General features: G+C 50.9%; 3 protein-coding genes across 4 annotated transcripts in view; all 3 read left to right on the top strand.

The window, feature by feature from the left end:
* The window catches only part of SLC25A20 (solute carrier family 25 member 20), a 17,959-nt gene extending 14,130 nt beyond the window's left edge, over positions 1–3,829 (top strand). Inside the window, exons 5-9 of the mRNA XM_079794951.1 lie at positions 285–402; positions 1,540–1,612; positions 1,959–2,068; positions 2,522–2,646; positions 3,048–3,829. Coding sequence (XP_079651077.1) covers positions 285–402; positions 1,540–1,612; positions 1,959–2,068; positions 2,522–2,646; positions 3,048–3,110 — 489 coding nt within the window. The 3' untranslated portion in view covers positions 3,111–3,829. The remainder of the gene's footprint in view (positions 1–284; positions 403–1,539; positions 1,613–1,958; positions 2,069–2,521; positions 2,647–3,047) is intronic.
* Positions 3,830–11,426: 7,597 nt separating this feature from the next.
* On the top strand, positions 11,427–57,792 carry PRKAR2A (protein kinase cAMP-dependent type II regulatory subunit alpha). The gene is made up of 11 exons (XM_079794786.1): positions 11,427–11,942; positions 28,256–28,291; positions 35,932–35,984; positions 39,891–39,974; positions 44,265–44,371; positions 46,938–47,091; positions 50,146–50,247; positions 50,404–50,478; positions 51,482–51,547; positions 53,636–53,777; positions 54,203–57,792. Exons 1-11 carry the CDS (start codon positions 11,660–11,662, stop codon positions 54,334–54,336), a joined length of 1,236 nt encoding a protein of 411 aa, XP_079650912.1. The 5' UTR covers positions 11,427–11,659; the 3' UTR covers positions 54,337–57,792.
* A 10,775-nt stretch (positions 57,793–68,567) lies between these two features.
* Positions 68,568–70,207, top strand: part of IP6K2 (inositol hexakisphosphate kinase 2) — a 17,094-nt gene continuing 15,454 nt past the window's right edge. The window contains exon 1 of one of the 2 annotated variants that reach the window (XM_079794525.1): positions 68,568–68,681. The gene's annotated coding sequence lies outside the window, so the exon portion shown is untranslated. Of the gene's footprint in view, positions 68,758–70,207 lie in introns of both variants that reach the window. The other variant, XM_079794524.1, reaches the window with a different exon arrangement.

Genomic DNA, 70,207 nt, shown 5'->3' with positions numbered 1-70,207 from the left:
ATTGGGAATGCTTTTGTACTTGGGGGAGTTCTTCACTTTTTCCCAGCCTCTCTGTTGGTTTTTTCTAGTCAGTGCGTGTACATTTGGTGATCTTTTCACCTGGCCGTATTTCATAGTGACGCGCACCAATATTGTACCTTCCACATGACTGTTGTTTTGACCGTCGCCTTCTGTTGGTCCCATGGCACTGACCACGTCCTCCCGCACTCTGCCGTCCTCGGTAACCTGCCGCGTCTGCTCGCTGGGAGGCTCCTGCTGACCTGCTGCCTCCCTGCTCCCCTCAGATCCAGGCTTCTTCCGGGGAAACCAAGTACACTGGCGCCCTGGACTGTGCGAAAAAGGTGTACCAGGAGTCCGGGATCCGAGGCATCTACAAGGGGACTGTGCTGACCCTCATGCGAGGTAAGCCTTGAGGCCCCCCCCGAGGTCACCTTGGGGCCCACCTGAGGAGGACCGCCATATTAGCCTTGGCACCATAGTGCCACAGCGCTGACGAGGCTGGGACTGTGTGTGGTGCTAGGCAGTCGCACCTCCGGCCAACATGGACACACATAAAGATGGGGGACCGTCCATCCTTCTGCTGGGCTGCCCCTCGAGGGTCGAAGTCATGACAGAGACAGTTGGAGGGGAGTGGCAAGTAGGTAGAAATTGTGGCTGGAGGGATGAGTGGGAAGAAAGAGTGACTTCGGAATATTGGGCGCTTTCCCTGTTTTTGTGGGGGGGTTTTTTGTTTGTTTGTTTTGTTTTTTTAAAATATATTTTATTGATTTTTTACCGAGAGGAAGAGAGAGGGATAGAGAGCTAGAAACATCGACGAGAGAGAAACATGGATCAGCTGCCTCCTGCACACTCCCTATTGGGGATGTGCCCGCAACCAAGGTACATGCCCTTGACCGGAATCAAACCTGGGACCCTTGAGTCCACAGGCTGATGCTCTATCCACTGAGCCACACCGGTTTCAGCTTTGTGGGGGTTTTTTAATACATTTTTTAAATATATATATTTTTATTGATTTCAAAGAGGAAGGGAGAGAGAAACATCAATGATGGGAGAGAATCATTGATTGGCCGCCTCCTGCACGCCTCCTATTGGGGATCGAGCCTGCAACCCAGGCATGTGCCCTTGAACCTGGGACCCTTCAGTCCGCAGGCCGATGCTCTACCCACTGAGCCGCACCGGCTCAGGCTCTCCCTGGTTCGGAGAGGCAGTAGGAGAGGCAGAGATGGTCCACCCTGTCCTGAGCTGTAGCTCGGAGGAAGGCCGGAGGCTGGGTGCGGTTATAACTGCTTGGAGTGGGCATGTCTGTAGGGACCACGCGGAGGGACTTTGAACATGAAGTGATGTCATGTGTGTTTACACTCACTCACCAGCACTTGCCCCAGAGCAGCATCTGGCCCTGCATCGCGATTACTGCAGATAGGGTGTGCTCTGAGGGACTTCCCAGGAACCCTGAAGGATGTGCCACGCTCGGCTCTGCTAAGTTCAGGAAATCCGTGGGGATTTACATCGTTTAACTCACACCTCTCTTGCCACTGACAGATGTTCCAGCCAGTGGGATGTATTTCATGACATATGAATGGCTGAAAAATATCTTAACTCCAGAGGGAAAGAGGTGAGCAGACCAGGACAGCTTGAAGCCGCTTTGTTCCGGGTGGGCAGGCTGCCCTGCCGTGCGTGGGTCCGGAGGCAGGAGTGGCGCTTGCTTCTGGCTGCATGCCCCCGTTCCTCTCGTGGCTGCTGAGGCCCAGCTGACCCCTCTCTCGCTCTGTGCCTCACCCAGCCGGTCAAGTATTGGAAACAAGTGCATGAACCCTCCTCCAGGGCGCCGCTGCAGGCCCCGGGAGCCCTGGCCTTGGCCCTCCTCGCTCCGCTCCGGCCGGTCCCTCCCTCGCTGTCTGCGCAGGAGGGGCGGTCAGCGTGCCGCTCACAGCCCGTGTCTGACTCTGCTTGGTCTGCAGCGTCAGTGACCTCAGCGTGCCTCGGATCCTGGTGGCTGGGGGCGTCGCAGGGATCTTCAACTGGGTTGTGGCGATCCCCCCGGACGTGCTGAAGTCCCGCTTCCAGACTGGTTAGTGGAGGGCAGAGGGGTGGGTGGGGCGGGGTGGGTCCTGGGACTGGCTGCCCCTGGGGTGCAGAGCCTTAGGCCTGAGGGTCACTCCCTCTCCACAGCACACCCAGCACCCGTCTGACCAGCACGCTCCCTGCAGTCACTTGCGCCCTAGAACCCCAGGCTCGTTTTCTTGTCGGCCTGAACCCAAAGGAGTGAGATAAGGAGTCGAATCAACTCTCCTTCCCTGGACCGGAGCAGGAGGCCGTTTCTCTGTCCCCTCCTCTCCTCCCCCTCGGCACCAGCGCTCCAGACATTCGTGTCTGTCTGTCCCAAGCTGAGCTGAGCTGAGCTGTCTGTGGCCTGGTCCCAGATGTGACCCCGCAGGACGGCCTGAGTGCGAGACTGTCCTCAGGGGTCACCATGTCAGGCCAGGAAGCTCCCGAAGACTTAACAGTCGGGTTCTGCCCACAGCACCTCCTGGGAAATACCCCAATGGTTTCCGAGACGTGCTGAGGGAGCTGGTCCAGAACGAAGGGGTCACGTCCTTGTACAAGGGGTTCAACGCCGTGATGATCCGAGCCTTCCCAGCCAACGCGGTGAGTGGCGCGGGCTGTGCTCTCCCTGTGGGGTTCAGAACAGGGCCCCGGGGGGCGACCTTTGCCTGCTCCTGGGATTGGATTGGGGGCTTGGTTTTCCCAAAACCCCACCCTCAGCCAGAGCCTTCTAATTGGCTTCCTTTCCTGAGGATGCAGGAAGAATTGCCTTTGAGATTCTCTGAGGTGAGCGGCTTTGCTTACCCGGCCTGGCCAGCACAGGGGCCGCTGTGGACATGCGCTGTCTTCCCCTCTCGGGGATGAGAAGGCACACCTTGAGCCCCTGACCGGGTGGGAGTGCGGTTAGGGAAGGTCTGGGCCTGCCGGGGCCGGCCCAGCGTGCTGCTGGGGTCTGAGTGGTCACAACTCTCGCTCGCTCTTCTCTTCTCCCAAACCCTCCCCAGGCCTGTTTCCTTGGCTTTGAAGTCGCCATGAAGTTCCTTAATTGGATCACCCCCAACTTGTGAGGCTGAAGGCTGCTCGAGGCTCCTGGATGCTGGAAACTTCCCGAAGAGGAGCGGTGGGCAGGACGAGGCCGTCCTGAAGGGGGCGGGGGGAGAGGTCAGAGCTCTGTGCAGGGACTTGCTGAGACCGACCGTGTGCCTTAATGACATCCTCCACCTGGTGTGCCGTTTGAAACTTGAAGTCGCTCTTGCCAGTTTAAGGGATCTCAGGAGGATTTTGAGACGGGGTCAGGAGCTTCTAGACCGGATACCCCTGTGGCCAGAGTGCTGTCCCCGGATTGGCTGACTGCTGGCCCTACGTACCCCAAACACTGGTCTCAAAGGAGGACCTCTCAGCCTTTCCCTGGAGGCACCTGCATGTTTACAGCCAGCTGGCCAGGAGCCGGGTCTCCTTTCATCCCTAGCCAGGAACCCCCACCAGATGTCAGGGTGTCAGCCCATCTGACATGCGGGGGGGTGGGGGGGTGGGGGGGTGGACTTGAGACCCGTGTCTGTCAGCCGAGTGGAATGAGCACGTGTGCAGGGCCAGGTAGCCTGCGGCGGGGGGACATTGGTGTTTAGGATGCTAGTGATCAAAGGTGAACGAGTAGTCTACTTTCTCAGGTAGAGAGCTTTCCTTCCTCCACAGTGAGGCGTTTGGGGGTGAAGTCCCAGCCTGCTGGGGTGAGGGAGAACGCCCACGGTGTAGGAAGGCTCTCCTTGCACACTCTTTTCCCGTGAGAGCCCCCTATTTTAACAGGAAACAATAAAACGTTGTTTTTCATTTTTGCGTGGCGTGAGACTTTTCTCTTTTGATTCTGGGTCATTTCAGCAGGCAGCCCGTGCCTTGGTAGAGGCTGTCAGGGACCCAGTGTCCCTCCCTGGCTGCTTCAGGCTCCAGCCGGAGGAAGAGGGAAGTTTTGGCCAGGCCCAGCCTTCCCTGACTGCTGCAGCCCCAGCTGCTAGAGGTAGAGTGGTGGTGGGGGGGGGGCGGGAGGGGGCCTGGATTGGTAACTGTTCTCATAACCCTCAGTGCAAGCCTGGCGTGCCGGCCCCACAGGCCCAGCCTGCAGCTTCTCCGTCATTCCTCAGCCTCTCCCCACTCGGCCGCCTGGGTGTCTGAGCGAACAGACGGAGAGTCAATTGTTCTCAGAGGCCAAAAGCAGTCCTGAGTTTTATTTATTTACTAGAAGCCCGGTGCACGAAATTCGTGCATGGGGGCGGGGGTGTCCCTCAGCCCAGCCTGCACCCTTTCCAATCTGGGACTCCTTGAGGGATGTCTGACCGCCCAGGATCAGGCCTAAATGGGCGGTCAGAAATCCCTGTCACAATCCAGGACTGCTGGCTCCCAACTGCCCTCCCCTGCAGGCCTGGTCCCCCACAACTGCTCTCCCCTGCAGGCCTGCCCCCCCAACTGCCCTCCCCTGCAGGCCTGGTCCCCCCCAACTGCCCTACCCTGCAGGCCTGGGTCCCCCCCGACTGTCCTCCACTGCAGGCCTGGTCCCTCCCCCCCCAACTGCCCTCCCCTGCAGGCCTGCCCCCCCCAACTGCCCTCCTCTGCTGGCCTGGTCACCCCTAACTTCCCACAACTGCCCTCCCCTGCAGGCCACCTTGTGGTGGCCATCTTGTGGTGGCCATCTTGTGTCCACATGGGGGCAGCCATCTGTGACCACATGGGGGCGGCCATCTTGTGTCTTGGTGTGATGGTCAATTTGCATATTACTCTTTTATTAGAAAGGATTTATTTTAACCCTCACCTGAGGATAATTTTCCATTGATTTTTAGAGAGAGAGAAAGATGGGGAGAAACATCGATGTGAGAGAAACACATCGATTGGTTGCCCCCAGCACAAGCCCTGACTATGGCCTGGGCCGGGGAGGAGCCTGCAACCATGGTATGTGCCCTTGACTGGAATCGAACCAGAGACCCTTCAGTCCGCAGGCCGAGGCGGACGCTCCGTCCACCGAGCCAAACTGGCCAGGGCCCGTCCTGAGTTTTCGTGTGGCTCTGGGTTGCTGTGTGATCTGAAGTCACCAGCCTGGCTTTCGGCCATGGGCTGAGGAGGACGCCCAGGTGCTGCCCGGAGGTGAGGGAGTTGGAGAGTCACAGCGCGTCTGTCCCTGCCCCTGAGGCTGAGGCTGAGGCTGAGGCTGGGAGCCGGGCGTCGCTGGCACCGGCCCATCTGGCAGTCAGTCCGGTGGCACTGGCACTTCCCTTCTCGCCGCAGCTTCCCAGAGACCCTTGGACTTTGGCTTCAGAGCCACCATTCTGTGTCAACGGGAGAGTGGGCCGGGATCATGCCCACCTGGCGCTGGGCGTGGCCTACCTGGCAGGAAGCTGAGGGTTTGGGGGTTTAAGGAAGGAGGCTTTCTTCCTGGGAAGACATTTCTGGGTGACCAGATAGGAATGATGGAGCGTCAAGTCAAAAAAACAACATTTTTTAGAGATGAAAATTATGCGCCGTCTGCCTGGGAAGGTTAACGCGGTGTTAAGCTGCCCCGCCCACGCTGCAGGATGTCTGTGCCATCGCTTCAGCTTGGAGATGCCCACATGTGTGTCCCCCAAGCTCTCAGCCCACCCAGGGTGTTGTTGGTAGTGGTTTTTTATTTTATTTTTTTAAGTTTTTTTTTTTAGCTTTATTTATTTTTTAAAATATTTTTATTTATTTCAGAGAAGAAGGGAGAGAGAGAGAGAGAGAGAAACATCAATGATGAGAGAAAATCATTGGCTGCCTCCTGCACACCCCGCACTGGGGTTCAAGCCCACAACCTGGGCATGCACCCCGACCAAGAATCCAACTGTGACCTCCTGGTTTATAGGTCAAAGCTGAACCACTGAGCCCGGAGCCGGGCCCACCCAGGTTTTGAGGGAGTCCAGGGCCTGGGCTTTTGCTGCATTTGCATTCCGGTGAGATGCCAGCCATTCCCACGGCTCAGGGTCACCGGCAGCCCGTGCTTCTGGTCCTTTGCCCTTTGGAACAGCTTCTGTTTTAAAGTGGAATGCTTGCTTCCGTGATGTTAGTGGTGGTAGATTCTTCTCCTCTGGGTCTTCCACAGCCAGTCAGTCCAATGGGGAAGCCCTGCAGGCGTGTTTGTGAAGGGAGCGGAGCCGATGGGAGGGACTCCCTGGAGGGCACTTCCTCTCTGTGATGCACTTTGAAATGCCACCTGTTGGGATATCGCTCCTTCCCCCGCCCCCCATGGAGGTGAGAGTGGGGGAGAGATTGGGGCCCTCCACGGTGATTTCTCTGTCACAGACGGCCTTAAGCAGAAGCCAGACAGTGTTTCTTAAAACAGCCGCCGGGGACAGCAGCCTCACCCGGGCCCAAAGCCGAGTGTAACTGGGTCAGAGGTGAAGGGCAGCGCAGGGCCTGCAACAGCAGCTCCTAGAAGCCACAGCCGCACCATTTCTGCCGGAGGTCATACCAGCGCTGCCCACAGTTCTTTCCCACGGCTCTTTTTTTTTTTTTTTTTATGTATTTTTATTGATTTCAGAGAGGAAGGGAGAGGAAGAGAGATAAACATCAATGATGAGAGAATCATTGATCAGCTGCCTCCTGCGCACCACCTACTGGGGACGGAGCCCGCACAACCCGGGCATGTGCCCTTGACCGGAATCCAATTTGGGACCCCTCAGTCCGTAGGCTCCATCCACTGAGCCAAGCCGGCTAGGGCTCCCACGGTTCTTTTGAGGCTAGAACCCCCTCTGCCCTTCCTAACCTCCTCAGGGGTTCACTCTCATCTCTCTATCCCCATCTAACTCAGTGTTGAATGGGTGGGGATTTTTACCCCCCACTTTCAGATGTGGAAGGCAGAGCTCAGACAGGGAAAACGGGTCTGCCAAGAGCAAGCTGGTAACAGAGTGGAGATCCCAGAGGGGTGGCTGGTACCCACAGGCCTGAGGAGAGGCTGTCCAAGGGGCCTGGCTGCACGCAGGGTCAGCGCCCCGTCCACCGGCCAGTGAGGCGGCAGGCTGACACCGGGGTCCCACAGGCACTGGGAAGGCCCCAGGGCCAGGCCTCCCCAAGGGCTCCCTTTTCTGCCTCCTCTGCCCGGGCCTGTGGCTCTCCAGCCAGGCTCTCCCTTGCTTCCCAGGTCCTGTCCTTGCCCTGAGGTGTCTCAGAGGCAGACTGTCCACCGCAGAGACTGGCACTTTCTTGGGACATTGTCCTCGGAGGGGGGTAGCACACAGGTGTAGAAATAGGTGACCCAGGAATTGACCACTCCCTGGAGCAGGACACTAGTTAAGATAGACCCGACTTTCCCGGCCGGTGTGGCTCTGTGGTTGAACGTCGACCTAGGAACCAGGAGATCACGGTTCGATTCCCAATCAGGGCACAGGCCTGGGTTGCAGGCTCCATCCTCAGGAGGGGGCGTGCAGGAGGCAGCCAGTCCATGATTCTCTCTCATCATTGATCTTTCTCTCTCTCTCTCCCTCTCCCTTCCTCTCTGAGATCAATAAAAATGTATTTGAAAGAAAAACAAAAACAGATTTCCTAGACCTGACGAAGGCAGTGGCTCCACGGAGGAGGAACTGTGGGCGCTGAACAGGGGAGAGCAAACAGCCCTCTCCCCAATCCCTCCTGCCCCCTGGGCTCAGGACACTTCCGAGACAAAACAGAAACGAAGGGTAGTAGATACTCGATGATCTTGGAGGACTGGGCCAGGGGGGCTGGCATGCAGAGGCTGTCAGATGAGCAACAGGACCCAGGAGGTGAGTGCAGGACGAGTGGCTGAGAGAAGTGGCCCCTTTGGACAGAGAGGAAGGAGGTGTTCCTGCTGGGGCTGAGTCGTCGTCGTCGTCCCCCCCCCCCCCCCAATAGAAGGCAGAGAGGACAGAAGGTGTGTAGATTGGGGGGTCTGGGCCAACGCAGGCCTCCATAGGAGTCGGGGGGAGTTTGGGCATCTCTTCTTCCCGGAAAGAAAGAAAAAACATTCTAAATAAGAAGCCTCTCAAGAGTACACGAAACTCACTGTTTCGTCGGAAACAGTAGCTGGTACCCGACCCATGCTCATTTTCCCCAGACTCTCAGCTCCGGGGCTCCACGTGCCGGCTCCGTGTCCACAGCTGTAAACATCTCTGAGAACTGGTCCCATCGTGTCCATGGCTGCCTGTGGCTGGTGTGTGGCGGTCTGTGCAAGACGTTGGCTGCCTGCTGGGAAGTGAGTAGGTTTGGAGTCCAGCTCCTGTTAGGGCTCTGGGGGCCTCCTCTTCCCTACCAGGTGCCCTATATTTCTCTTGCTTTGTGGGGCTTCTCCTCCTGGCCTTTTCCCACCCACCATCACTTGCAGCTGTTCTGGGTTCCTAGCTACCTGTGATTTTTTTTTGGTTGTCATGGTAACCCCCCCGGTGCAGCTGCACGGGCTTGAATGAAGGCAGGCCTAGGAGGGGAAGGGTCAGGGTGCAAGCTGTGGGGCTCAGGCCCCTCTGGTATTTCTTTTACTCCAGTGCCCTCTTCTTTGGCCAACTCAACTGGGCATTCATGAGGACCCTTGGGACTCGGCGTCCTCCTGAAGGGTTCCCAGGAGGGACAGAGGATCCCTGCTCGGGGGACCAGGAGGGACAGAGGATCCCTGCTCGGGGGACCAGGAGGGACAGAGGATCCCTGCTCGGGGCACCAGGTGCTGAGGGAGGGGAACCAAGTCGGCCTGGAGGCTGGCTGTCTATGGTGACTCTGAGGCTAGTCTGTGGAGACAGGTCAGCAGCTTCATTCCCGCCGGGTCCACGGATGCCTCTGAATGCCATGTTTGCTCGATGGATGGACGGGTGGACGGCCAAGCTGCAGAACAGCTGAGAACAAGCCAGGCGAGCCAGCCTGCTTCTGGCTGAGGCTGATGGTGTTGCTTAGAGCAACTCGCTGGACCCGCCCCCACCCAGCTCCTCAGCCCTGGGGCAGCCGCCCTGTACCCTAGTTTGTAATTGAGGTCAGAGTCCTAACTGCAGATGCCTGTCCCCCTTGAAAACATATAAAACCTGACAAATGAGCAGCCAGGGAGTGGCGTTGTGATTTTGCCTTTGCGCAGGGTGGGTTGTAGGACTGTTTGGAGCGGGGGCAACGCCTCAGGTGTGGCCGAGCGGTGGGAGTCCGCCCAGGTGTTCTGGGTGCGGGCTGACTCCTGGCCGGCTGGGAAAGGCTGGGCTTCCCAGCAGCAGAGAAGAGTGGAGGAACCCTGCCCGCAGCCTCTCACTGCCTGTCCCTAGTGAAGCCTTCAGAACCCGAGATCAGCACAACCCTGACGCAAAGGACCCCAATTCTGAGGCTGAGCTCAGGAGAGCCGTGGAATTGGCTCTGCTTGCTGTGTGGGAATGTGTCCGTCACTCGTTCCGTAACCCTTCTCCAAGAGTGCAGTCAGGGCCCAGCGAGCAACCAGTTGGACACTACCCCTCCCCCCACAACGCTGATGATCTAAGACTCCTTCCAGGGGTCAAGCAACTTGACCGGGGAGACTGTGCTGTTGGGAGCCACGGGCCTGCCTGGTCCGGAGCTGGCGTGGCGGCTGCCTCCGCAGCACTGAGCGTCTGGGTGTGCCGAGCAGAAGTGAGGAGTCCTCCTGAGGATTTTAATGAATACTGAGCAGTTACTAGGCGGAGCTTAACCATCCCAAAGCAAACGCCTTTCAGGTTCCCAAGCCTGCGGCTAGTTGCTTTCTGGTGGGGCCTGGCAAAGAGGGACCTTTGGTCGGTGCCTAGGCTGTGGCATGGACATCCCAGGAACGTCTTCACCTTTTCCTCTTCACTTCCAACCTGGTGTGGCCGCACGGGGGCTACTTGGGCAATCGACGGACCCCTTCCGTTTGCCTGTGTGCCCACCCCGGAGGCAGAGGGTGACACTGCCTTCTGGTCTGCTCAGCACCAAGCAGCGCTGGCCCGGGGCCCAGGGCGGCGTGTGGAGAAAGGACAGCAGACCCGGTCCTGGGAGCCCTGGTGGGAGTGCTCAAGAGGAAGAACAGGCACAGGTCGTTCCTGCAGGGCCTCATCCCCTCTTTCAAGGCTCGTGTTTGGCCTCCCAGGCTCCTTTGTCTGCCCGTGGCTCCCACATTTCTAGATTATTGAAACTTCTATCACAGCCCTAGCCAGTGTGGCTCAGTGGATCGAGCATCTGCCCGCAGACTGAAGAGTCCTGGGTTCAATTCTGGTCAAGGGCACGTACCTTGGTTGCAGGTTCCCCGGTCTGGTCAGGGTGCATGCAGGAGGCAATCAATTGATGTGTCTCTGTCACATCGATGTTTCTGTCTCTCCCTCTCTAAAAATCAATGGAAAAATATCCTCGGTTGAGGATTAACTAACTAACTAACTAGAAACTCCTACTATGTACAAGGCCTCCCCTGTTTGACATCTCCCCTGCCAGACACCTGAGGGTGCTGTGGTCCACCCATGATTCCATCCAAAGGCCAGGGTGAGCCCGACTCTGCCAGGCCTTTGCCCTCACTGTCTGCCATTCTCAGGTGGCTTTCCTCCAGATCCTAAATCAGATCCTGCCCAAGCCTTGGAGTCAGCTTGAATGTCACCCCCTAAAGTGGGGCCCCTAGCTCTCCACCAAACCAGACCCACACTGAGGTGGCTATGTGTCCCCTGGGCTGTGTCCCCGGCCCTTAGTAAGTGCTGTCAAACAGGAGGCGCTTAACGCCTTACAAGAATAGGGTCCTGGGTTCGGTTCTGGCCTGGGCACATGCCCGGTCGTGGGATTGGTCTCCAGTGGGGGGCGTGCAGGAGGCAGCCAATCAGTGATTCTCTCTCATCATTGATGTTTCTGCCTCTCTCTCTCCCTCTCCTTCCTCTCTGAAATCAATAAAAATATTTTTTAAAGTTAATAGAGTATTAAAAACAAAAAGAAGTATTAAAAAAAAAAAGAAAGAAAAAGGAAGGAAGGAAGGAAGGAAAGAAAGAGAAAAAGAAAAAAAGAAAAAGAAAGGGCTTGCCCTAACCGGTTTGGCTCAGTGGATAGAGCGTCGGCCTGTGGACTCAAGGGTCCCAGGTTCGATTCCGGTCAAGGGCATGTACCTTGGTTGCGGGCACATCCCCAGTGGGGGGTGTGCAGGAGGCAGCTGATGGATGTTTCTCTCTCATCGGTGTTTCTAACTCTATCCCTCTCCTTTCCTCCCTGTAAAAAATCACATTAAAAAAAAAAGAGAGAGAGCCTTAGGACTAATTACATGGGAGGCGCTAACTACTCTATGTAGCCACTAGACTAGAGACCATTCATTCATTCTGCGCCGCCACGGGACGGACCAGGCTGGGCGGCGCACGCGCACGCGCACACAGGGCTCGCGCTCGGCGGGGGCGCGCTCGGCGGGGGGCGCGCACGCTCGCGGCCGCGTGCGTCACAACCCGGCCCGGCCCCGCCCGTCCCGCCTGCCCGCTGGTCGGTCCCTGGGCGGCGGCGGCGGCGGCACCGGGCCGGCCGTGCTAGCGGCGTACGGTCGTGCGGCCCGGAGACGCACAGCCGGCGCGAGGGAGGCCCGACCGCGGTCGCGCGTGAGGAGACCGCGCGGGCAGCGGGCGCGAGGCCGGCGTGAGGGAGCGCGGAGCAGCGGCGCTGGCGGCCGGACCCGCCTGTCCTCGCCGCCGCCGGCATGAGCCACATCCAGATCCCGCCGGGGCTCACGGAGCTGCTGCAGGGCTACACGGTGGAGGTGCTGCGGCGGCGGCCGCCCGACCTCGTCGAGTTCGCCATTGACTACTTCACCCGCGTGCGCGAGGCCCGCGCCCCCGCCGCGGCCGGAGCCCCGGCCCCGGCCCCGGCCCCGGCCCCCGGCCCGCCCGCCGCCCTGCCCGCCGCCGCGCAGGAGCCCGAGGAGCCCGGCCCCGGCGCCGCGGAGCCGGAGAGCGAGTCCGAGGAGGAAGAGGAGGCGGACGGTAGGCGGCGGGCGGGCGGGCTCGGTGGGGGGCGGCCGGGCTGCGGGGCCACGCCGGCGCCCCGGGGTCGGGGTCGGGGTCAGGGCCGAGCCTGTCGGGGCGCCCGGAGCGCCCGGAGGGAGCGGTCAGATCCCGCCTCCGAGGAAACGTGCGCGCCGTGGGCCCGCGTCCGCCGGCCCCGAGCCCCGGCCTCGGCGGGGCCCTCGGAAGACGGGGACCCCCACCCGCCGGCCCTGGCGGAGCCGCCGGCGGGAGGGCGTGTGGAAGGAGTTCGCTGGTGAAGAGTGACGGGGAAGTCTAAGCCTGGACGGAAGCCGGGAGCCAAGAGGGAGGAGGCTCGGCCGCCTCACCCCCCGGCAGCCGAGCCCGCGGGGGTCAGCCTGGCTCAGGCCCTCCGCTCCGGGGCCTCTCGGACGGTTACTGACCTCAGAGGGGGGAGACATCCATGGCGAGGGGATCCGTGAGGGGCTGGGGATCCCGCAACCCGGCCACGTGCCCAGGCCGGAACCGAACCTGGGACCCCCCCGCCCGCGGGCCACGCTCTGTCCCGGGGCCCCACCGGCTAGGGCTTTGCTAACGGGTTTGTCACGCAAACGCCCATCGGGCTGTCTCACCGCCGCCATTCGCGTTTCTTAAAACACGGACCCTGGGACCGGAATCCTGCTCCTCCACAGCCCGGATTCCACCGACGGGCGGGCGTTTGAGAGACGAGGTTCGAGATCGGAAAAGAAAAACTGGCCCCGAGTTGAACCCACGTCAAGTCCTGCTGGCGAGGGGTTCACTGTTGGCCACTGCTGTGCAAGCTTCAGTGCTCTGGGCAACCTCCCTCAGTTCATCCAGCTCTTCCCTGTCTCCCTTAACTTCTTGCCCATTAAATGACGGGTTTTCACCTCAACCCTGGGAATCAGAGATCGCCATTCCCCAAATCTCGGCCACGGATTTGCTTTGCGGTCTAAGGCAAGTTGTCAAGCCTACTTGATGGCAGATTTCCTTGTCTTTAACACGGGGACAGTGGCAGCCACCTCCCAGGGACAAATGTTTTTAAAGGCTTTATTTCAGGAGCGGTCCCTAGGTGTGTTTCACTGTCGTGTCTGGAAATCACAAAGTTGGAACCTGCTTTGCGACATTTTTTCTCTGGTCTCTTTTTTAAAAAATTTATTTTAAAATTAGAGTTGACATACAATATTAGTTTTAGGTATACAACACAGTGATTAGACATTTATTTATATACCTTACAGAGTGACCACCCCCTAAGTCTAGTCCCGCCTGACAACACAGTTATTACAATACTAGAGGCCCGATGCACGAAATTTGTGCAAGGGGCTCGCACTCCCCACCCCCCTGCCCACCACCTCTTCCTTGGCCCCTGCGCCCCACGGTGGCCACCTCTGCCTCGGCCCTCACTGCCACTGCGGCTTCGAGATATCCGGTTTAATTAGCATATTACGCTTTCGTTATTATAGTGATTATACTTTCTATTCTGTGCTTTATGTCCTCGTGACTGTTTTTATAACTGGCATGTATACTTAATCCCTTTCACCTTTTTCACCCATCTCCCCCAAACCCCTCCCCTCTGCTGACCACGAATTGTGACAGTTTTTATTGGACCCTGGGACTACCTGGATAGTTGGTAATTTGGCTAAAAAAAAAAAGATTTTAGAAATTATTCGCAGATGAGTAGAATGGTGTTTACAAGTTTTGTGTAATGTCTTCATTCTTTGGTTTTTTTTTTATTCCTTTTTCAAAGTTGAGTTGACTTGAATTTTGGTAACCCTGTGCTTTATTTTACTGGTATTTAAATGTTTCTTGTTTATATCTCTTCAGTGGCTGTGCTGTGTATAATTATAGAAATCAACACAGGGAGAACTTCTGTTTACAGATAATAGACTAAAGCATAGCATTGCACACAGTGAGATAACTGCTTCACACTCATGAGCAAGGCTATTAGGAAAAAACAGAAAATGGCAAGTGTTGGTGAGGCGGCAGAGGAGCGGGAACGCTTGCTCACTGCTGGCAGGAATGTAAAATGGTCTGGCTGCTGTGGGAAACGGTGTGGCGGTTCCTCAAAAAGTTAAACATAGAATTCCCATACCATCCAGCAATCCTGCTGCTTTGTGTATCCCCAGAGGACTTGGAAATAGGGAGTCGAACAGGTGCTTGTGTGCCAGGGTTCATTGCAGTGTTGCTCACTGTAGCCAAAAGGCAGGAACAGCCGTGTCCCATCAGTGATGAGTGGATAAACAAAATGTGTTATCTATTTACAGCGGAATAGTATTCACCCCCAAAAAGGAATGAAATTCTCATACTGGTACATTCATGCTACAACACAGCTGAGCCTTGAAAACATCATGCTAGTGCAGATATGCCAGACACAAAAGGGCAAACATTGTATGAGTCTGCTCATATGAGGCGCCTAGAACAGGCAGATTCATAGAGAAAGTCAAAAAACGTTTCTCGGGCCCAGGGAGCAGGTAATGGGGAGTTATTGTTTAAGTAGAGGCCTGTTGCGTGAAGATTGGTGCAATAGGCCTTCCTTCCCCGGCTGCCGGCACCCGGGACCCAGGCCTTCGCTCCGGCCGCAGCGGAGAAGCCAAGCCTCTTCAGTCTTCAGTCTTTGCTCTGGGCCTGCATATGCAAATTAACCCACCATCTTTGTTGTGTTAATTTGCATACTCCTGATTGGCTGGTGGATGCCGTGGAGGTGCGGTCAATTTGCATATTTCTTTTTTATTAGTGTAGATCAGTGTTTCTCAACCTTTCTAATGCTGCGACCCTTTAATACAGTTCCTCATGTTGTGGTGACCCCCAACCATAAAATTATTTTCGTTGCTACTTCATAACTGTAATTTTGCTACTGTTATGAATCGTAATGTACTGTATTTTCCGGCGTATAAGACGACTGGGCATATAAGATTTTCCTGGGTTAAAAAGTCGTCTTATACGCCCGAAAATACGGTATTTGGTAAGCTTTTTTGGGGGGGAAGGGTAGATTTCTCTTTCAACAATCTACCTTATTTTCCGGCGTGTAAGAAGACTTTTTAACCCAGGAAAATCTTATACGCCCAGTCGTCTTATACGCCGGAAAATACGGTAAATATCTGTGTTTTCCGATGGTCTTAGCCTCTACAGCAGCGGTTCTCAACCCGTGGGTCGTGACATTAGAAAGGTTGAGAACCACTGGTGTAGATAGTTGCAGAGTTTCTGTTTGGGATGATGAAAACGTTCTGAAATTGGATAGGCGTGATTTTTTAAAAATACATTTTTATTGCCGAAACCGGTTTGGCTCAGTGGATAGAGCGTTGGCCTGCGGACTGAAAGGTCCCAGGTTCGATTCCGGTCAGGGGCATGTACATTGGTTGCGGGCACATCCCCGGTGGAGGGTGTGCAGGAGGCAGCTGGTCGATGTTTCTCTCTCATTGATGTTTCTAGCTCTCTATCCCTCTCCCTTCCTCTCTGTAAAAAAACAATAAAATATATTTTTAAAAAAATACATTTTTATTGATTTGAGAGAGAGAGGAATGGAGATGGAGAGAGTTAGAAACATCAGTGAGAGAGAAGTCAGTTGGCTGCCTCCTGCACGCCTCCTACTGGAAATCAAACTTGCAACCCTGCCATGTGCCCTGACTGAGAATCAAACCCATTGACCTCTTGGTTCATGGGTTGACGCCTAAACACTGACCCACACTGGCCGGGCCAGATTTTTTTTTTAATATATGTATATTTCTTTATTGATCTCAGAGAGGAAGGGAGAAGGAGAGAGAGATAGAAACATCAATGATGAGAGAGAATCACTGATCAGCTGCCTCCTGCACACCCCCCACTGGGGATTGAGCCTGCAACCCAGGCATGTGCCCTTGGCTGGAATCGAACCTGAGACCCCTCAATCCGCAGGCTGAAGCTCTATCCGCTGAGCCAAGCCAGCCAGGGCCAGATTTTTTTTTAATGGAGACCAAATCTTACCACTCTTCAGTTTAATCCCCTCATTGCAAGTGAAATGAAATCCCTTATGGTCTATGGTCCACACAGTCCTGCGAGATTCTCTGTGCCTTTTCTCTCTAGCCCTCCTCTCCTTCCCGCTTAGCTCGTTTCTGCACTGGCCAGGCTCCTTCCCTCCCAGGTTGTCTGTGATTGCTGCTGGCTCTTCCGGAGCCTTGCTTCCCTGGCTCGGACCAGCTCTGCCTTTAGGCCTCGGCTTCGGACAGGCTTTTCCATATTTACCTGCCTAGAGTGGTCCCTCTGTTGTTGGGGTTCAATAGCACCCCAACTGGTTACTTTAGGGCTCTGGTAATGATATAAAATTCTTATTTGTTTTGTATTGTTTTGTTTCCAGTGCTTAGCATTTAGCCTGGCCCATAGTGGATCCTTAAACCCTCTTGTTGAGTAAATGGGTGAAGGAAGGACAGGAGCTGACTGGAGACGTGGGGACTCAGACGGGAGCTGAGGGAGGGGCGCTGGTCCGTGGTGTTGGGAGCCGTGGAGAGGCCATGCCGGGTAAGGCCAGTGTTGAAGTGGTTGGACACAGTGTGGCTCTCAGAGAGAGAGGCTCCGGGGGTCGGGGGGCGAGGTTTATTGACAGTGCGTCAGGGAGTGTGTGTGTGTGTGTGTGTGTGTGTGTGTGTGTGTGTGTGAAGGTGGCTGCAAAAGATGAGGCAAGCGATGGGAGAACATTTTGAAGAAGTGAAGAGCGGACCTGGTGGTGGCTGGAAGTTGTGAGACAGTGGTTTTGGTTTTGTTTGTTACGGTAGAACCACCCTTTGCACGTTGGTTTGCTGAGGGGAAGGAGCTGGTGGGAGGTGGCAGCTGCTGGAACAAGGCCCTAGAGTGGGTGGGTGGGTCAGGACCGAGGGAGACGTGGGGGCAGCGCATCCTCAGAAACTGGAGAGGAATGGGCTTCGTTAAAGAACTTAGCAGTGATTTCATTCACAGGGTAATTTAAGGTTTTATTTCTTTATGCCCTTAATTCAAAGCCTTGTCTTGTACTTACTTGGTTCTAATAAATGTGAATGTTAAAGCCAAAGGAAAATTATCTCCTTGAAACTGGTAATTGATTTTTCTGGCTTTTCTGTCTGTTGGCCATTTTGAATGTCATGGATATATGAAAGAGAAGCGAATGAATTTTTATTGATTTTTGAGAGGGGGAAGGTGGGAAGTGAGAGAAACATCGATGTGTGAGCGATACATGGATCGGTTACCTCCCTCACCCGCCCTGACCGGGGATTGAACCTGAAACCTAGGTATGTGCCCTGACTGAGAATCAAACCAGAGACCTGGTGCACAGGACGATGCTCTAACAGCTGAGGCACACTGGCCAGGGCACAAATGCATTTTTAAAAGGTTTATAATTTAGACCTTTTGGGGGGATTTCTTCTTAAAATGTGTCAACTACAAATTACAAAATCTTTTATCTGGAAATGAAAGAAAAGACAGCTTATTGGATCCCCTTTCAATTCTCAAAACTCTTCAGTATCTGATGAGAGATGATGAGCTATTTCTGGATGATTATATTTGTTGGATTTTTTCATTTGCTCTTGATAAACTTTTTAGTTTCTTGAAAAAAAATAAAGTAATGAAAAGATCATTATTATGATGAAAAATATTGGAAGCAATCCTATGTAATAAAAGGCCAGCCACCATAAGTGGAACGACCAGAGACCAGAACCAGCATGGCCCCTTGCTGGGCTGGCTCCGCCCCCCAGCAAAGAAAGAGGGAGGGCCAGGCCACTGGCGGCGACTCTATGCAGGTGTGCGGCCGGCCAGCGATCGCCCCGCAGAGGGAGGCCCAGGCCAGCCAAGCCATTGCACCTCACACCCGTCACCTGCAGAGGGAGGCCACTGGTGGCAGGGGAGCGGGGGGGCAGTGCTGCACAGATGGCAAGCAGTGGCAGTGGCAGGGTGGGGCCAGCTGCCTGCAGCCGGGGAAAGGGAAGCCCCGATGGGCCCTGATCTCAGGCCAGGCCTAGGGACCCTCCCTGAGGGGTCCTGGATTGTGAGAGGGTGCAGGCCAGGCTGAGGGGATGCGCCCCCGCCCCCAGTGCACAAATTTTTGTGCACTGGGCCTCTAGTTGTAATTATAATAATCACTAACATTTATTTTGTGGTTTCTGGAAATAGCACACTATTTAAAACAAAAGTTAAGTGATTTAGTTATCCTTGGATTATTTTTTTTTATGGAGTTACTTCATTGAGAATGCAGAAGATTTCTTGCTTTTTCTGTCGCTCTGCTTCTGATACTGTTCAAATATTTTAAATTTGTGAAAAAGAATGATGTCCTCAGTGATCTGCTCACAAATTGTTTTCAATGATAGAAAAGAGCAATTCAGTCTCCAGTTAGAAGTGAGATATAGTACCTTGGATCAGACACTGCTTCTCTGAGAGGTACAGTCGTAAGTCCTGTTTGCATCACATCATGAGTACCGCTTCTGTGACTTTGGTGAGGTTCCTGGGGGGACTTACCAGCTTCTTGGGTGTGAGAATATGGAGTTGCTGCTCTTCAGGGACACCTTTCTCCACTTAGGAAGCTAAAAAATGGCTTCTCTCCCTCCCTCCCTCTTCCCTTCCTTTCCACTATGGCCTTCCTGCCCTTTTTTAAAGTGGCTGTGAGGATGGTTTGTGTGGAAAATGATTTCCCAAAAAACGAGAAAAGGTGAGCTCTCTTTGTATAGTGGCCTTTCCTAAGGAAATATGATTATTAAAAACAAATTAGAGCCCGGCCAGCATGGCTCAGTGGTTGGGCATTGACCTGTGAACCAGGAGGTTACGGTTCGATTCCTGGTTAGTCCTGGGTTGCGAGCTTGATCGATCCCCGGTGTGGGGCATGCAGGAGGGAGCCAATCAATGATTCTCTCTCTCGTTGATGTTGCTATCTGTCTTTCCCTCTCCCTTCCTCTCTGAAATTAATAAAAATTCTTTAAAAAAACAACACAAATTAGAGAACACTTATTCACAGAACATAAAAGATTCATTCACTCTAGCTTTAGTACAAAAGCTGAGCTTTGCTAGTGCATTTTCAGTAACCTCCACGGGCAGTGTTTGAATTGTTCTCGTTTGAAGGACCACATGCAGTTGGGCCATCAGCGCACTTCTGTGGCCAAGCACCGGCTGGCCTTATCTGCCCGTTCTGGAGACCGTGCACGGAGCCTGTGTTCGTTGTCTGTGGCACGGAATAGTCTTCATTTACAGTCTGTCGAAGGATGAGAGATTATTGCAAGATTAAGTATTTACTCAGTACTAACGGATCAAGACTTTCTATTCAAGTAAAAAGCAACTTGAAGGAAAATAATAGGGGAACTATTTTGCTCATTGGGAGTTATTTTGTGCCCTGGCTGGTATTTCCCAGTGGTTAGAGTGTCAGCCCACACGCCAGGGGGTTGCAGGTTTGATTCCCAGTCAAGGGCGCGTACCTGGGTTGCAGGTTAGGTCCTGGGCTTGGTTGGGGCTTGTGCTGGAGACAACCAATCTATGTGTCTCTCTCATATAGACGTTTCTCTCTCTCTCTCTCCCCGCTCCCTCCCTTCCACTTTCTCTAAAAAGCCGTGGAAGGAATATCCTCAGGTGAGGATTAAACAAAAATAAGAGTTATTTTGCCATAATTTCAGACGATGTAGCTTCAGGAATGAAAATAGGTGTTGGCTGTTTTTCTGTGTAATTTTTCCTGTCCTATATAATAAAGGGTGGTATGTAAATTGACCCTAACGGTGGAACGACTAGAGCGACCGCTCCACCAGTCACTATGCAGCGCACTGACCACATCTTGGTCCCTTTCCCCGGTGGCAGGCTCCGATTGCCCAATGGCGAATGGGGAACCAGGGTGGGTGGCGGCAAGGGGAGGGGCCGGCTGCAGGCACCCGGGGAAGATGGCCCTGATTGCAGGCCAGACCCAGGGACTGTACCGCGTACGAATTTCGTGCACTGGGCCTCTAGTTTAATATAAAATTTAGTGTATGACTCTTTGGAATTAAAAAAGAAAAAGTATGGGTGTTCAGACAGAGACTGGTAACTAAAACTTTTAGCTTGTATTATTTCTTTCGCATTTGAGGTCCATTTAAGTGAATCTAAAAATAGATGGCTTGAGTTTTTTTCAGTCCAAACCCTGATATCTGCCTGGGAATTTGTCAGCAATAGTTTTAAGCTATGATACCCACAAAATATTATGTGTGAAGACAGTGATTAATAATGTAGAAATTTGGATATCGGGTTGTGAGATAAACCAGTGGCTGAAGAACTATTATTCAGTTTGCAATGTGATAATGGAGCACTTTGGTTTTTTGAGGCATCCATTTATAAAGAAAAGTAAAATTCTGATCCGAGGAGGATTTGCTCCTTGCTGTAATGAGCCGTATCATTTTGTCATGTTCTCGATGGCTCTTGGGAAAGGTTCTTGAGGCTTTTTCTTTGGGGACTCCGTGATCATCAGAAGGCAGGTGAGTTGTCTTGTGTCCAGTGCTCATCTAGTGGGTTGATTTCTTAACTCACAAAAGAGAAGTCATATCTGGTTGGTGATGCTCCAGGGATTTTTTTCTTTCTTTAAAAAGAATTTTTTAAAATTGATTTCAGAGAGAGAATCATTGATCAGCTGCCTCCTGCACACCCCACACTGGGGATCGAGCCCACAACTCAGGCATGTGCCCTATCTGGAAATGGAACCATGACTTCCTGGTTCATAGGTCAATGCTCAACCACTGAGCCACACTATCTGGCCCGGATTTTTTTCTAGGAATCACTAGGTAATCCTCAGATTCTGGTTGATTTTAATGCATACCTAATTTTTAAAATGTTGTTAGTCTAGTAGATCAATAGTATCTAAAATGCTAATAAATAAGAATGGAATATAGTGCCCTTGAAATGAGTGGGCATCAGTCGTCTTGGGCATTTTTGTTTCTTTTTATTTTTGTAAGTTGTCCAGGGAGTTTTAACAGTTTGTTTTTGTTGTATAATAAAGAATGTGTCTGGCCTCTGTCCCAGATTCCTGTCACAGAGCTTCTAAAACTCTTAGAATTTCCTAAGTGTAGGAGTGTTTTTGTTATTTATGAGCCCCTTGGATCACACCTGACTTTGTGTTTTTTTAAAAATTGATTTGAGAGAGAGAGAGAGGAAGGGGGAGAGAGAAACATTGATTTGTTGTTCCATTTATTTATGCATTTATTGGTCAGTTCTCATTGCTCTGACCAGAGATAGAACCCACAACCTTGGCCTCTGAGGATGATGCTCTAACCAACTGAGCTACCTGGTCAGGGTGAGAGGGCTTGTTTATACACTCAGCAAATAGCTATTGAACCCCTATTTAGGCAGACCCTGTACTATGCAAATGTAACCCGGGTGTAAGCGACGGGAAGGGGACCTGGCCCTGAGCGGTCTGCCCGGCCTGCTGGTCGTGTGTGGGCTCCTGGCTTCATGCAGGAAAGATTTCACAACTCGAGTCCAAGTAACGTTTAGAGGGCGTTTAACAAAGCGGGGGCAGTGACACCGAAAGGGCCCGGGGTAGAAGCAGCAGCAGAAAGGGGCCAGGTGCGGAAATGAGCCTAGCTGCGCTGCTTTGGCGGCTGAGAAGTCAGAGAAGCCCTAGCTGGTGTGGCTCAGTGGATAGAGCGTTGGCCTGCAGACTGAAGAGTTCCAGGTTCGAATCCAGTCTAGGGCTCATGCCCGGGTTGCAGGCTCAGTCCCCAGTGTGGGGTGTGCAGGAAGGCAGCCAATCAATGATTCTCTCTCATCGTTGACTAGAGGCCGGGTGTACGACATTCGTGCACGGGGGGAGGGGGGTTCCTCAGCCCGGCCTTTGCCCTCTCGCAGTCGAGGACCCCTCAGAGCATGTCCGCCTGCCGGCTAGGGCCAATCCCTGGCGGGGCATCAAGCCTAAGCCGGCAGTCAGACATCCCTCTCCCAGTCCAGGACCCCTCACTCCTTACTGCCTGTCTGCAGCGGAGGCGGGAGAGGCAGCCTTGAGCCCAGCTTCTGGCTGAGCGGTGCTCCCCCTGTGGGAGCGCACTGACCACCAGGGGGCGGCTCCTACGTTGAGCGTCTGCCCCCTGGTGGTCAGTGCTCGTCATATGTCATAGCGACTGGTCGTTTTGCTATTTGGTCAATTTGCATATTAGGATTTTATTATATAGTATGTCTCTCTCTCTCTTTCTCTCTCTCTCTCCTCCCCCTTTCCTCTGAAATCAATAATAATAATAAAGAAAGAAGTCAGAGAGAAGGGGACCTTGGAAACAGGGTCAGGGCGGTATTCCAGGACGAGCTGCCACTACCCACTGTTTCCTGGTTGCAAGCCCGGTGGGTCCCCTGAGTTTAGAGATGCATGCCTGTGGGGGGAGGGGAGGGGGAGTGAGGGTGTGCTCCTGGGAGGGAGAGCATGCTACAGTATGTGTCTTTTGAGACTGTTTCCCCCACTCAGCATAATGTCTTTGAGATTCATCCAAGTTACTATATGTTACCAATAGCTTTTATTGCTGAGTAATATTTCGTTGTATGGATGTACCATATTTTCTCCATTCATGTTTCCAGGGTTTGGTGACTATGAATAGAGCTGCTGTGGACAGTCATCGTATCTTTGCATTCCTGGTTGCCCATTCACTGAACTCTTTTTTTTTTTTTAATATATTTTATTGATTTTTTTACAGAGAGGAAGAGAGAGTAATAGAGAGTTAGAAACATCGATGAGAGAGAAACATCGATCAGCTGCCTCTTGCACACCCCCTACTGGGGATGTGCCCGCAACCAAGGTACATGCCCTTGACCGGAATCGAACCTGGGACCCTTGAGTCCGCAGGCCGACGCTCTATCCACTGAGCCAAACCGGTTTTGGCCATTCACTGAACTCTTTAGGCCTGTGATCATCAGGCCCCCAGGTTTCTGGAGGGTGGATGTTCTTATGTATTCTGGCACACGTACGCGTTTATAACCACAGTGGGCAAACACATACTAAAGATCTGTCATGTGCCAGGCATTGGAAACACATTGGTAAGCACAAACACCTAGTCCTTTTCCTTAGGGAGACCTCACAGCCTAGCCTGTAGGGGAGACAGCATCAGCCAAGTCACCTCTAGGTCGTGTAGCTTGCACCGGCGGCATTGCTGCTTCCAGGGAAAGGTGCTGGGTTTCTCAGAGCCTGTGAGGCGTCTGACCTCATTAGCAGGTCGGGTAAGGCTTCCCTGAAGAGGGGCCCCGAGAGGTAAACACCATCTTAACCCCCTGGTTGGAAATCGTCACCTAAGCCAGGTGGGGGGCCTGGGCGAGGGATGTCTGACTGCCGGCCTCGGCTGACGCCCCACCACCCCGGAGAAGACCTGGAAGGGAGAGGGCGCTGGCGAGAGAGCCCGCGTGGCAGGCAGAACCGTTTCCAGTGTAGACGAACCGGCAGGGGAGGCACGTTTGGGCTGTTGCAGCCATCAGGAAGGAAGGCTGCCCTTCAGACAGGATGACTGGAGACGGAGAAAGGTGGGCTGAGTCAGGCAGCAAAGTGGGAGGCAGAGCAGATGGAGTTGTAGGAAGTGGAGGTGAGTAATGAGGGGAAGGAGGAGTCGGGTGAATCGGTGGACTGGCAGCATCGGCTGGCGTTCCGGTGAGCTGCCACGGAATATGGTACATCCATACAATGATGACTTTATAGCTACTTGGCCATTCCGACATTTTATGATTTTGGAATCTATGACACACCCTTATTTATAGATTGAATGATATCCATGTAGAAGATGTCGTCTTTAATAATTGTAAGGATATGATTTTATCTTTTGACATTTGTGGGGTAAACATGGAGCCTGTCACTAGACGGTGTACATCTCCGGAATCCATTTGTTTTCTGCTGTCCGCAGCCACGCCGCCTCAGCCCCTGCCTCCCCCACCAGCTGCAGGCAGGGGCTGTAACCCGGTCTGCGATGACTCCCTGCGCTCCACCGCTGACCCACTCACAGGGAACATTTCCAAGTGGCTTCAGTTCATGCCACCTTCTGTGGGGTCCCCTCCCCTCTTCCCAGGGTCTTACAGCTGCCCAGGGCGGGGAGCGCACAGAGCCTGCGGGGGAGCATCCGCAGAGCCAGAGGACAGTGTTGTGGATGGAGGGCTTGCCTGCCACTCCCAGGACGGGGAGGAGAGTCTTCGTTCCTCTCCGCTCAGTTAATAATTCCTCCCCGGTAAGCCTCAGTCTATTCCCCAGACTCCCTTTTCTGGTCTGACAGTTACATCCCAGGGAATCTTGAGTTCTTTAGTCTTTGTTTCTGCTCTCCTCCCCGACGGGGAAAAGAAGGACATAAATTACCAGCTTATCGCTCCCGAGTCCCTGCCACTGCGGGCTCCCAGTGCCCTGCTCACCTGTTGGCTCTCGTGTCTGTGCTCTTTGGCAGCCTCGCTCACGTGCACCTCACACTCCTTTTATTCCCTGGATTACAGGCTCACTCCTCTGCACTCCATGCTTAGACCTTCCTTTTTAGACCAGGGACCTTCCTGCCCTCTCTAGACCCTTCCCATGTGCTCACAGAGCATGCTGTTCCCAACGGTGGTGCAGTATATGCCGCACTATTGTGATTATCACATGGCTGTTCTGGGTTATTCCTCAGCAGCTCAGTGCGTGTCAGGCATTGTTTTCTGCTGGAAGAATGTTCCATGCTTGTTGTGCTAGCTGAATGTCTGTCTGAGTCACATAGAGGGGGGTGTGCTGTTTTGAGTCCCTAAGCGGCGGTGAACTTGGAGGAAGATGGTCTCTCGGTCGGAGTCGTCCTGATTGCGTTCTCTGTGCCTCGGTGTATCTTGTTCAACGGCAGCGGTTTCTTCTGGCCCTGGGAGAGCTTGTGAGACATGTGCTGATTAAAATTAATTAAATAACACAGGTTTATCAGGCAGCATGTTTTTACCCATTTTGTTTACCTTTTTATTCACTCATTCATTCAAGCTAAATGCCTAAAGTCCCTTGTTTTTAATTACATTTTCTACTGCAAGTCAACTTATTTTTTTACACTTTTGGACTCTTTCACCGTAACAGGGAATGCTTTAGGAATTTAAAAAGTACTTTCGTGGCCAGCCGGTGTGGCTCAATGGTTGAGTGTGACCCATGAACCAGGAGGTCACAGTTTGATTCCCTGTCAGGGCACATGCCCAAGTAAGGAGCATGCAGGAGGCAGCCGATTGATGATTCTCTCTCATCACTGATATTTCTATCTCTCTCACTCTCTCCTCCCCTCTCTCTGAAATCAATAAAAATATTTAAAATATATATATATAATTATTTTGTCTTTTTTGCATAATATATAAAAATAGTGATTTTAAGTTTGCATTTAAAAATTCTAGTTCAGTATAGTGTGAAACAAATTAAGTGAATTTCAACACATTGTTTATTTTATTATTTTTTCTCATCTTTTTGTACGAAATTTTATTCGTATTAACACTTTGTTTATGTTAACGACTATGCATGTAGGCCGGCCAGCTAGCTCAGTTGGTTAGAGCATCATCCCAGTTCACCAAGGTCACGGGTTGGATCTCAGATCAGGGCACATACAAGAAGCAACCAATGAATGCACAAATAAATGGAACAACAAATTGATGTCTCTCTCTCTTCCCCCTCCCTCCTTCCTCTCTCTAGCTTAAAAAAACAAAATAAAACAACAGTCCTGGCCGGTGTGGTTCAGTTGGTTGAGCGTCCATGCACTGAAAGGTTGCCAGTTCAAAGGTTGCAGGCTTGACCCTGGGTCAGAGTGCATACAGGGGGCTACTGATGGATTTTTCACTCTCATATCAATGTTTTTCTCTCCCTTCCTCGCTCTCTCTAAAAATCAATAAAAAATCTTTAAAAAAACAACAACCAATGAATGCATAAATAAGTGGAACAATAAATTGATGTTTCTCTCCACCTCTCCCTTTCTCTCTCTAAAATCAATCAGTAAAAAAATAATAATGACTGTGCATATATTTCATTTACTTTGAATTAGTTACATGAAATATGATTTGACAACAGAATAAAAGTGAAATTTTATCATGTCTGTGGATTCTGTAAAGTTTTCTATAAATAAGATGATATTTTGCAATTTGGATTTTTCAGCATTTTTAGGTGTTACGTACTAAGAATATGCCTTGCATTATAGTTTTTAATTTCAATGACTGTTGTTATTTTTCTCTTAGCTGTTCAAGTTGTTTTTTTGTTTTTCAAATCTCCTGGTTGTTTTTGGTTGTATCTTATTCTCTATGCTTTTGAGATTTTTATGTTTTTAATTGTTTTAAACACCGTGTTCTTATCTTATAATAGTTCTGTGCTCTTGATATCTACTGCTTTGTTTGAGGAATCCTCTGATAGCACCCATGCTGAATCACTTCAGTGTGTGTTTTGTAATTGTAGGTTGTGTCCTCATGTTTAGTGGCTTTAATTATGGAAACCCTAAGGTCTGGGATGAGAGCTTAAGTGATGTACATTTCATTTCATCTATCTCCCTGAGTGGCAGGCACTTGTGTTTCAAATGATCCAGGGAACCTGACCCATAGCCATCAAACTGGAATGCAAGCTTCATGAAATCAGGAGGCTTTTTTTCCTCCACTGATGTCTCCCAAATTGTCTACTATAGTGCATGGGACATAGTACCTATACTGGAACTGAATTTATCATCTTTCTTTTTGACTAAGCTACTGTTCCATTGGAGAAGCAGAGAGGGACTTTTCTGCCAGTAACGACGGGGGCTTTCTTTTGATTCCTTCCTCCCCCATTTGTTCCAGTAACTTGACTTTGACCCCATGCTGAGCAGAAAGATAATTCTAACCCTTTATAATAAACTAGAGGCCCGGTGCATGAATTCGTGCACCAGTGGGGTCCCTCGGCCTGGCCTGCGGGATTGGGCCGAAACCAACTCTCTGACATCCCCCAAAGGGTCCCGGATTGTGAGAGGGCGCAGGCCAGGCCGAGGGACCCCACCGGTGCACAATTGGGGCCGGGGAGAGACGCGGGTGGTTGGCCAGCTGGGGAGAGACGCGGGAGGGCTCCAGGGTGTGTCCAGCCCATCTTGCTCAGTCCCAATCAGCTGGACCCCAGCAGCAAGCTAACCTACAGGTAGACTGTCTGCCCCCTGGTGGTCAGTGCACATCATATCAAGTGGTTGAGCGGCCTTAGCATATCATTAGCATATCATTAGCATATTACGCTTTGATTGGTTGAAAGGCCGACCATTTGACCGGACACTTAGCATATTAGGCTTTTATTATATAGGACAGTGGTCGGCAAACCACGGCTCTCGAGCCACATGCGGCTCTTTGTCCCCTTGAGTTTTTAGCAAAGGCCAGCTTAGGAAGACCCTAATTAAGTTAATAACAACGTACCTACCTATATAGTTTAAGTTTAAAAAATTTGGCTCTCAAAAGAAATTTCAATCATTGTACTGTTGATATTTGGCTCTGTTGACTAATGAGTTTGCCGACCACTGATACAGGATAAGCATTTGCCTCCTTCCTGTGTCTGTCTCAGAGACCGCACATGAGTTGAGTTAGGCTCTCTAAGCTTCCTTCAATTTGTTTTTCACAAATACTCAAATTTCTCATTTTTGGAAGGTGAAAAGATTTTTTTAAAAAAACACACAAAGATAATCAGATTAAGCTTTGAAGGTTAAAAAAAGGCTTATTAAGATGATATAGTTTAGTAGTGAGAATTTAGGTAACCGTCAAACAAGGAATGACAAGTGAAAAATAGAAAAAATTAGCAAAGATAAAAATGTGTGGGTTCTTTTGTTTCTTCTTTACACTAACCATGGGCAGGAGAAAATCCACCCATAATTGAGACTGTAACTTAATGGTTAATTTATTTTTCATTTTCTTATAATACTCATTAAATTATTTGAAAATGAATCAAATGCTATTGTCTAGCAGGTCTTGGGATTGTTTTTAAAGAATATTAAAGAAAGCATTTTACTATTTGGTGTGATAAATTACCAATACATTTGGTCGATTTCTTAATCATTTGGTATGATATAAATTAGATGAAACGTGGATGTGAGCAGAAATAAAAATTGTCACCTTTAAGTACATTGAAGTTATGAAGAGCCTGTTTTCAAAGAGACATATTATTCTCTATATTGTCTTTTTAATTGAATTTATTTGGGGGGGGTATTGGTTAATAAAATGATATAGGTTTCAGGGGTACAATTCTATAATACATCATCTGTATTCCTTTATATTGTCTTTATGTGATCATGCTGAACTGTCTGTGGTTGATTATGGAAGAGTGTGAATTGACCCATTACTTGGTGTTGTGATGCCTAGTTCTGTTGTCAAAGATTTTTGCAAAATGGGAGGATAAAATGGGGTCATATGATATTATGATGACTAAATGTTGTTTCTTCTTTCTTTTGCAGTTCCAATTCCTAGTAGACATGATCGGCGAGTATCAGGTATATGTTCTCTTTCAAAACATACTGCTATGTCTTAAGATAGGGTTATCTTAAAACAAACTGCTCTTTTTAATAAAAAGTTAACAGCAGCCCTAGCCGGTTTGGCTCAGTGGATAGAGGTCGGCCTGCGGACTGAAGGGTCCCAGGTTCGATTCCGGTCAAGGGCATGTACCTTGGTTGCAGGCACAACCCCAGTGGGGGGTGTGCAGGAGACAGCTAAGTGATGTTTCTCTCTCATTGATGTTTCTAACTCTCTATCCCTCTACCTTCCTCTCTATAAAAAAAATCAATAAAAAAATATTTTTAAAAAAATTAACAGCATTCAGAACATTATAAAAATTTTCTGATTCCTTCATTCTATTTCATTTTCAGTTCAGAGTATATATGTGTATATTTTTATATTGCTATAATTAGTTAATTATTATGTCACTAGAAGCCACGCCTTTAGGTTGGATGGAAAGTAGTGCTCTGGTTGTTTTATTTGGCACTCCTTTGATTGTTAACAAAAATTAGTGTTTCCAAACATGGGAAATCCATTTTTATTTTCCCATATAGAACTAACTTGGTAATACTTGAATCTTTTATCTATTATGGTCTAGATCAGTGGTCGGCAAACTGCGGCTCGCAAGCCACATGCGGCTCTTTGTCCCCTTGAGTTTTTAGCAAAGGCCAGCTTGGGAGTACCCTAATTAAGTTAATAACAATGTACCTACCTATATAGTTTAAGTTTTAAAAATTTGGCTCTCAAAAGAAATTTCAATCGTTGTACTGTTGATATTTGGCTCTGTTGACTAATGAGTTTGCCGACCACTGGTCTAGATTATTTTTGTAAGTTTGAGTAAATTTCTGTCATGATTTTTAACCTTTTGAAATTTTTAATGCAAAGTTTTTCACATTGGTTGTGCTATTTATTTTACTTTTGCTATCAAAGTTTTTCTTATGTAACTGTTACCTTGAACTGCCTGGTACATAACAGGCACTCGGCAAATATTAGTTGAATATATACATCCTCCTCTTTTTTATTTTTCTTCATGATTGCTCCTAAGCTGAGAAGGAACCCCCCATTTTTAAAAAATATCTTTTTATTGATTTCAGAGAGGAAGGGAGAGGTAGAAACATCAATGATGAGAGAGAATCACTGATTGGCTGCTCCTGCACGCCTCACACTGGGGATCGAGTCCACAACCTGGGCTTGCGCCCTGACTGGGAATCCAACCGTGACCTCCTGGTTCATAGGTTGGCACCCAGCCATTGAGCCACACCTGCCAGGTGGGGAGGATACCCCCTTTTGGCATATTGCTGATCAATATATTTTCCAAAAGTTTTTTGTATAATTAAAATGTGTGACTTTTGGGTGCATCCAGAGTTCCTTTGCTTTATTTTAGAGAAAGGGCTTTTTCTAGCGAGTTAGAGTAACCTGAGTTTGGCTGTCTGTTGGGATGTTAGTGTCTCAGGATTGTCACTCAAGCTGCACATGTCACCTTGTTCTTTCATGTCACCCACCCTTCCACTCACCCTTTCTGTCCTTGCACCCTTTTCTTTGAGAAAAGCTGCTCATTTTTCCAGAAAGCCTTTGATAACATTGTGCACCAACGTCTGTTGAAAGGAGATGGAAGGAGGTGTTCTTATGTGTAGAGTTATTCACAGAGAGGAAATGGAGAAGAGACTAAGGCTGGTGCAAGACCTGTGAGGGATCATCTCCATTTCGGTTCATCCTTGCCCGCATCCCTCTTTCCAGAAAGATCAGGGATGTCCCTTGGCATCTGCAGGACCGATGAGGGCGGTGGAGACAGCGAGCTCTCCTGCAGAGGGCACAGCGCACAGCGGGTGCTCGCTCACGGATGGCCGCTGGGCTTTCGGCGTGCGGCAGTCCTTGAGCTGCCGAGGACTCAGACGAGCACATGTTGTCATTCCTCCCCCTCACGTTTCACAATCCTATTGAACATCTAAGACTTTTTAACGTTACTCAAATGTTAAGTGAAAATAAAAGATTCTAAAATGACTGTGCAGGAGAGAAAGCAGCCTGTAGCAATAGCTGGCATACAGATTGTGCTCGGTGCACAGCTTTAAGGTCTTTCTCAATGCCTGCCTGCCTTGTATTGTTAATAAATTCTTACATTAACACTGTAGGTACATGCTATGAGTATCCCCATTGTACAGACAGGAAACGAGCAAAGCAGAGAGTAAGTCGCTCGCAGCGGTCGAGGTGACAGTGTGCCCAAAGGGAGCGTGAGCCCTCGTGTTCCTCCATCGCTGAGACCCTCCGTGGTCAGTCTCCAGTGGGCCCTCCGCGTCCTCGGCCTGTCCTCTGAGGGTAGCGGCATCTTCTGCTCTGGCTGAAGCTCCGCTTGCCCTGCAGGCTTCTCCAGTGGCGGCTGTGCTCACTCTCCTTCCGGTAACACTGACAACACTGACGGGATGGGTCTGTGCTGCTCGTGGCTCCTGGCTCGTGGCTCCTTTCAGACCGTTTGCTTTCCCTCCTTCCTAAAACTCTCGGCTTCAAACCTCTCATTGTTATATTCTCCCAGCTACTACCCCTCCTTGTTTTACTAGTAGTCATCTAATAATCCCATCTTGTCCCTTTTCTTTTTAAAAAATATTGTTATTGTTTTCAGAGAGGAAGGGAGAGGGGGAGAGAGAGAAACATCAATGATGGGAGAAAATCCTGGATCGGCTGTCCCCTGCACACCCTACACTGGGGATGGAGCCCGCAACCCGGGCCTGTGCCCTGACCGGGAATAGAATAGTGACCTCCTGGTTCAGAGGTCGACACTCCACCGAGCCTCACCGCTGGGCCCTTTTTATTTCTACATCGTTTCCCTTCCACTGCCTCGCCCCTCTGGTCCTTGACCTCCTCTCTTCCAAGGACCTTGTCTTCCACCCCATACTCCATGGCCACGCTCTGACGTGACAGACTCTGCGTCACTGGTGCCAGTCTTGTGTCACTTGACCTGCTGTCTTCTCAGCTCCTGCTCCCGCCCTGGCAAGGCATCGATCCGGCCTCCTTTTCACTATTCCTCTTCCTCTGGACTCACGTTCCAGTCTTTGATCAGTGACTATAGCCACACCTTGGCACATGCCCCTGAAGGAACACTTCTGGGAGGCGGGCAGAAACTGCCCTGGGAGCTGGAGAACATGGCTGCTGGTGGGCCAGTACCCGAAGGAGGCGTCTAGCTGGGACAGTGTCCTAACACTCGAAGCGGGTGAGCTGGACCTGGCCGCTCTGGCTGAAGGGGAAGAGGTAAAAGAACGGTGGGAGGAGAGGTGCGATATGATTCAAAGACTTAAGCACAGACTGGCCGTGTGAGGACATGGGAGCTGTGAGCCTGAGTTCTGCTCGGGCTGTCGGACACGGTGACGGAGCACGAAGCAGCACAGGGACCAGGCGGGCCTGAGTGTCTCCCGAGCCCAGCCCCGCTGTCACTCACCCTTTTCGGATTCTAGTGTCGTCGTCCCGTTTTACCATTAAAGAGTCCAAGGATCGGGGCCCTGTAGAAATGGGGTGAGGGGCGGGGGCCCAGGCTCAGACCAGGGTGGGGCGCTTCAGAGGCGAGCTCTTCCCCTGGCAAGCGCTGGGGTTGGGAAGCAGTGCCTCCCAAGTCCTAGCAGAACAGTCTCTACATTGAATGAGCAGTTTATGAATTCTTCAGAGGCAGCTTTCTGGAAGTAATCCTGAGTTATGTGAACTGTCTTTGAGTTTGACATGTTAGTCTGATTCTGTTCATCTAAAAAACCTTATCCAAAAAAACCCTGTTCATTTATTGAACGTGTATTGACGCTTCAAAGCGCATTACTTGGAATGTGTGTGTTGGGCATCAGGTCACAGGTCGGCAGGGGCGTCTGCTTCTAGTGATGACTAGCACCGTCAACAGGAGAGTCCGCTGAGAATCTCATTGCTGCATGGCAGGTGCCTGTGACCAGCCGTCCCTGTCTCGTAGGCTCACATGCTTACAGTGTACTTAGATACAGGGGTTTTTCTTTATATCCTTTCACAGTATTCAGTACTTTTTTCATCCATAGCTGTCTTGGGGTGAAATACTACTAAACATTGCTTAAAATAACTTAGAAACCCAGTGTTATGGATCGTGTGTCTCCCTCAAAGGCCTATGTTGAGGCCCAACCTCAATGTAATTGCACTTAGAGATTGGGCCTTTAAAGAGGTTAATCAGGTTAAATGAGGTCTGAAGGATGAGGCCCTAATCCAGTAGGACAGGAGTCCTTATAAGAACGGGAAGAGCCCCCGCCGTTTGGGTCAGTGGTTAGAGTGGCAGCTCACAGACGGCAGGGTCCCAGGTTCAATTACCGTCAAGGGCGCAGGTTTGATCCCCTGCCCTGGGTTGGGGTGCATGCAGGAGGCAACCAGCCCATGTGTCTCTCTCACATTGATGTTTCTCTCTGTCTCTACTCCTCCCTTCCACTGTCTCTAGAAAAGGGCAATAGAAAAAATACCCTTAGGTGAGGATTAACAAAAAAATAAGGAAGGGAAGGGAAGGGAAGGGAAGGGAAGGGAAGGGAAGGGAAGGGAAGGGAAGGGAGGAAGGAAGGAAGGAAGGAAGGAAGGAAGGAAGGAAGGAAGGAAGGAAAAAAGGGAGGGAGGGAGGGAGGGAGGGGAAGAAAGAGAGGGAGGGAGGGAGGGAGGGAAAGAAAGGGAGGGAGAGGGGGGAAGGAAAGGAGGGAGGGAGGGAGGGAGGGAGGGAGGGTGGGAGGGAGGGAGGGAGGGAGGGAGGGAAGGAAGGAAGGAAGGAAGAAAAGGCAGAGCCACCAGGAGTGCAAGCTCAGAGGGAAGGCCGTGTGAGGGCTCAGCAGGAGGCATCGGCCCTGACTGGGGAGCTCAGTTGGTTAGAACGTCCTCCTGATACGACAAGGTCGCTGGTTTGATCTCCGGTCAGGGCACATACAAGAAGTAACCAATGAATGCGTCAGTAAGTGGAACAGCAAATTGATCTCTCTCTTTATCTAAAAATCAATAAAAATTTAAAAAGTAAAGGAATGCATCCAGCTACAAGCTAAGGAGAGAGAGAGGCCCCAGGAGAACCAATACCTTGGTCTTGGACTTCTAGCCTCTGGACTATGAGAAAACACACTTCTGTTGTTTAAGCCACCAGTCGGCGGTGTTTCCTTATGGCAGCCCAAGCTGGCTAAGACACCCAGCGAGCAGGTCAGCATGGGGCCTCAGGCTGGTGACCAGGACCGGTGCGCATTTCTTTGTAGACATGAAAGTTTCTCTCACAAGCACTTAAAAAAAAAACAACATATATGTTTGGTTTTTAAAAATATTTTATTATTGATTTCAGAGAGGAAAGAAGAGAGAGAGATAGAAACATCAATGATGAGAATCATTGATTGGCTGCCTCCTGCATGCCCCCACTAGGGATTGAGCCCGCAACCTGGGTACGTGCCCTTGACGGGAATCAAACCCGGGACCCTTCAGTTCCCAGGCCGACGCTCTATCCACTGAGCCACACCAGCCAGGGCCCACCAGCACATCTTAAGAGTCCCATTTCTGGATGAAGGAGCACCAGTTACCGTTTGGAAGAAGGCTGTGCTGGATAATCTAGTGTCCTTTGTACGGTTCGTATTGCTGACTAGTGACATCTGCTGGAGACCTGTGGCAAAATAAATTCCTCCAAACCATGGGCCGTGCTGCTGCTAGTCTTCCTTTTCTTTCTTTTAAATATATTTTTTATTGGTTTCAGAGAAGAAGGAAGAGGGAGTGAGAGAGGTAGAAACATCAGTGATGAGAGAGAATCATTGATTGGCTGCCTTCTGCACGCCCCACACAGGGGATTGAGCCCGCAACCCAGGCATGTGCCCTGACCGGGAATCGAACCCGGGATCCTTCATTCCACAGGCCGACACTATCCACTGAGCCAAACCGGCCAGGGCTGGTCTTCCTTTTCAATAGGTCTTCAGCGTCTCAAGGCACTCAGTGTGGCTCTTGAGGCTGCGGCAGGGGCCATCCGGCCTCCCCCAGGGAGCCTGTGCACTGAGACAAGCTTCCTGCTGTGAGAACGCAGGGCAGCAGTCACGGACACTGAGAGGTGGATTTCTACACAGAATGAGAAGCAATTGGGGATTAGGACCAGGAGATCGAGCGGTTGGGTGTAAACAGGAAGAGGGCAAAGGGAGGGGAGTTCAGAAGAAAAGGGGGGAAATTCAGGACCAGTTTTGAAAAATAAAGTCATAATATTTTTCCACAAATAGAAACATATAAATAATTTTAATGAAAATAACTACTTTTGTTCAAATCATAGTATAATAATACCCATGTACCCATCTAGCTCCAAAATGAAGGGCTTGTAAACGTCGTGAACGAAGGAGTAGCGATTGGGGCAGATTGAATAAAGGTCGAATGTGAGAGTATTGCTGAGGAAGAATTTGAGGTGTTGATTGGATACGAGGAGAGAGGAAGTCTGGTGAATCCCTAGTTTGGAAAACGGCTGGTAATGACAGCACTAAGGACACACAGAAGCAGGAGGCTTGCAGGTTAGCACGCTGTCTGCTCAGCAGCTCTCAGTCTCCTACCGAGACAGCGGTGACGATGCCGAGAAGGGCAGCAGTGATCTGGGCGCTCAGGCGGGTCGGCCTTCATCTGTCGGACAGATCTGAGAGCCGGCACCCTGACCTCGTCGGGGGGAAACGAGTGGCTTGGAGAGCATTAATGAGTCATTTTCTACATCCAGTTCTCTTCTCTGGCTCCGCCACCCAGAGCCTGAGTCAGCCGAGGCGGGACAGCCCTCTCAGAGCATCACCGACGCTGGTTTGGGGACCAGATGGCGGTGCCTCATATCTGCGCCGAATTACCACAAGGACAAGTGCTGCAGGCAGCGCGCACACGGGTCGCCTGCAAAGGACGCCGACACGCTTTAAGTTTATGTCACACCCGGGCAGAGCGGGACACTGCCTCTGGTCTAAACCTTATTATTTTCTTCTTTTTTAATCCTCACCCACGGGTAAGCTTATTGACTTGAGAGAGAGAGAAACATCGATGGTTACCTCCCGTTCGTGCCTCTGCCGGGGGTCAAACCCACCGCCTTTTTTGGTGTACTGAACGACGCTCCGACCAACTGAGCCACCTGGCCAGGGTTCCTTCTTATTTTTTAAGTCATTCGTGTGAGTTACTTTAGTTGATTCTGCTCATAATCACTCCATAGCCAAATGTGTATGTTGCGTGTCGTGTACTTTGTGGTTTTCCACCCCTGCTTCGTAACTCACTCGCTTGTCCTCACCACTACCATCGGGTTTAATGGATGGTGCACAGGGTGGGGCAGAAGTAGGCATACAGCTGCGAGGATGCGAAACACAGAGTTTACTCTTGCATTATTATTTATTAATTATTGTATTATTTCCATACAAACAACTTTTACCCTACCCTGTCTACTTTTACCCTACCCTGTCTTTATCATCTCTCTTCTCTGTGGAACTATCAATCGCTAGAGAGCTGGCTTTTCGAACCTGACAGCATCCCTGGCGTTGTAGGTGCTCAATACCTTTGTTAATTGAAAGAAGGGATTTAAAACATCATGACAGCTTTAGCAAGCAGCGAGGAAAAGAAAATTGTTTTCACTCCCTGTTTTTCTGGTAAAAGCACACATTGTTTTACTCACTTTCTCTCTCTCTTTTTCTCTCTCCAAATGTAGTCTGTGCTGAGGCCTACAACCCTGATGACGAAGAGGAGGATACAGAGCCAAGGGTAAGATGTGCAGCAAAGGGCATTAGTAGGATTGGTTTCCTCCCCACTCCCTCCCCTGCTTCTCTGCACACCAAATCTGAGCATGCTGGTAACTAAATACAAATTAAAGTCTCAACACAATGCCTTTTTTTAATCCAGCCGGTTGAAAAATATTATGAAAAACAAGAGGCCCGGTGCACAGATTTGTGCACTCGGCGGGGGGGGGGGGGGGTCCCCTCAGCCCTGTCCTGCGCCCTCTCGCAGTCTGGGACCCCTCGGGGGATGTTGGTCTGCTGGCTTAGGGGGAATCGGGCCTAAGCCTGCAGTCAGACATCCCTCTCGCAGTCCTGAGCTCTCGCAGTCCAGGACCCCTCACTCCTTACCGCCCACCTGCAGCCGTGAGCCCGGCTTCTGGCTGAGCGGTGCTCCCCCTGTGGGAGCGCACTGACCACCAGGAGGCAGCTCTTGCGTTAAGCGTCTGCCCCCTGGTGGTCAGTGCATGTCATAGTGACTGGTCATTCCGCCATTCGGTCGATTTGCATATTAGGGTTTTGTTATATAGGATTATATCTGGAAGGATATATTCCAAATATTAATAGTGGTTGTGAGGACTATGATTGACTTTTGGGCACTTTTTAAAAAACGTTTTTTTTTAATTCTACAGTTACCAAAGTACTTCTATAAAAACAAATATGAAGCATCATTTTTAAAAGATGTTATAAAAGAAACTTTGAGCCCTGGCCGGTTTGGCTCAGTGGATAGAGCGTCGGCCTGCGGACTGAAGGGTCCCGGGTTCGATTCCGGCCAGGGGCATGTACCTTGGTTGTGGGCACATCCCCAGTGGGGAGTGTGCAGGAGACAGCTGATCAATGTTTCTCTCTCATTGATGTTTCTAGCTCTCTATCCCTCTCCTTTCCTCTCTGTAAGAAATCAATAAAATATATTTAAAAAAAAAAAAGAAAGTAAGAAACTTTGATGATCTTTCAAGTATGCCTTAAAATGAATAGCCTATGAAAGATTCCGTAAGTATTCTAATAATAAAATGCTACTACTGTGTGAGTATAATAGACATATATATTTTTAAATATTTTTATTCTGGATATTGTAAAATTCCTGATGACTTTTAAGATTTAAATTGCCCTGGCCGGGTAGCTCAGTTGGTTAGAGCATCGTCCTATACACCAAGGTTGCGGGTTTGATCTCTGGTCGGGGCACATACAAGAATCAACCAATGAATGCATAAATACGTGAAACAACAAATTCATGTTTCTTTCTCTCTTTCACTTCCTCTAAAACCAATTTAACCCTTTGCACTCGCTTGCTTTTTCCTCAATTCCTTTATTCTAATGCTAACCGTGTTGAGTCACACTCGACATCCGAGTGCAAAAGATTTTAAAAAAGAAGTAAATTGGCTTTTTACTAACTTTTAAAATATATATATATATTTATATTGATTCAGAGAGGAAGGGAGAGGGAGACAGAGATAGAAACAATGATGAGAGAGAGAATCATTGATCAGCTGCCTCCTGCTCACCCCACACTGGGGATCAAGACCGCAACCCGAGCTTGTACCCTGACCAGGAATCGAACCATGACCTTCTGGTACATAGGTCTACGCGCAACCACTGAGCCATGCTGGCTGGACTTTTTATTAACTTTTTAATATCACAAATTCAAAATGCTTAACACTTTTTTTTTAACCCTCACCCGAGGATATGTTTTTATTGATTTTTAGAGAGAGGGGAAGGTGGAGAGAGAGATAAACATCGCTGTGGGAGACACACGGGTGACCTAGGTGTCTGCCCTGACTGGGAACTGAGCCTGCAGCCTCTTGGTGCACAGCACGACGGCCCACCAACCCCGGCAGGACGGAGTGCGTAACGCTGTGGCAGCTGTTATTTCCACTCAGACTGAGTGATGGGCCTTTCTCTTTAGGGTGAAGACAGTCACACTTAGGAAGGAGCTTGATGGGTCTCAACTATAATAGTAGTGCTAGCAATAATCATTTTTTAGTTCAGTCAATGTTTATTGAATATAATAATAGTAATAGTTTTGAGCATCTGTTAAATGTCAGGTACTGATTTAAATACTGAATGTATTAATTCATTTAATCGGTATGGCAACTCTAATTTTATAGATACCACTACTACTAATTATTGTTGTTATGATTATTTATTAATGTTTGAACTCGAGCTTGTATAGCCATTGTTTACTTTGCATCTCTGCTTAGATTTCAGCAAACAACTCACATATAGCATGAATTCTGCTACCTGTCTCCTTTAAGCATTCTTCTCACCTACAGTCTTCTACAGCTCAGTTCCTGGCAGTGCCGCCCTTCCAGTTGCTCAGGCCCAAAACGTGAGGGTCCCTCCCCGCTCCTCATTGTTTTCATGCCTACCTTTAATTTTGCAGCAAATCCAGTGGGCTCCGTCTCTAAAGCCTAGTCACGATTCCACTCTGCTCAGCGCCTCCGTGCTCCCGCCACCTCGCCCTGGGAGGGTGGCCGTCGCTTGCTGGCTCTCACTCCGCCTCCCCTCAGGCTGTTCTTTACTCAGCAGCCTGTGTGAGCCTTTGCAAACATGAGGTCCCCCTCTTCCCCAGTCACCACCGTCAAATCATCCCCACGTCACTGGAGAAGAGTTCCCGCTCTGTGACCCACAATGCCCTCTGTGACTTGGCATCACCCTCGCCGCCCCCAAACCTGGTCTCTTGCTGATCTTTGCCCCTGGCTCTGCATCAGTCACACCGTCTCCTGGTTACGTCTCAGACATGCTCTGCACCCCCCACAAGGCCTTGTACTTGCTGTTCCCTTTGCTTGAGGTGCTCATCCTGCCCAGATGGACAGCTGACTCCCTCCCTCAGGTTGTCCTCACTTCCTTGAGAGCTTTACACAAACGTCCCCTTCTCCCTGAGGCCACATCTGGACACACGCACACTTTTATCACCCTTCCCCACCTTCTTTTTCTCCTTAGCCTGTCACTCTTCAACATACTGTTAGGTATTTATTGAACACTAGAGGCCCGGTGCATGGATTTGTGCACTGGTGGGGCCCCTCAGTGTGTCCTGTGGGGATTGGGGTGAAACTGGCAGTCCAACGCTGCCCACTGCTCCTGCTCATCCCGGCCCGCTGCGTGGCCTCCGGGCTCTGGCACCTCCTGTCAGCTGAGCAGCGCTCCTGCTGTGGGAGGCACTGACCACCAGCGGACAGCTCCTGCGTTGAGCGTCTGCCTCCTGGTGGTCAGTGCGCATCAGAGAGACACCTCAACTGGCCAATGGGTTGACCGGGGGTAACCGTCACTTAGGCTTTTATGTATAGAAATAGATGAGAGCAGACGTTTTGTCTGTGTGTTCACTGCTGTGTCCCCAGCGGTAAGACAATGCCTGGCACCCAGTAGATGCCTAACGTTTGTTGAATGAACCAGTCTATACCCTCTGCTTTACCCAGGGGCGGTGAGGCTGCGGGGCGGAGCTGACTGGCCGGCAGGCACAGCCCGTGGGTGGCTCCAGCGGGTGCTCTTCACCGTCAGACACCCTTCACGGCCAGGGCACTGCCTGGTATTTGTGTGGAGTTAAAACTACAGTAAACGTGCTCAGCATACTTCCCACTTTTTTAAAAAATATATTTTATTGATTTTTTACAGAGAGGAAGGGAGAGGGATAGAGAGCTAGAAACATCGATGAGAGAGAAACATCGACCAGCTGCCTCCTGCACACCTCCTACCGGGGATGTGCCCGCAACCAATGTACATGCCCTTGACCGGAATCGAACCTGGGACCTTTCAGTCCGCAGGCCGACGCTCTATCCACTGAGCCAAACCGGTTTCGGCTACTTCCCACTTTTTAGGAGAGAGAAATACACCAATTTGTAAATAAAGTAAGATTTTAAAACGGAACTTAAAATTCCCTTGGCTTTATTTGTATTGGCAGGTGATTCATCCTAAAACTGATGAGCAGCGATGCAGACTTCAGGAAGCTTGCAAAGATATTCTCCTTTTCAGAAATCTTGATCAGGTAACATTGATTTTAAAAATGTTTTTGTCTTTTAGCTTTTTTCCTGTTTATCATTTAACTAGTTTTCAGTGTCTTAGCTACAGCCAGGTAAGGTATAAAACTTTAGACTCGTCTCACTTTCAAATGTTTGTATTGTGTTGACCACCGTAACCACGGTGAGCCTTTCAGGTGACGTCTAGTATTCCTGGAATTGCTTTCACACTTCTTCCTGGCACTTCCCTCCGAGGCATGCCGTTGGTCACGTAAGAAGGAAATGCTCAGGCTCGCCTGGCCTTGGCTTAGATGGAGGGCCTGACTCATCTTCCAGGGTAATTCCTCCAAAGATACCAGAGTGGCGTTCTCCATCCACATCAGCTGGCCCACGGGAGTGTGTGCCTGCTTCTCAGACCTTAGGTGGGGGCCCTCATGGGGTTACTTCTCCCTGAGACCTCAATCCGGGGCCACGCAGAGTGGAGTATCTGCAGGGCCCGGCTCAGCGATCTCTGCTGGGCTTCTCTTCCCTGCCTGTGGAGATAGAGAGCAGAACCACCTCCTGACGACAGAGAGCCTCCCATCTTCCTTACCTTCTCTACTTTGAGGGCCACATGCTGAAGCCACATGAATGGCTGAGGTGCTAGGCCTCCTGGGGAAGCCCCGCTATGAAGACAGGAAGGATGGGATTAGAATTCTGCAAACCCAGCCCCTGTAAATAAGCCTTCTGAAGACACTCCCACAGCCCTCCCTGGGCATCTGGCTGGTCACATGTGAATCTGTGACTGTCAGTCAGGGGAATCCATCCCGGGTAAAGCACCCCGTTTGCTAGCTGTGTGGTCATAGCAAGCCTGCCTTGTTGGCGCCTGTCAGCTTGACCAGTGCCAGCACATGGAGCCATGGGACGAGAGAGAGGCCTTTTGGTGATACTCGATTATTTTAGGTAGCATGGCACAATCACACTGACGGAACAGTAAATCACACGAAATTATTCAGCAATAAAGTTACTTCCTGGCCAGGTCTTCAGTCCACATTCCTCCAAAGAGAAAGCCTTTCTTTGAGTGGAAGCTGGTGTTCTTAGTGCCCCTAGTAGTCACCCGTCTCCCTGCCTGACAGGCCCCAGACGCTGACCAATGTTTTGTTAAAATTTAACAGCATTTGCCCTGACCAGTGTCGCTCAGTGGGTAGAGCGTCGGCCTGCGGACTGAAGGGTCCCAGGTTCGATTCCGGCCAAGGGCATGTACCTTGGTTGCGGGCACATACCCAGTGGGGAGTGTGCAGGAGGCAGCTAATCGATGTTTCTCTCTCATCGCTGTTTCTAACTCTATCCCTCTCCCTTCCTCTCTGTAAAAAATCAATAAAATATAAAAACTCTCAACAAGGTGGGAATAGAAGGATCATACCTCAACATAATAAAAGCTATATATGATAAACCCACAGCCAACATCATACTCAATGGGCAAAAACTAAAACCATTTCCCCTAAGAACAGGAACAAGACAGGGATGCCCACTCTCACCACTCCTGTTTGACATAGTACTGGAAGTATTAGCTACCGCAATTAGGCAAGAAGAAGAAATAAGAGGCATCCAAATTGGAAAAGAAGAAGTGAAGCTGTCCTTATTTGCAGATGACATGATATTGTACGTAAAAAACCCAAAAGATTCCATCAAAAAACTAATAGACTTAATAAATGAATTCGGCAATGTAGCGGGATACAAAATTAACGCCAAGAAATCTATGGCATTTCTATACACCAATAGTGAACTTAAAGAAAGAGAGACTAAAAAAGAAATCCCATTTACCATCGCACCAAAAAAATTAAGATACCTAGGAATAAACTTAACTAAGGAGGTAAAAGACCTATACGCGGAAAACTACAGGACACTGAAAAAAGAGATAGAGGAAGACGTAAACAGATGGAAGAACATACCATGTTCATGGATTGGTAGAATCAACATCATTAAAATGTCCATACTACCCAAAGCAATCTACAGATTCAATGCACTCCCCATGAAAATACCAACAGCATATTTCACAGACCTAGAAAGAACTCTCCAAAAATTCATCTGGAATAAAAAAAGACCCCGAATAGCCGCAGCAATCCTTAGAAAGAAGAATAAAGTAGGAGGGATATCCATACCAGATTTCAAGCTGTATTACAAAGCCACTGTTCTCAAAACTGCCTGGTACTGGCACAAGAACAGACATATAGATCAATGGAACAGAATAGAGAATCCAGATATCGACCCAAACCACTATGCTCAATTAATATTTGACAAAGGAGGCATGAACATACAATGGAATCAAGACAGTCTCTTCAATAAATGGTGTTGGGAAAATTGGACACACACATGCAAAAAAATGAAACTAGATCACCAACTTACACCATACACAAAAATAAACTCAAAATGGATACAGGACTTAAACATAAGACGGGAAACCATAAAAATACTAGAGGAATCCACAGACAACAAAATCTCAGACATATGCCAAAAGAACTTTTTCACTGACACTGCCCCTAGGGCAATGGAAGCTAAAGAGAAAATTAACAAATGGGACTACATCAAAATAAAAAGCTTTTTTACAGCAAAAGAAACCATCAACAAAACAACAAGAAAGCCCACTGCATGGGAGAACATATTTGCAAATGCTAGCACTGATAAAGGTTTAATCTCCAACATCTACAGGCAGCTTATGCAACTTAATAAAAGGAAGATAAATGATCCAATAAAAAAATGGGCAACGGACCTAAACAGAATATTTTCAAAAGAAGACAGAAGGAAGGCCAAGAGACACATGAAAACATGCTCAAAGTCACTTATTATCCGAGAGATGCAAATCAAAACAACAATGAGGTACCATCTCACACCTGTCAGAATGGCTATCATCAACAAATCAACAAACGACAAGTGTTGGCAAGGATGCGGAGAAAAAGGAACCCTCGTGCACTGCTGGTGGGAATGCAGACTGGTGCAGCCACTGTGGAGAACAGTATGGAGTTTCCTCAAAAAACTGAAAATGGAACTCCCATTTGACCCAGTAATCCCACTCCTGGGAATATATCCAAAGAAACTAGAAACACCAATCAGAAAGGATATATGCACTCCCATGTTCATAGCAGCACAATTTACAATAGCTAAGATTTGGAAACAGCCTAGGTGCCCGTCAGCAGATGACTGGATCAGAAAACTGTGGTACATCTACACAATGGAATACTATACTGCCATAAAAAAGAAGGAATTCTCATCATTTGCAGCAACCTGGATGGAATTGGAGAATATTATACTAAGTGAAATAAGCCAGTCAATGAAAGAAAAATACCACATGATCTCACTCATTTATGGATAATAAAGAACATTATAAACTGATGAACAAAAAGATAGTTACAGAGACATTAAAGCAACAAACAGACTTTCAAATTACAGGGGGAAAGTTAGGGAGAGGGGGGGTAGATAAGAAATCAAACGAAGGACTTGTATGCATGCATATAAGCATAAACAATGGACGCAAAACTCGGGGGGGTGAGGGCATGTGTGGGTGTAGGGTGGGGGGGTAATGGTAAGATATGTACACATATAATACCTCAATAAAAAAAATCAATAAAATATATTTTTTAAAAAATTTAACAGCATTGTTTGGTTCCATTATGCTTATTGGTACAGTTTCCTTCTGGTTATGGCAGGAATATTGGTAAGTAAGTAATTGTAAGTGTTGTAAAGAAATGATTGAGGCAATATTAGCTGTCTGGTCATAGATCTCATTTATTGAGTTCCTGTTATGTAGTACTTCCCTTAGATTTTTTTCCTCTAGGCATAAAAAATAGGTAAGCTAGAAACTATTAAGCCACTTCATACATATGAAAAAACTGAGGCTCAGAGAGGTGATGTGCTTGGCCAGTCAGCGCAGCTCCAAAAGTAACCTCTAACGCCATCCCAGCCCTTAGATCTGATCCTGTTAAATCAACACCTATAAGAAGGTGACATCATATGATTTTACACATGACATAGTGGAGCCATCAAGGCCAGTGACAGTTCTGTGGGTGCAGCTGGGAGAATGGGGCACCACGTTGCTTAAATTAACACTTTTCAAAGCAATACCGCCTCAGAAAGCTTAGCAAGTGCGCGGTGTACATGGAGTGCAGCGCTGAATGGTCACAGGAAAGCACTTGTTTCAGACCGTCCTTCGGTTCCTGCTGGAAGAGGGGGAATGGTCTGATTTGGGGACTTCACTATGTAATCACAAGCTGAGAAAGCATAGTCACCCCCCCCCCCCCCCAGCAAATGTCAAAGCTGTCTTTTCTCCTTGTGCGCACCTGCAGGAACAGCTTTCTGAAGTCCTCGATGCCATGTTTGAGAAGGTAGTCAAAGCTGATGAGCATGTTATTGACCAAGGAGATGATGGAGACAACTTCTATGTCATAGAACGGTAGGCGATGGGCTTTGCAGTTGTGCGGCTGCACCTACGTGATTGTTCAGCGCGGAGAGGACGTAGGCAGATGCACCAGCTCCCCAAAGCTTGCCCACCTCTGCCCACAGCCTGCCCTCCCTCTCTCCTGCTGCCCCGAGTCCTCAGTGATCCCAGTGTGGGTGGCCACTGTTTACAGTAGAAAGTCTCCTTTACAGTAAGGCAAGATGTGCTTTATTTTATTTATTATTACTATTTTTTAACCCTCACCCGAGGATAATTTTCCATTGATTTTTAGAGAGAGTGGAAGAGAGCGGGAAAGACGGAGAGAGACATCGATGTGAGAGAAACACATCAATTGGTTGCCTCCTGTACGAGCTCCAACTAGGGCCCAAGCCAGGGAGGAGCCTGCAACCAAGGTGCATGCCCTTGACTGGAATCTAACCCGGGGCCCTCTGGTCTGCAGGCCGATGCTCTACCCCCTGAGCCAAACCGGCTAGGGTGGCAAGATGTGCTTTTTAAACATTTTATTTGCCAGTGTTCAAGGGAATTGATTTCCTGAAGAATCGCTGTGATGCTGTGTTATCATCCGGATCTTTCAATCCCAAGTTGTGGGCTCCATCTCCAATAGGGGGCATGCAGGGGCAACCGATGGATATTTCTCTCTCATCGATATTTCTATCTCTATCCCTCTCCCTTCCATCTCTCTCTAAAAAGCAATAAAGGAAAACACACTTTAAAAAAAGAATGGAGGTCATGTTTAAAAAGAAAAAAGGTTTCTTACATAATGAGGCTTTTTAGGGAGAGCAAGGCAAGCCCCCAAGAAGTCCACACAAATGACTCAGGGAGAGATGACTGGCTTAGAATCTCACGGGGTTAGAAGGTGGGCTGGGTGAGGGCACTCTTGTGTGGCTGGCACTTGCGGTGTTTGCATTTGCCAGAGGAGGGAGCACACGGCTTGCTTCTCAGCGCTCCCAGCTGCGGCAGAGGAGGGAGGCGCACTGGAGGGCAGGGCTTGAGGACTGTGACAGTCCAGCATCAGAGTGGAGGTGACTGTCACGTTCACCTGTGCGTGCTTTCCTGTCGGGTCACACATGGCCGTGTGGCCTGGTTTTAACATCTGTTTTAAGTAGTTTGCCGTGGGATGCGGTAGTATTCTATGTCATCGTTTGCATTGACTGTATAATGTGAACATAGACATGTATTTGACCTACCCCGGTGGTTAGCAGATTAAATTGTAATTTTTGCCTTTATAAATATGACCTGGTGAGCATCCCTATAATTAAATATTTTCCAGTGTCTTTGATTATATTCTTTAGAATCCTCTCTAGAAATGGAATTGCTATGCCAGTGGGTCTCTTGAAGCAGTTTGCTATATGTTGTTAATTATCTTGCAGAAAATTTGAAACATTTACATTTGCCTCACTGGTATATTGAGAGAGTATATTTGGTATATTTCTCCAAATGCTTGTCATATTTTATTTAGCAATTATTATCAATCAACAGAGAAATTGTATTTTTGTTTTTTGTTTTTTACTTTAATCAGTTCTACATCCTAGTTTTCAACAGACTGTGAAAGAAAACCCATACAATCATTTCAGTACCTGCAGGAAAAGCATTTGACAAAATTCAACACCTTTTCTTGATCAAAAACTCCCCACAGCCCGACTGGTGTGGCTCAGTGGTTGAGCGTGGAGGTTACGGTTCCATTCCTGGTCGGGGCACAGGCCCGAGTTGTGGGCTCAATCCCCAGTGGGGGCGTGCAGGAGGCAGCTGATCCATGATTCTCTCATCACTGATGTTTCTGTTTCTCTCTCCCTTTCCCTTCTCTGAAATCAATAAAACAATATTTTTAAATATATATATTTTTTAATCTCCACAAACTGCCCTGTCCAGTTTGGCTCAGTGGATAGAGGTCGGCCTGCGGACTCAAGGGTCCCAGGTTCGATTCCAGTCAAGGGCATGTACCTTGGTTGTGGGCACATCCCCAGTAGGGGGTGTGCAGGAGGCAGCTGATCGATGTTTCTCTCCCATCGATGTTTCTGACTCTCTATCCCTCTCCCTTCTTCTCTGTAAAAAATCAATAAAATATATTTTTTTAAAAATCTCCACAAACTAGGAACAGAAGGGGCTTTTCTCCAACCTGATTAAAGGCATTTTTAAAAACCTACAACTAACGTCATGCTTAAAGGTGAAAGATTGAATGTTTTACCTTTAAACAACAGAGAACAAAACAGGGATGTCTGCTCTCACCACTTCTGTTCCAGATTGCACGTAGGTCCTAGCCGGTGCAGTAAGGAAAGGAGGAGGGAGGGAGGGCAGGTGCGCGGTATGTAGATTGGGAAGGGAGTGAACCCTGTTTGCAGACGACACACCCTCTAGAAAATCCAACAGTGCTACCAGAAAGCCAGGAGAACTAATGACGGAGGTTAGCAAGGTCAGAGAATACCAGTCAAAATGCCGAGGTCTGTTGGGAATCCCTGTAACAATGTTTCTATCTTCTGTGCCTTCTGTTCATACACTCCCTGCCGTTCTTAAGTTTATTGTTAGGATTAATAAGTGAAGTTGTTTCTTCTTATGCTTCCAGGGGAACTTATGATATTTTAGTAACAAAAGATGACCTCACCCGCTCTGTCGGTCAGTACGACAACCGTGGAAGTTTTGGGGAACTCGCTCTGATGTACAACACCCCGAGGGCCGCTACCATCGTGGCCACTTCGGAAGGCGCCCTGTGGGGCCTGGTGAGTGGAGAGGGGTTCCCTGCGTGGCCCCGTGTGAACCCCTCTGCTCCGGGTTTCTGTCCTGGCTGTTGGTGAACACTGCGTGGTACAGCCAGTCGTCTGAAAGACATTGTGGAAGGTCTGGTACCAATGTGTCCTCCATTTCTCTAAAGCGGTTTGTCAGGAAGCCGTTTACTGCAAACCCCAGGGCAATGGCTGGGCTTATGAGCTTGCCGTCACTGTCAGCTCTGCGCCTGATCTCAGCCCAAAGGCGGAGAAGCAGTCGTGTCAGCTCTTACTACGTTTTCTGTTGGTGATTTTTTGAGACTAGTAGAAAGAGCAGGGTCAGCTCTCTGTGCAGGAGACAGCTGGACAAGAAGTCACCGGAAGCTCTGCCAGCAGCATTTTGCATCTGTGCTCCCAGCACTAACTTTCTCTGTTCAGCCATCTGCTGTGCATTGGCCCATGCCAATATCCAGTAGATTTCGATGACTGGAAAGGCTGATGCCTATATTTTGGGAAAGAGAACTTTCCTAAAATGTCTCAGGCATAGCACAGCTGTGATCCCTATCCTGTATTGTACATGACCTACCTTCCTTCAAAATATATATAACTCCCTTTTTAAAAAAATACATTTTATTGATTTCAGAGAGGGAGGGAGGGAGAGAGAGAGAAACATCATTGATGAGAGAATCATTAGTCAGCTGCCTCCCGCATGCCCCACTGGGGATTGAGCCTGAAACCGGGCATGTGCCCTGACCGGGAATCGAACCATGACCACCTGGTTCATAGGTCGACACTCAACCACTGAGCCATGCCAGCTGGGCCTCTCTTCCTTCTTAACAAAATATTCTCTTGTACATATTTCATATTTCACTTTTAAAACATTGGCTTCTATAGTAATTTGTTTCTATTTACCTTACAAGCAGAATTAAATATATACCCTAGAATCATCAACATATTTCCTCAAATGAAATAATTTTTTTAAAATCACATTTTAAAGACATAATAGAGCAGTTTACTGTGATTTAAGAAAATAAGAATGCTCCTGAGAGATGAATGGTAGAATGGCTTCAGAATTGATCACACACTTTGGGACTCAGTGGTCGGAAAACTCAGGATAGATCAATAAGTAATATGGGGAAAATAAACTCTGTTATAAAATGCACTGGTGTTGCCCTGGCTGGTGTAGCTCAGTTGGTTGGTTGGAGTATCGTCCCATACACCGAAAGGTAGCAGGTTCAATTCCCGGTCAGGGCACATACCCAGGTTTTCAGTTTGATCCCTGATCGGGTGAGTACGGGAGGCAACCGACTTCTCTCGCTCTAGCTCTCCCTCCCCCTCCCCTTCTAAAATCAATAAAAACATATCCTTAGGTGAAGATTTAAATAATTAAGTAAATGAAATAAAATGCACTGATGCCAACTGCTGGTCCAGGCCAATGTGGAATAACCCTATTCCTCAATATTCTCTCTCAAACTAAACAACTACGCATCGCACAACGAACCAACAGCGAGATCCTGGAGGGAAAGGGGAAGGCAGACTGGCTGGAGGCTCAGCACTTCAGGAAGGACTGGAGGGCGGCCCAGCCCGGGAACTTCCTCAGGGAGCGCCCGCGGGCTCAGGCTCAGGCAGGGCAGGGTTCTTTTCTCTTTTGAGCCTCAGGGTTTGCTGGACTCTGAGCGTGTTGCCTGAGGGAGCGGCCACTTCACTGGGGAGTGTCGCCTGCCCCGCCCCCTTGGAAGGCCCTGGAAGCTGGTGGATGTGTCACAGGATTGGGCCTTGCACAGCATGATGTTCTGGGAAGTGTGAAAGCAGGCGGGAAAGGGGTGGGGCATGAATAAAGTCGCATTAGAAGATGCTGGCTGGTTTTTCTCCAGCTGGAACTGTTTGCTGTTGCAGTTGTCACAGGCTCTGTAACATTTCGTTACAGGTAGATTTTTGAAAATGTTGTTTTGGACAATGCCTTCCTCTTTTCTCAGTCCGGATTGCTCTCTTTCCGCAGCACTCTTGGCCTAGATTGGCCCAGAAAACATGTAGAAACTGAATTCTAAAGATAATGGAGTAATATTCCAAAGTATAAAAGTAACACTTTAAATGACACATTTCTAACCTTGGACTTCAAAAAGTAGTGGCCTGTAATGCAGCCTCATAGCAGTCAGGGACTGAGGGGCTCTTTGCCAGCAGCCGCTGAGGGAACGGGGCGGGCCTGGCCAGGTGCTGGTGCGCAGATGCTGTTGTGCAGCAGCTGAGGGAGGGAGGGGGGTCTGCGTGGGTCGCAGTCGGCCTTAGGATGCAGTAGTGACGGCTCTAAGGCAGAGCAAACATAGCAAGGGACAGGGCCTGGGGCTCCTGTACTTCCTGAAACAGGAGTGAAATAGCAAACCTGCAGCTTAGCATGCCTTTAGCTTCTCGCTGGTTTTCACCCGCCAGCCTTTAGGGTCAGTACTGTGCTGATTTGTTTGTCCATCACTGACAGCCTGAGGTAGAAGAAAACGACAGTTAACTTGGGTACAAATAAACGTGGGACCATTTAGAACCTAGCACTAATCAGTCAGCGTTCTCCTGGCTGCATGTCCCTCCGCCTGCCCGGATCTGAGAGGTGCCTGGCTGCTGGGTCAAGGTGCCTTTCACATGCCTGCCTTCCATCTTGAATTTCCTCCCCTGTCTCTCTATTAATTTAAGTTCCACCCCTCCTTCAGGTCCCAGACAAATTTATATTTATAAATTGAGATTGTAAAGTCCTTGAGGGCAAACACCATCTGATAGTTTGATCTCCTTTTCCTTAAGGTGCATCTGCTCACACTGAGCCGCGCCGGGCCGTAAGCTCACAGTGTTTGACTGGGGGTGCTCCTTTCACACTCTGTTTCTGAGCCGTAGGTGGCGACGGTTGAGTACTACATAGCAAGCAACCAGTGAGGCATCTTCCTGGCGCAGGCGACGGCTCCTTTTCTCAGATTGAAGTACCTGACTTAGTGCCTCCCGTAGTCCGAATATTTGCTGTGGCCCGCTTAATTAGAGCCTAGGGGTTCTCTTACACAGAATTTACCAGAATTTTCATATTCTTTCTTGTAGGACCGGGGGACTTTTAGAAGAATCATAGTGAAAAACAATGCACAAAAACGGAAGATGTTTGAATCATTTCTTGAATCTGTGCCCCTCCTTAAATCACTAGAGGTAAAGTCCACTTGAATAAGACTCTGTTTATGGGGGTTTAGAGAAGCTATTAAAACTGTTCTGTTGTTGAGGTTTTCAAATCTAACTCTTCTCATTTCTGTGTTGTGCAGACACTTCTGTGGCTTTTAGTTCCTTGTAACTGTGGTCTTGTTCCAGGTGTCGGAGCGGATGAAGATTGTGGATGTGATCGGAGAGAAGACCTATAAGGACGGAGAGCGCATCATCACTCAGGTGAGGGCGGAGCCCCGGGCAGGGCTGGAGCCGCGTGGGCCCCGCCCTTCGGGAGCTCACTTCCTGCAGCTCCTCGGAGCCCCTCACGTCTGTCTCACCCGGGAGCTCACTTCCTGCAGCTCCTCGGAGCCCCTCACGTCTGTCTCACCAGCGTGCCCATCCGTCGCCTCCATCCGCTTTTCCTTGGCTTCTGGTCTTGTTCTTTCGGAGTCAGCTTCATTCATGGCTGCCAGACCTGGGGCAGGTCGAAAAGTGGTGCCCTTTACCTCCGCCCATACCTGCTCGCCTGCCCGGGGATCCCCGCCTTCCCGCCTGTGCTCTAACCTCCCCTTCTCCGTAGCCCTGCACAGAGCTGCTCACCTTTTCCCTGTAGCACTCACCGCCTTCCAGCACAGCAGCATAGTTTACTGATTCCTCTGTTGATTGTTTACAGTTCATGCTGCCAGACTCTAAGTTTCACAAGGGCAGGGACATTCCTGGACGAGAACAGGGCCTGGCTCGCAGTGAGCCCGTAATTACTTGTTCAACGACCTGAATGACTAGTTCAGTGAAGTGGGTTAGAGTCAAAACAAGCAAAAGAAAAGCCTCAGGGTGACGTTAGGCCACAGAAGGGTGACGTTAGGCCACATCAGAGCACCTTCCTCACCACAGCCAGGCCTCCCGCAGGTCCACGCTGTCAGAGGGCTGCTCCATGGTCCAGGGCCCAGGAGCCCCCTGCTGTTGCCTGGAGCGGGCTTGGCCCAGGTCTCAGTAGTGAGCCAGCAGGGCGGTAAGAAAACGGGCGCCCTGTGCCGTGGTGACTGCTCCCTGTCAGGAAACGTGTCAGTTCTGTCGGACTGACATCCCCTGCCGTCAGGATCCTCTCGTTTGGTTCTGGGTTTGTTAGCCAGGGATGGATTTGAAGCGTTGGAAAAGAAATCAAATCAGAGCTCAGGCAATGACAAAATGACCTACTTCTGTGCCCTCTGCCATGCTCATGTACCTGACCTCCTTTCCGTTTCAGGGCGAAAAGGCTGATAGCTTTTACATTATAGAGTCTGGTGAAGTGAGCATCTTGATTAGGAGCAAGGTGAGTTGATGTGTGACGATGCAAGTTCTTCCAGGGGAGACCCAGCTGCCGGGGTGTGCACAGCAAGCAGCTGTGTGCTTTAAATAATGTGAGTGTGTGTAGTGTACCCGCACCATCATCCGTAGGGAAGGTGTGTGACCGACCAAGACTCATGTTCAGGCCTGTCCATTGATAGGGACTTAGGGTATTTTTTCTTGTCCCTATTGCCTTTGCCTCTGCTGTGTAATCAACGATATGAGAAGCATTGCCCTATAAATCAATGAAAAGATAAGCATCCTCCTAGAAAATTGGTGGAATTATATAATTAAAAAGTACATGTAGGTGTTGGGTATGCAAATAGCTTCCTTTTGTGGAGCAGTGGGGGGCGGTCTCTAGGACGATGGTTATTGGGCCGTTTGATGGGCAGGGAGACCTGGAGGCCAACGACTGGGCGGGAGAGAGACCTTCCATAAATGCACCGTCTCCACATCTCCGTGTCCGCTTTTTTGAAGAATATAGAATTTGTTACAATAGTGAGTTATATCTAATACTAGCAACCTAGTATGAAACCTTCTGGAACAGCTTTATTAAAAGGTAAGAATGGCGAAAGAAAGAAAATTACGATTATTGCTTATAAGATGGCTTGATTCCCAGCTTAAAATAGACCTGCTGTTTCACGTGAAGCAATAGTTTGAAACTTCTGTGTTCTTTCACGCACAGTGTGGGCTGCTGACCCATGTTGACGTTTCTCAGGTATTCACTGCCACACAGCGCGGTGTTGGGCGTGCGGGGCCAGCAGCACTGGGCTCGGAGCTTGTCAGCAATGCAGGGTCTCGGGCTCTGTCCCAAACTACTGAGTCGGAGTCTGCAGTGTAACAAGACCCCTAGGGTCTGATATGGTGACGGTGCAGCGGGTGCTGCTCTAGGAAAGAGACGGGGCACCGCCAGGCTGTAGTCCCAGAGATGGCTGCAGACGTGGGAAAGAGCGTTGGCGTGAAGGGGCAGGTTGACGTGAGAGCAGGCAGGTCAGGGCGGAAGTGTGGAAGGAGGATGGTCAGGCCATGGAAGCTCGTGTGGGCTTTTGTTTATTTTTCTAAATAAGCCCTCAAAAAATGATCTATCTGCCCATAACACAAAGAGGCTCTTAGAGATTTGAGACTAATTCTTACTAAAAATTCTAAATAATTATGTACTTGAACAAGTTATTGCTTAGTTCAGCAGAGGGATTTGTTTTTTTAAAAAAGGAAACTCTTAGATATTAAATACAATATAGTGCATTATTCATTATTTTCTGTAATCTGATAAGCATGGATTACAACCTACTTGATTTCTTAATATAGAGTTAAACCACCGAATTTCAAGGTCAGACATTATTTTTAAAAATATTTAGTTACTTAATTCTTCTTTAAAAAATGTGGGCGGGGACCACTAACTTAAGAAGTAGACAATGCCAAACAGGAAATGGGCACTGCACAGCGTGTCCGGGAAGGTCATGGTCTCCACGCAAAAGCGCGGCCCAGGGTGGGACTCTCCCTGAGAAAAGCATTAGCGTTCTTTAGTGAGGATGGTAAGAGCGCTCTTCCCCCCACCCCCCACCCCCGTGCCACAGAAGCCACATCTAGCAAACCGAAAGGATTCATATATGTGTGTAAAATATATGTGTTATTATATGTTAATACAGATTAACATGTAATAGTACCATATATTATTAATTATATAATATACTATAATTATGTTATATATAATTATGTATTATAATTGTAACATAACATATTACATATAACATGTTAATTATATGTTATAATTGTTTATAACATATTAGTGTAAAGTATATCATAATGATATATATAAACCTTCAAAAGAAAATGGCCTGCACCTTACCTCTGGGTGTTCAGCTTTTACCTGGAAGGTATTGGGACTCGGTGAAAGCCAGCTCCTCTGGTGAAGCCATGCCCACAGACAGCCACGCAGCTCACGGGGCACAGGGAGAGCCCCTGCGGAGTGAGTTGCTCAGTAATTGTGTTACTCGCATACGAGGGAACTAGTGTGTGCAACTGGTGCCCGCTGTGATGCTGGACTCAGCCGGGCCGTGTTCTCTGCCTGCTCCAGACTAAAGCCAACAAGGAGAGTGGGAGCCAGGAGGTGGAGATTGCCCGCTGCCATAAGGGGCAGTACTTTGGAGAGCTTGCCCTGGTGACCAACAAGCCCAGAGCTGCTTCTGCGTATGCTGTGGGAGACGTCAAGTGCTTAGGTAAGAAAACCCTTGGTGCAGTAACACTTCTCTTCTAACGTGCAGTGCTTTCCTCACCAGCAAGCCGTGGCTTATATCCGGGTCCTACATCTAGGCTGGGGCAGTTTAGCGTGACCAACCAGAAATGAGGGAATATTTCTTCTCTCAAACATGTCTGGGCACTGGCATCGCCTGTGAACAAGACAGGCCTGCAGGCACCTGGCAGTGTGAAGAGAGAGCCGGTGTCCGGGCTGTGGGGGGCGGAGAGCAGCAGCTGCTACTGGGCTCCGCTAAGTCTCCCTTCTCCTCCCCAGTGCCTAGTACCCCACCGTCCACTACCCTCTAATGTGCGTGTGTGTGTTGAAGAAGAGGTTTGCAGGAAGGAAACGGCTTTGAATCGTTGGTCTAGCGTTCATTACCGCCCTCCTGTCTCTCTCACAACGCAGTTATGGATGTGCAAGCCTTCGAGAGGCTGCTGGGGCCCTGCATGGACATCATGAAGAGGAACATCACCCACTACGAGGAGCAGCTGGTGAAGATGTTTGGCTCCAGCATGGATCTGATCGACCCTGGGCAGTAGGTGCGCCACACCCGTCTTCTCAGTGACCGCACCTGGCGGCCAGCCGCAGGACACACGGAAAGCAGACGCCACACAACTGTTGCTGCTCTTGCCCCGCAGCTGCCGTGCTGTGGCCACGGGCATTAGGAAACTTGAAAGTCAGCACTAAAGGATGGGTCGAGGTTCAACCCACACCTCCACTTTGCTTCTGAAAGCCTATGATTAGACTTGTAATGAGTATTCCAACCCAGTTTCACATCTTTGGTTCAAAATGGCATGTCTCTCCAACAATTTAAGTGCCTGATACAAAGTCCAAAGTGTAAACATCTCCCTTTCCTCTCCTGCTGCTGCTGCTGCTCTGGGAAGTCACCTCGGGTCTGTGCAGCCTGTAGTATGACTGTTCACCCCCTCGCCCAGCCTTTCTCAAGCGAGGAAACCTGCAGCCTTCCCTCTCGTGTCCTTCGAGGGCGTCCACATGTGTTCACAATTGTAGCCTTTGGTTTTGCAGTGGGAAATGCTGGCAGATCTGCCGGAGGCCGCGGTCCTGTGGCTGGTTCTGCCTGCTGGACGCTGCACACGTGACAGCTGTCCCCAAACTCGCAGTGATGCTAAGGGCACGGCCCTGCCCGGGCCCCGCGGGTCAGCCCCGAGCACGCTGACCGGTCCTTGGGGCCATGTTAGGGCAGAGCCTTTGAGTTTGGTCCATCCTTCAGGGAGCAGAGAGGGAAGGTTTTCTGGGTTGGGGGGTTCTTTTAGTAGATTTTGCTTTGTTTAATCTGTGCAGTTTGCATGAATAAATTGCTGTCCATTTATAAGGAGCCGGGGTCAGAGGTGCCATCGCTTCTCCTGGATATTCCTGCCATCCTGTCACCAGGTGCCTCTCCTGGCGCAGGGCGTTGTGCCAGCAGAGGCTGTACTGCAGAGAGGGCCTTGCCTTCTATCCAGGCACCACCTAGCTTCGCTGTTGAACCATCCATTTTTCAACTCTTTAAAAGAAGCAGCAGCGATTTTTTGAAATTACAACAGTATTTCTCTATTGAGGAATTCCCCTTGGATACGTTCATATATATCAGTTTGTCAGCTGACTCAGGCATTTATCCTAAAGGTCAACTCTTTGTTAGTTTTCAAAACTCGGCATCATTTTCAATTTTATAGAATTACTGCGAAAACCTTTCTAATTAAGATATTAGGATATTTGGGGTTCCAGTTGTTAATCCCAAAGGGAAGTAATTTAGCTTGTATTTTAAAACTTTTTAAACCTTTTAATCATAATCAGGTAGAATTCTGATGAATTATGCTAATTAACTAGATATATTTCAGAATGAAATTTTTTCTTCAGAATGGCTTCAAAACAGATGTTAAAAGTGATCCTAAGAGCAGTGTGAAATTTGCATTGCAGCCAAGTTTATATTAAATCAAGAGGCCCTTTCCAATATGATTTTTTAAAAACTTATATAACTCAGTAAGCCCCTAGGAGACTACATGCTGGGGCTTTCGTCGTCCTGTGCGCACTGACGGAGCCCATGTGGAGCCGCCACTGTCCACACAAGCCATGCTCTGTTTTTACCACAGACAGTGCGGCCAGGAGATGGCAGAGTGGTGGCTCGCCACAGCCGGGCCTGTGCTCCGTGAAGGGAAGAGCAGGTGCTTTGCCAGTTGCCCTGGCAGCCTGCACTGCCGCACTCGGGGTCCCGCAAGGTGGTGACTAATACCCCAAAACAGGCAGCTAGCACCGGGAAGCCGCGTGGTTTCCTCGTGACCTTCCTAGGTGGCTCTTTTCTATGGGGGTGCTTTCCTGGCCGATAAGTTAGGGAAGCGGATCTTGCACTTTAGCGGACAGGAGCCACGCCGCACCCGTGTCTTGCAAAGGTACCAGCACGTGGGCTCCAGGAGTGACACAGGTCTGGCCCCAGACTCTGTCAGGACTCCGTTAAAACCCTGCACAGGTGCCCCCTTCGCACCCCCACCCACCCTGCCAGCATCAGTCAGGGCACTGAGCTCCATGCCAGTCACTCCTACAGGCTGCCAGGGCGGCGCCTTCTCGTCCTCCCCCTTGCCCGTCCTAGTGCAGGCTTCCCCTTCGCAGAGCCTCTGGGGCCCCCGGCTCACTCAGGCTGGGTGTTTTAAAGAGTTCATCAGCGTTACGTCCTGCTCTCATCACAGATGCCACATGGATCGCCCGTCTAGCCCCTCACTGCATGCAGGGCCCCTTAGGGTCTGGCTTGAAGGAGGGAGACTACCGGGACCAGCGAGTGACATGGGACAGAGCCGTGACCGAGGTGCCAGGAGCCTGGGCGTCCCGTTCTCTGCAGCGCGGGGAGTCCGAGGTGATAGACACGTTCCGCTCCGGGCTCCGGGCCCACCCCCGCCCGGCAGGGCCTTCACTGTGGTTGGGCCTCATGGGGCAGAGCGCGTGTTGGGAAATGATCCCTTTGTTCATTGGTTTGGGATGTGGAGAATGTCTGAGTCTCGAGGTGCAGCATTATCCTTCCTCTGGCCGGTGTGTCACACCCGCTCTCCGAAGGAGGGGTGCATGTGTTCCGACCGCCTGCTCAATATCCTCACAGGTCATTGCGTTAATGTCATTGCTGTGGATTCTCAGAACCCAGGGTGGAGGTCTGAGCAGTTTAATGAGCGAGTTGGGCAGAGAAGTGGCAAGAAATGGTCCTCCAGCGGGAGGTTGTGTTCCCCCTCTTACCGCCCAGCTTCTCTGCTCGCCACGGCTGAGTGCTCCGTGAGGGCACACGGCACCGCCGTGTCCTGTCAAGTGTGCAAACAACCCTCTCTCCTTCAGAAACATTGAGAGAGCATTTTGCACAGAAAAAGGAAAAGACCCATGAATGCCCTCTTATCCTTTGTTTTCAGTTGGAGTTTTTGTTCGTGACGCGCTTGAACCAGTCCTTTTCACTAGTTACCTCTTCCTCCTCCTGTCCTGGCTGCTGACGTCCCTCGATTGTTCTCACGTCTATTATGGGAAGCGCCTTCCCATGGTGTCCTTTTACACACTGTAGGGCTATCTTTATACTTAAAAAAGGTTCTTTTTAAAGAAGACTGTCGCTAACCTCCTGGGGGATTTGCAGAAAACCATTTAGCCCACCTTGAGCAAAAGGTAGATTCCTCATTATTTTCTTAAAAGCTCGATGTAATAAAAGAAACCTAATTTGGCATCATTGTGCTACCTCAAAGGTCAAATGTCTTAAGGTCTCTTTTTGATCCTGAGTCTGTACATGGTGTTTGAAATGTCTTTCAATTGGGATTATTTTTAAATCATTGGGAAGAATTTTATTTTAAACCGTTTTACACTTGTGTTTTAATCTTAGAAGAATAAGTGATTGGAAAGTGATTAACTCTTGCTCTGTGGTATTGAACACAATTAAATCATTGTTTGCCATAAACAAGATTGGGTTTTTAAACCGGAAACTCGAGGGGGTGGCTTGGGTCTTGGCTAATAAAGGCCGACAGGTCTGTCTGACTTTCCAATGCCGCCCGCGTCCTGTGTTTGTCCTCTCGCTCCAGGGCTCCAGGCCATCAGGTCACTCATCTGGCGGGGCCTGGCCTCAGGGACCAGGTTGGGTCGGTGCCCTGGGCCCCACCTCACCTCTGTGCCTCCCCTGCCTCAGGCTGCTACGTGAGCGCAGACTGCGCCGTGGGCCAGGTCACAGGGTGCTGTCCCAGGTCAAGGGCCAGGAAGAGCCGGTGTCCAGATTCTATGCAGTCAGACGGGAAAATTCCCTCTTACTTGGGGGAGACAGACTTTCTGTTCTATTCGGGCCTCAGCTCATTGGATGAGGGCCCCCCCCTCCAACACACATACACATTAGGAGGGCGATCTGCTTTATTGATTTAAATGTTAATATCATCGAGTCACTCTTATGGAAAACTCCCAGATAATATTTGACCAAATACCTGGACACCCCAGGGCCTAGTCAAGTTGACACATAAAATGAACCCCAGCTCTGAGTTGCTGGGGATGGTGTGCCAGGGAAGATGTGCGCCCCAACAGAGCCCAACAGAGCCGCCTCTGTCTGACGCTGTTTATTTCCTTCTTGCCACGTGGCTGCCAGAGCGAGCAATGACTGACAGCCCACTGTGCCCACAGGTCACTTCCAGGTCACCAGAGGGAGCTCATTCTACAACAAAACTGTGTTCAGTTTGATCTCGCCTACACCTGGCAGTACAAAGGCCAAATAGTGGGTGTCCCTACGAAATACCCACGTGGGGCCCCAGAAACTGGTAGTTGAACCCTCAAAGCCAAACTGGCCTTGCTTCAAGACTTCAATTTCTTAAATATGGTTTGACGTTTGTGGTTTTTGTATGGCATTGCTATGAACAGGTAAGAAATGCCAGGACAGCCTGGCCGGCATGGCTCAGGGGTTGAGCATCAACCTATGAACCAGAAGGTCACGGTTCAATTCCTGGTCAGGGCACATGCCCAGTTGCAGACTTGGTCCCCCGTGTGGGGCATGCAGGAGGCAGCAGATCATGATTCTCTCTCACATTGATGTTTCTATTTCCCCCTCCCTTCCTCTCTGAAATCAATAGACATATCTACACTAATAAAAGAGAAATATGCAAATTGAACATACCTCCATGATGCCCACCAGCCAATCAGGAGTGAGTATGCAAATTAACCCAACAAATATGGTGGGCTAATTTGCATATGCAGGCACAGAGCGAAGACAAGGCTCCAGCCCAAGTGAAAACTGAAGACTGAAGAGGCTTGGCTTTTCCGCTGCGGCTGGAGCGGAGAAGCCAAGCCTCGCTGCAGCCAGAGCGAAGGTCTGGGTCCCGGGTGCCAGAGGAAAACCGGTGCCGATAACCAGGGGAAGGAAGGCCTGTTGCACAAATCTTCATGCAACAGACCTCTAGTATTAAAATAATAAATAAATGCCAGGACAGCCCTGGGGTAGGTCAGTTGGTTGGAGAGTCGTCCCAATACGCCAAGGTTTTCATTCCCAGTCAGGGCACATAGAAGAATCAACCAAAGAATGCATAAGTAAGTGGAACAACAAATCTTCCTTTCTCCTTTCATCTCTTCCTAAAATCAATTTTTTAAATTTGTAAAAAAAAATACAAATGCCAGGACAGCCTCAAGATCATGTAGTCCACAGTCTCAGCCCTGAAGAGTGGACGTCGCATGAGGATTTTGCTTTCTGTGTATGTTGTAACAGGAAGCTAGAGATTTGTTCTCTCAGAGTCACCTGAATGTATCCTCAGCTGTCTTATTGCACCAACTTTATAACAACAGAATTATAACAGTCACTTCTATAACGTGGTTAAGGAAATGGGTTGTTTCACAAGGCATCATGGTAAGTATGAATGTTGCTTCCCTTCCTCATCCTCCCTACAGACAAATGCCCCATCATCGATGATGGCCAGGGATGTGTCCTGTTACCTAATAACAGCATGTAGTGTGTCAACCAGGAATATACTGGACAACCGGTTAGGAATTCAGACAAGGTTAACGAGGTTCTGAATGAGGATGTCAGAAGTTAGGTCTGGCTCAGCTCGTTGGTTTGTGAACAAATCTTGATGACCTGCTGTGGACATCCTGACACCCCAGGGATCAGCAGGACTGACGGTACAGACGTCCGCTGAGCGGCCTCAGACCCCTCCTCCAGGGCGTTAGCCTCCATCTCTCTGGCGGATGCAGACAGCAAGGATGAGCATGGCTCCACGCCTGTGGCTGCCCTGGGCCTTGCTGCTCTTCTCTGTGTGGGCTGCCACGGCCTCGGTCAAGGGAGTGGGGTTTTTTTGGTTATTTTATGTGGTGGTTTTTTGATTGTTTTTTTTAATCCTCACCGGAGGATTATTTTCCATTGATTTTTAGAGAGAGAGGGCAAGACAGAAACATCGATGTGAGAGAAACACATCGATGGGTTGCCTCCTGCACAAGCCCCGACCTGGGCCCAGGCCAGGGAGGAGCCTACAACCGAGGTACATGCCCTTGACCGGAATCGAACCCGGGACCCTTCAGTCCACAAGCTGATGCTCTATCCACTGAGCCAAACCGGCTAGGGCTGAAATTTTTTTTAAATATGTCTTTATTGGTTTTTAGAGAGGGAGAGAGAGAGAGAAACATTGATGATGATAAGAGAGTCATTGATCGGCTGCCTCCTACACACCTTCCCAGGGGATCAAGCCCCCACCCTGGCATGGAACTGGCTCATAGGCCCACCCCTTCCTCTGCAGGATGGCACTGAGCCCAGGGTCAAAGGTCACTGTGCGTTCTGCTGGAAGCCAGGACCCAGCATCTTCTGGCAGGTCCTCCAATGCCCAGGATGAGGAGGCAGGCGTGTGCAGTTGGTATTTTTTCTAGTAAACAGGTGAAAGGAAGAGCGAGAGTCCAGAACCCCAGAGAAGCAAACCAGCACGGCAGCAGAACAGCTGGGCTTGCTTGAACGGGACATTTTCATTCTCAAAACGGAAGGCCGGGCCTGAGGGGACATGAGTGCACACCCCACTGCAGGCAGACGGAGGAGCAGGGACTTGAGCTGCGTCTCGGACTGCGGGGCAGGAGGGAAGAGGCCTTTGGACCCATGTGCATCAGTCCCGGGCACGTTGGATCAGCTCTTGAGTCGCCTCGGACCCTGCCTCCTGTCCCAGAGCTGTGCAGCCAGCCTCCACACGGCTCCGATGCCCCAGGAATAAGCCCGGAGCCAGACCAGGGCTGGTGGCCCCTGGCAGCTTGGGAAGCCAGAGCATCTCTCCAACCAGGACGCAGCGGGGAGGGAGGAGGGGAGGGTAAGCACGTGACCCCCAGACCCTGAACTCGGGGCGTCTGCCATAGGTCAGGATTGAAGGCAGTTTCACCCAGCTGGCCTGGGGTGAGCAGACGAGGAGGAGTTGGAGCCTCTTTTCGGCTGGCTCCTCTGGAAACAAGGAGCCAGGGTTCCGGGTGGGCACCACCACCCCGCCCACTCCCCCGCCCACTCCCCCGCCCACTCCCCCGCCCACTCCCCTGCCCACTCCCCTGCCCCTCACCTGCCTGGGCTGGGCCGTGGCCCAACTGTATGGCGGCGGGAGCTGGGGTCCAGTGGCTGGAGTGGCCTCTCCTGTGGTGCTCCCGGGTGGGCTGCCTCATCCCTGCGGACTGGGTAAAGCTGCTTTACACCCCAAGGGCAAGCCTCCGCCACCGGAGCTGTCCAAGGCCTGGTCCACAGCGCGCAGGCAAAGGTACGTAAGAGTGTGCGCAGTCCGGCCGGCATAGCTCGGTGGTTGAGCATCGACCTATGAACCAGGAGATCACCATTCGATTCTGGTCGGGGCTCATGCCCGGGTTTCGGCCTCCATCCCTAGTGTGTGGGCGTGCAAGAGGCAGCTGATCAGTGTTTCTCATCATTGATGTTTCTCTCTCTCTCTCTCTCTCTCTTTCTCTCTCTCCCTCTCTCCCTCTCCCGCCCCCTTCCTCTCTGAAATCAATAAAAATATTAAAGAAAAGAGTGTTGCTATGACCAGGCTGACTTTCCAGCACAACGGGGTTCCTGAGTGCCCGCGCCCCCCCCCCCCCCCCGCCCCCGCCTGCTGGTGCCAGGGACAGGGTGTGCTTCCAGGCCTCCACCCTGGCCTGAGGGATCTTTTTCTTGGTAATTTCCCTGCCTTTTGTTCTGGAAAAAAAAAAAAAAATCCTTAGGAATGATTTGCAGTCAGCCCCACCCCTGGGCAGCCGTCCACAGCTGTGGGTGTGGAGCGTGGGGGTTGGGGGACATCCAGGGACGCCCCTGCCCTGGCGGAACACCGTGTTCCCTACAAGCATCTGCGTGTCCAACCCAACCCTGGAGCCGGGCGCGGGGCCACTGGGAGTTGTCCAGGCCAGAGCGGGTGGGGTGGGGCGGGAACGGCCCGCTCTGCTTAAGGAACAGCACGAAAGGGGGCGTGGAGAGAGGTTGACCTCAGAGGAGTCTATGCCCCCCCCCCCCCCCGCCAGGGCTGCTGGGGAGGGACAGAGTGCAGCAACGGCTGCCCAGCTGCCGTCTTCAGGCGGAAGGGCCGCCTGGCCCTGGTCCAGTTCTTGCCCCTCCAGCTCTGGACGACCTCTGGCCCTGGCCCACTCCGCTGGGCGGTTCCTTCATCCCTGAGGCCAGCTCGCAGGACCTCCCTCCTCCTCCAGGCCCTGCAGGGCTTGCCGCCCGGCCCTCGGCCCACGGCCGTCTCTAACCTCTGGTGCCCCTGCCCCCATCAGCAATGGCCTCGCCTGGTGTTTAGGGAGAAAACAGGAGGCACGGGCCAGAAACTGAGCTTTTCCTCTGCTCCCCACCTCCTCCTGGAGTGCCCGCCCCATTGCTCTCCCTTCAGGGCAAAGCCTTGATGTTGCCAGCGGTTGCCTCCACCAGGGCCCACCCCCTGCAGTTCCCCCACCCCCTGCAGTCCCCCCACCCCCTGCAGCCCCCCCCACCCCCTGCAGTCCCCCCACCCCCTGCAGTCCCCCCACCTCCTGCAGCCCCCCCACCCCCTGCAGTCCCCCCACCCCCTGCAGCCCCCCCACCCCCTGCAGCCCCCCCACCCCCTGCAGTCCCCCTGACTTCCGCAGGCGGGCTCTTGGGATCACGGGGGTCAGCCAAAGTCACCATGGTGGACCCTCCCTCCTGCTGCAAGGACCATCTTCTCAGGAACATTTACTAGGCGTACCCGTTAATTGTCAGTCCACATATTAACTGGTAAGGGCAGATTGACTATTTACCGGTTAATAATGGAGGTTTTGTAATCAAAGAAAACACGGTAATTTCAAGAGAAACATCAAAAGTGCTTTATTCAAAGTAATGTCCATCGCTAGCTACACATTTCCCCATCTTTCAGGTAATCGGTGGGTACCGTCCCAATAGAACTTTTCTTGTTTTGAGGCAGGCCATTCAGAGACCCAATTTTCCACTTCTTCGTACGTTTTGAAGTGTTGCTCAGAAAGTATGTGGGCCATCGATGGGAACAAGTGGTAATCTGAAGGAGCAAGGTCTGGTGAATACGGCGGGTGGGTTAATACTTCCCAGGCAAGATCTTTTAACGTGTCTTTAACTGGCTTTGAAGTGTGTGATGGTGCATCATTATGAAGCAAAATTACTTTGCCGTGTCTTCTGGCCCATTCTGGTGGTTTTACGATCAAATTTGTATTTATTGATTTTAGGGAGCGAGAGTGGGGGAGAGAGAGAAACATTGATTTGTTGTTTCACGTATTTATGCATTCACTGGTGGTTCTTGTATGTGCCCTGACTGGAGATCGAACCTGCAACCTTGGCGTATTGGGACAATGCTCTAACCAGCTGAGCTACTGACCAGGGCCTCCTTTTTTTTTTTTTAATATAAAATTTTAAAACAATGTGGAATATTATAACAAATACAGAAAGGTGCATAAAGCAAAGACATTATACTTAATGATTTCTCAGAGGTCAAACACAAAACAAGACTCAGATGTGCCCTGGCTGGTGTGGCTCAGTTGGTTGGACATTGTCCTGTGACTGAGACGTTGCTGGTTCAATCCCCTATCAGGGCAAATACCCAGGGTGTGGGTTCAGTCCCAGGTTGGTATATGGGAGGCAACCATTTGATGTTTCTCTCTCTGTCTCTCCCTTCCTCTCAATAAAAACATATTTTTAAAAAGGACTCCGATGGCCCTGCTGGTGTGGCTCAGTGGTTGAGCATCAACCCATGAACCAGGAGGTCAGGGTTTGATTCCCATTCAGGGCACATGCCCGGATTGTGGGCTCAGTCCCCAGTGTGGGGCGTGAGAAGGCAGCCGATCCATGATTCTCTCTCCCTCTCCCTCCTCTTTCTGAAATCGATAAAGAATATTTTTTTTAAAAGGCCTCAGATGAAGCACAGGGGTAGGGCCCCGCAGCCCTGTGGTCCAGCAGGCCGCCTCTCCGAGTTTTGGGTCAGGTGGTCATTACTTCCTTGGTTTTCTTGACTGGTTTCATCGCCTAAACGTGCCTCTCTGAAAAACCGCTTTCTTCACGCAGTTACACGCCTGTAATTAGACACATGAGGGGACGCGCTCTAACTGCTGGTGGTGAGCAGCCTTCTATCTCCCCCCTCCCCCTTTTTGGCTTGCTCTTGCCTCTTTCTTCTTTCACCCTCACTCTCTGGAACCAGTGGTTACAACATACAGGCTCCCTAGGTTTCTCCTTGCTTCTGTCTGTCATCACAGAATAGGCAATTACACAGTGGTTTGTCTGTGCTGCATACACTTAGGTCATTTTAGACACACTTTTCTGCATCTTATTTTTCTCACTCAGCCTGACTTTGTGGTAGGCCCCTCCAAACCAAGTGCTATTATTCCAATTCTTTCTTTAAATAAATGGGGTTTTTTATTGACTTCAGAGAGGAAGGGAGAGGGAGCAGGAGAAGAGAAACATCAATGATCAGAGAATCATCGCTTGGCTGCCTCCTGCACGCCCCACACTGGGGATCGAGCCCACAACCCGGGCCTGTGCCCTGACCAGGAATCAAACTGTGACCTCCTGGCTCACAGGTTGATGCTCAACCGCCGAGCCACGCCGGCTGGACCATGCTGCGTGCATTCTTGCCATGCACCAGGTGTCCAGCCGGGTCAGCCCTTGGTGAGCACTAACGGAACGAGTGGAAGAGTGAATTCGTGCTGGTGCTGCCCCAGGGAGACCTGAGCTGTCCAGCCTCCGCCCACACATGGGAGCCTGGTGGGCGAGAGCGAGGCAGTGCCCGGCGGTGCGGCCTGAAGGACTGGAGCCTGGGGGCCTTTTATTCTGAGTTCACTGCACCTGCTGCAGGTCCTGAAGCCTCAGGGGGGGAGGGGGGACGGGCAGGAGCTGGGCTCAGCCTCCTCCTAGCAGCACCCCCCACCCCCACCCCCGGGTGTGGAGAGCCTGTGGGCCTGACCCCGGGCTAGCCTGGATCTGGGGCCCCTCTCACCTTGCCCCGCCTCCTGCTGCACCATGTAAATGTTTCCCCATCACCCTCGTCACTCAGCACCGCCTGGCATGCTCCTTACTCAGCCAGCCAGCATGTATTTCTGGAACCTACTTGGTGCTGGAGGTGCTCAGGAGACATTCACGAACAACGGGGTTTCCGCCTCACAGCGCTCACGGTCCAGTGCGGGGAGCCAGGCAATGCGGTGTGAGGCTGATGCTGACATAAATGGCTGGTAACGGCCACGGGCAAAAGGAGGGCCGGACAAGGGGATAAAGATGGTCCCAGGTGCCGGGGGGCCACACTGAGGGGCTCTGGAGGCGCTGTGGACAGCTGTGGGATGTGCAGCCCAGGTTCGGGGAACAACTGGCCCCAGGCCCCGAGCCTGGAGGATGCGCCCTGTGATACCTGAGAAACCTGGGAGGCTGAGCAGTGGGGCTGGGGGGGCCGAGGAGACGCAGTCAGAGAGGAGGAGTCCCGGGCCTGCCAGCTTCGGCTTTTCCTTGGGGGGGTGCTCCGCGGGGTTCTGAGCAGGGATGCGGGGCTCTGACTTAGCGTGAGGAGAGGAGACTGACGGCAAAGGCAGCAGCAGGAGCCTGGGAGGTGACCGTGGCTGTGACATTGCTCTGGGGAGGCTGGGACTGGGTGGAAGCCGCAGACCTGGTCTCATCCAGGGGAGAGAATGCGCAGGAAGCACCAGGACGTGGTGGTGCATGCATGCAGGTGGGGACGCAAGCAGCCAGGAGGCCCCCGGCGCTTAGCTTAGCCAGGCGATAGGAAGGCTTAAGCCACTGTCATGGGAGCAGGGGATGGGGAGGGAGATGGGGTGGAAGCCACTGTCACAGGGGCAGGGGGCGGGGGGGGGGGGAGAGGGGGTGGAACGGGTTGGAGGAGGAACCAGGGCCAGGATGGCACAAGTTGAGTGTGAGATGCCAAGTGGAAGTCAGAGTGCAGAGAGCTGGACATGGAGGCTGGCCTTCAGGAAGGGCCTGAACTGGACATGCACCTTTGGGAGTGACCTGCAGGTGGGATTTGAACCCATGCACCTGGATGAGATTATGAAGGAACAGAGACGAGGCGAAGAGGAACCAGTGAGGTCAGAGGGAACCGGGAGGGCGTGGCGCCCTGGAAGCCACACGGGGAAGGTGCTTCTGAGAGGAGACACCAGCCGGTCACAGAAAGTCTTCCCTCCTCTCCCATAAGGGCAAGCTTTTGTTTTTTCATTTTTATTATTATTATTATTTTATTGATTTCAGAGAGGAAGGAAGAGGACGAGAGAGATAGAAACATCAATGATGAGAGAGAATCATGTATCAGCTGCCTCCTGCACACCCCCGCCTGGGGATCAAGCCCACACCCCGGGCTTGTGCCTTGGTTGGGAATTGAACTGTTGTGGAGCAAACGCAAGTGAACGACCACTGGAGTCCAGACCAAATTAAAATTTAGGGAGCCTTTAATAGCCGGCCGGTGACTGTTCTGCCTTTCTCCACACAGCGAGTCCAGAGAGCAGCCCCAACCCTTTGTGCAGGACCACTTTTAAGCACATTAACCACATCCGGTTTTTACAGAACAAGTAACCCAAGACAAAACAGTTTTCCCAAGCAACGTCAGGGTCATACCATTGACGTCCATGTTATTCACAGGGTCATCCTGTTCCTCAGAAAGCTGACAGTGTTCTGTGAAAGAAGGCCTACGTGCTGGGAAGGGGCCATGAGACCGTATCTCAAGGCCTGGCCTGGTGTCAGCACTGACAGCTCTGTCTGGGGCACAGTCCACGGCCTCTCTAGAAGCATGCTCAAAAATTCCCACTCTCCAACAGGACCAGTGACCTCCTGGTTCTTAGGTCGATGCTCAAGCCCTGAGCCACAGCGGCCAGGCAAGGGTAAGATTTTTAAAAAAACTCTTTCTTGTTTATTGCTGTATTTCCAGCACAGAGCATACATGCTCAATAAATATTTGGTTTTGTTTGTTTGTTTGTAATCCTCACCCGAGGATATTTGTCCATTGATTTTTAGGGAGAGTGTAAGAGAGAGGGAAAGACAGGGAGAGATATCGATGTGAGAGAAACACATCGATGGGCTGACTCCTGCACAAGCCCCGACCAGGGCCTGGGCCCTGCAACCGAGGTGTGTGCCCTTGACCGGAATCGAACCTGGGATCCTTCAGTCCGCAGGCCGCCTCTCTACCCACTGAGCAACACCGGCCAGGGCTAAATATTTGTCGAGTGAATTAGCATATGCTTGAATCCACACCTCTGAAAACCACCACGCAGGCTGCAACATTGGCGCCTTTACAGAAAGAGCAGAGCCCAGGCGGGAGGCCTGCCCTTTCTCAGCAGCACCGGCCTCCTCCTTGCCTTCCCCAGTGACACCCACATTCACCCAGGTGGGAGCCCTACTGGCCAGAGTGGGATCCGGACGACTGAGCCTCAGACAAGCCCTGCCGTGTGCAGCGGTGGGACCTGGGTTGGACACAGAAAACCTGAATGCCATTCTTCTGTCCATCCCTCCGTAGTCAGTTGTTTTCCCACCCAGCTCCATGCAGACATCTGTCCACCTGTACATATATACACTCCTTTATCCACCGTTTACAGCCGCTCTTTTTTTAAAAAAATATTTTTATTGATTTCAGAGAAGAAGAGAGAGGGAGGGAGAGATAGAAACATCAATGATGAGAATCATGGGTTGGCTGCCTCCTGCATGCCCCCTACTGGGGATGGAGCCCACAACCTGGACAGGAATCGAACCCGGGATCCTTCAGTCCGCAGGCCGACGCTCTATTCACTGAGCCAAACCGGCTGGCAGTGGTCGGCAAACTCATTCGTCCACAGAGCCAAATATCAACAGTACAACAATTGAAATTTCTTTTGAGAGCCAAATTTTTTAAACTTAAACTTCTTCTAACGCCACTTCTTCAACATAGACTCGCCCAGGCCGTGGTATTTTGTGGAAGAGCCACACTCAAGGGGCCAAAGAGCCGCAGTTTGCCGACCACGGGGCTAGGGCTACAGCAGCTCTTCGGTCCCTCTTTTCTGTCCCTGCACATCCCCTTCTCTGTCCATCCATCAGGACCGGGTTTGCTGACAACTGTCTCAGTGCTGGCATTGAAAGCCCCACCTCCCGGGAACCCCTTAGACTCCGGGACCGCGGTAAGGCTGGTGCCGCCCCGCCCCGCAGCCAGCCCGCATTGCACCCAGCGGCCCACCCACCACCCAACGGACCCCCTCCGACACCCTTCCCGGGGAGGTAGGCTAGGCCCCGCCCTGGCCCCGCCCCTGGCCCCGCCCCTCCCGGAAGCTGCTGCTGAGGTCCCCGGCACCCTAGCAACAGCGCTTTTCGGACCACCCAATCCGCGAGCGGGGCTCCTGTTGCGAGCCAATAGCGAGGGTCGCCGGGAGGGAGGCTGGGGGCGGGGCTCGGCCGGGCCGCCGCCATCTTTACGGGAGAGAAACAATAGGACGGAAGCGCCGCGGGACCGGGCTGAGGCCTCAGGTAACGCCCGCCTCGCCTCGCCTCTGGCTTCGTCGCCCCGAGAGCTTTGGGGGAGAGTTTCTCCAGGCCGTTGTGGGTGAGGTTTCCGGGCTCGAGGGGCGCCCCGCGTTACTTGGGGAGGGGCTCCCGCTGTGATGGCGGGGCGGGGGCGGGGGCGGGCGAAGGGAGCTCCCCGGGGTCTTCGGGGCCGAATTTCTCCGGTCATTGGAGAGAGACGCCCTCTCTTCAGGTTCCTGGGGGGGAAGAGCTACCGGGTTTTGAGGGGCAGGATCTTGCTTGCTTGTTGGGGGGCGGTCTCTCTCCCGGATGTTTGCGGGGTGCAGGACCCCCCCCCCGTCATGGAGGAAGTCGCTGGTCCCGGGTCTTGGGGGGCATCTCCCAGGACCTGGGCGCTCTCCAGCCCGCGGGGCACGGAGGGCGGCCTCCTCGAGGGGTGGGGGCCGAGTCCCCGGCGCCGCAGGTGCGGTTCCCGGGCGGCCGCGGCGCAGCCATCTTGAGGGCCGAGTGGCCGTTGGGCCGGTCCCTGGCGCCGGGGAGGGGTCTGCACGCAGGACCCCCATAAACTCAGCCCCTCCACTGAAGTACAGCTTCTCCCAAAGAGAGGCCCCGCCATGGCCGGGGTGCTTTCCTCCTCAAACACAGTCCGGTGGGTTTTGGGGAGAGGACGGGAGAGGGCATCGCCACCCGGACGGAGCCCGCGACCCGGGGTCCCCCCGGCGACCAGCCGGTGCGGGGGCGACGCTCCAGCTGCTGAGCCACGCCGGGCGGCAGAGGACGCTTCCTTTTTTTCTTTTTAAAAAATATATTTTTATTGATTTCAGAGAGGAAGGGAGGGGGGGGGGAGAGACATCAGTGATGGGAGAGAATCGTGGACCGGCTGCCTCCTGCACGCCCCCCACTGGGGATCGCGCCCACTGACCGGAACCGGGCCGGGACCTCCTGGTTCCTTGGTGGACGCTCAGCCCCGAACCACACGGGCCGCCCGGCCCGGGGCGCTTTCTCTGTAACGACAAGCCCCCCCCCCCCCCCCCCCGGCGGAGCGGTCCGGTTGGGTCGCAGGCTGCTCTGTCCTGGCAGCACCCGAAGGATCTGTTCCCCTTGGCGATCTGATCTGATCGGGTCTCACGTTAAGAAAGCCGCAGGAGCGGAAAATGAGTCCCCTGTGGGCATGAAAGCAGAGACCGGCCGGATCCGGTGCCCGGGAACTGGACATTGGGCAGCGCCCTGGCCGGGGCTCAGGTGGGGGAGCGCCCGCCCGACCCCCAAGGTGGTGGCTCCCTCCAGGCCCGGGGCGTGGGAGGCGCCGGTCCGTGTTTCTCTCTCCCATGGGTGTTTGTCTCCCCTCTTGCTCTCTTTCTCTAAGATCAATAAAAACGTATCCTCCAGTGAGGATTTCAAAAACAAACAAACACAACAACATTGTGGTAGCAAAATGTACATAGATCCAGAATAAAAATAGTTTTAAGAAAACGTACTGAGACCTTTGAAAAGCGGTAACAAACACGTTGCAGATAACCAGTTTTATG

Source organism: Cnephaeus nilssonii (genome assembly GCF_951640355.1).
Source record: "Cnephaeus nilssonii genome assembly, chromosome: 17".
NCBI classification, from domain to species: Eukaryota; Metazoa; Chordata; class Mammalia; order Chiroptera; family Vespertilionidae; genus Cnephaeus; species Cnephaeus nilssonii.
The sequence above is the reverse complement of the archived record's forward strand: the minus strand, read 5'-3'. Positions and strand labels throughout refer to the sequence as shown.

Excerpts from the sequence above, each read along its gene's own strand:
- PRKAR2A (XM_079794786.1), top strand. The coding sequence starts at position 11,660 with ATGAGCCACATCCAGATCCCGCCGGGGCTCACGGAGCTGCTGCAGGGC. Across the intron at positions 39,975-44,264 it reads TTTTCAGAAATCTTGATCAG|GAACAGCTTTCTGAAGTCCT; the intron begins GTAACATTGATT and ends GCGCACCTGCAG. Across the intron at positions 44,372-46,937 it reads AACTTCTATGTCATAGAACG|GGGAACTTATGATATTTTAG; the intron begins GTAGGCGATGGG and ends TTATGCTTCCAG.